Below are 72,089 nucleotides of genomic sequence, written 5' to 3' on the forward strand. Positions count from 1 at the left end.
TAAAATAGATCATATCATATTTTTTAATGGGTGGAGTTAGGTGGATGGATCACTAAATGGTTGTCACGACCCAAAACCGAGCCGCGACTGGCACCCACATTTTACCCTCCTATGTGAGCGAACCAACCAATCTAAACCTTATCATTTCAACATATATCAACAGAAAATAATGCGGAAGACTTAAGCTCATTAAATAAAAAACCAATTCAATAACTATTATTCCCCAAAATCTGGAAGTCATCATCACAAGAACATCTATGATCAAATTACTAACTAAAAATGTCTAAGAAGCTAAAAATACATAAGAAGCTAGTCCATGCCGGAAGTTCAAGGCATCAAGACTTGAAGGAGAAGATCCAGTCCAAGCTAGAAGCATTAGCTCACCCTGAATTTCCGATGTAGTAAAGACTGGCTTGAATTACTGTTGAGTCGAAGACGACGGCACGTTTGCTGCACTCCACAAATAACAAAGAAGAAAACATAAAAGTAGGGGTCAGTACAAAACACGGGTACTGAGTAGATATCAACGACCAACTCGAAATAGAAAACAATATATATTAAGCAATATCATAAAATCAACTATGATACTCAACATGTAGCAACAACAAGTACTATATCATTAACAATTACTGTCAAGTTCACACATGAGGACTCAAGCCTCAATACCATACTCATTTGGGAATTAGATTCATTAAATTGAGTATATTAGCATCTTGCAAGATTCATTATATTTATTCCCCTCGTGTCGGTACGTGACACTCCGATCCATATACTATCCTGGTGTCGAAACGTGACACTCCGATCCTCATTCTATCCTGGTACTGGAACGTGGCACCCGATCCATATACTATCCTGGTGTCGGAACGTGACACTCCGATCCTCATTCTATCCTGGTATCGGAACGTGGCACCCGATCCATATACTATCCTGGTGTCGGAACGTGACACTCCGATCCTCATTCTATCCTGGTACTGGAACGAGGCACCCGATCTTCTATCTCTATCCTGGTACCGGAACATGGCACCCGATCCCCTAATCTCACCACTTTCGTTCATCAAGCCTTCTTTTATACCAAGACATCATCATTTACAAAGTAGATTAGGGTTTCTTTTCAAGATTTGGAATTCAATAGCTTCATCATGCTTCTTTATTCATAATTACATAATCACATCATTCATGCAAGCATACAATTAAGCATATAGAAGGGTTTACAATACTACTAACACATATCATTCGCTATTAAGAGTTTACTACGAATAACATGAAAACCATAACCTACCTCCACCGAAGATTCGTGATCAAGCAAGCGATTTCCCAAGCTTTGTGTTTTTCCTCTCGTTCGATCCTCTCTCTATCGTTTCTCTTTCCTTCTCTTTGTTCTTTCTATTTTCTTTATTCAAACCCTCTTTCCTTTACCCTAATTAGCATATAATTAAGAATAAGAGATGACAATAATAACCCACTAGTTAACTTAAGGTTACCTCTTTTAACCCCCAAGTAATTAGACTTATTAAAATTAACCCACTAACTTTATAATTAAAGCAGGAATAGTCAAAAACGTCCCTTAAAATGTATATAGAAATCCGACCCAGACTGGGATTACGCAGTCTGTGACGGCCCGTCGCGCCTGCGATGGTCCGTCATGCTGCTCCGTCACAGACTTGAGAGACTCAATTTCTCTGAAGGGTCTGTGACGGTCCGTCCTGCCATTCCGTTACGAAGTTCAGAGAGTCGATTTTCAGTACCCAATTTCAGATTTTCTAAGTGTTTTGAAACGAGACCCTGCGACGGTCCGTCGTGCCCATAACGGTCCGTCGTGGGGTCCGTCAATTCTGCCAGTTTTTCCAGAATTGAAGTCTGTAGCTCAAAACGACTAATTAGGTCGTTACAATAGATACCAATTTACCCATCGTTCGTCCCCGAACGATCACAAGAAGGAAAACAAGGGCGAAAAGAAGTTCCCGAATCTGTAAACAGGTGTGGATATCTTTCTTGCATGTCAGCCTCTTTCTCCCAAGTGGCTTCTTCAACGGGTCGATTATTCCATTGAACTTTGATGGATGCAATCTCTCTTGACCTTAACTTGCGGACTTCTCTATCTAGAATAGCAACAGGTTCCTCCTCATAAGACAAATTCTCATCAAGCAAAACTGAATCCCAAAGGATAATGTAGTTTCCATCCCCATGGTATCTTTTCAACATAGACACGTGAAATACCGGATGCACTCCGGACAGCCCTGGAGGCAAGGCTAACTCATAAGCCACCTCCCCTACTCGCTTAAGTACTTTAAATGGACCAATATACCTTGGGCTAAGTTTACCTTGCTTACCAAACCGCATCACCCCTTTCATTGGCGAAACTTTCAACAAGACTTGTTCACCCTCCATGAACTCTAAGTCTCTAACCTTCCGATCTGCATATTCCTTTTGCCTACTTTGCGCCGCTAACAGCTTTTCTTGAATAGATTTCACTTTCTCTAATGAATCCCTCAAAAGGTCAGTACCCCAGGGTCTAACCTCAAATGCATCAAACCAACCAATGGGGGACCTACACTTCCTACCATACAATGCTTCAAATGGAGCCATATCAATGCTTGAGTGATAGCTATTGTTGTAGGAGAACTCTGCTAAGGGTAAGAAGCTATCCCACTGACCACCAAATTCTATCACACATGCACGAAGCATATCCTCCAACACTTGAATCGTTCGCTCAGACTGACCATCGGTCTGAGGATGGAACGCAGTTCTAAGGTCCAACCTAGTACCCAATTCCGCATGCAATGTTTTCCAAAACTTAGAAGTAAACTGCGTACCTCTATCTGATATGATGGATAGTGGAACCCCATGCAATCGAACGATTTCTGAGATATAGATCTTGGCTAACCTCTCGGCATTGTAAGTCACCTTAACCGGAATGAAATGAGCAGACTTAGTTAACCTATCCACAATCACCCAAATGGAGTCGTACTTACCCATTGTCTTTGGAAGACCAACCACGAAGTCCATTGCGATTCTCTCCCGTTTCCATTCCGGAATGGGCATTCTCTGAAGTGTTCCTCCGGGCCTTTGGTGTTCATACTTTACTTGTTGACAGTTTGGACATTTGGCAATAAAATAAACAATATCACGCTTCATTCTACTCCACCAAAAGTGTTACTTTAGGTCACGGTACATCTTGGTTGCACCCGGATGTATCGAATACCTTGAACTATGAGCCTATGTCAGAATAGTGTTGATCAAATCATCGACGCGGGGTACACATACCCTTCCCTTAATCCTCAAAACACCTTCCTCATCGATTTGTGCTTCCTTAGCCTCTCCTCGCAACACTTTATCTCGGATCCGGATCAATTTTTCATCATTAAACTGCTTTCCCTTAATCTTGTCAAGGAAGGAAGATCTTGCCTCCACACAAGCTAAAAATCCTCCCTTCTCATTTACTTCTAATCTCATAAGGTCGTTAGCCAGAATCTGAACTTCTCTAGCCAATGGGCGTCTAGAAGCTTGCAAGTGAGCTAGACTTCCCATGCTTCCCGCCTTTCTACTTAAAGCATCCGCTACAACATTCGCCTTCCCCGGATGATACAAAATAGTGATGTCGTAGTCCTTCAGTAGTTCCATCCATCTCCTCTGTCTCAAGTTCAAATCTTTCTGAGTAAAGACATACTGTAGGCTACGATGATCCGTATAGACCTCACACTTAACCCCATATAAATAGTGTCTCCATTGCTTTAATGCAAACACTACCGCGGCCAATTCCAAATCATGAGTTTGATAGTTACGTTCATGCACTTTTAATTGTCTTGAAGCATAAGCAATCACACTCTTCTCTTGCATTAGTACTGCACCCAAACCCGAATAGGATGCATCACAATAGACAGTGAAATTCTTACCTTCCACTGGCAAGGTGAGAATTGGTGTCGTAGTCAACAGAGTCTTGAGCTTCTGAAAGCTTTCCTCACACTCATCCGACCATACAAATGGAACATTTTGCTTAGTCAAGTTCGTCAGTTGGGAGGCAATAGAAGAGAATCCCTTGACAAATCGGCGGTAGTAGCTAGCTAACCCAACAAAACTCCTTATTTGACACATTAGTAGGTCTTACCCAATTCTTCACTGTCTCAATCTTAGAAGGATCCACCATCACTCCATCCTTAGAAACTACATGCCCCAAGAAGGACACAACATCTAGCCAAAACTCACACTTAGAGAACTTGGCATAAAGCTTTTTCTCCCTCTACATTTCCAATACCATTCTCAAATGCTCTTCATGTTCCTTCTTGCTCTTCGAGTAAATCAGTATATCATCAATAAATACGATCACAAAGAGATCCAAATATGGCTTAAAAATACCGTTCATCAAACTCATGAACGCAGCAGGGGCATTCGTAAGACCAAAAGACATCACTACAAATTCGTAATGCCCATACCTGGTTCTAAAACCAGTCTTTGGCACATCCGTTGCCCGTATTTTCAATTGATGATAACCGGATCTCAAGTCAATCTTAGAGAAGACATAAGCACCTTGTAGCTGATCGAACAAGTCATCAATGCGAGGAAGAGGATACTTGTTCTTTATGGTTACCTTGTTCAACTGCCGGTAGTCTATGCACATCCGAAAACTCCCATCCTTCTTCTTTACAAATAAAACCGGAGCACCCAAAGGAGATGCACTTGGTCTAATGAAGCCTTTGCTCAACAATTCTTGAAGTTGGGCCTTTAAATCTCTCAATTCGGCGGGAGCCATTCTATAAGGGGGTATAGAAATGGGGCGAGTACCCGGTTCAAGATCAATACAGAAGTCAATATCCCTATCTGGTGGCATACCAGGAAGATCTGCAGGGAACACATCCAAAAACTCACGGACTACCGAAACTGACTCAATCGAGGGTACTTGGGTAGTGTCATCCTTGAGATGTGCCAAGAAAGCCAAACACCCTTTACTAACCATTTTCTTAGCACGAAGAAAGGAGATGATACGCACCAGATTGGAAGTGTAGTCACCCTCCCGCACTAACGGATCTGTCCCAGGCTTGGCTAACGTCACCATTTTAGCATTACAATCCAAGATCGCAAATTGCGGAGAAAGCCAAGTCATACCCAGAATTACATCAAAATCAACCATTTCTAAGATAACCAAATCTACATAAGTGTTGCTCCCCACAAAGTTCACCAATTAATACCTATATACCTTTTCAACTACCACAGACTCACCCACCGGAGTAGAAACACGAATAGGCATGTCAAGTAATTCACAACGTAAATTTAGACCATTAGCAAATGAGTAAGATACATAAGAAAATGTGGATCCAGGATCAAACAATACAGAAGCCATGCAATCACAAATCAAAAGATTACCTGTGATGACAACATCTGATGTCTCCGCTTCAGATCTTCCAGGAAAAGCGTAGCAATGGGCCCCATTATTTGTCTGTCCGTTGCCCCTACCATGTTGTGATGTAGTGGCTCCAGTTTGCCCATCACCTCAGCCGTTTTGGTGACCACCATTACCTCGACCACCGCGTCCTCCAAAATGACGGCCTCTTCCATAACCACCTCTACCTCTAGCTATTGGGGGTCGGTAACTCTGTTTTGGACAATATCTCTTAATATGTCCATTCTCCCCACATCCATAGCACTCTCTGGGTTCATGCATAGGTCTCTCTGGGGAAGTGTTGACCGGTCTGAGGTGGACCCTCAACTACAATCTGTAGTGAAGACTGAATCGGTCGGACTGAGTAACCTTCGGAACCCTGTCCTCTAGGGTAAGAACCATTAAACTCACCTCCCTTTCGAAACCTTTTTGATGTCGATGTCGAGGTGAAGTCATCGGGCTTCACTCCTTCCACCTCTATCACGAAGTCTACCACTTCTTGGAAGGATTTTACCGTAGCCACTACCTGTAAGGCCGAAATCCGCAACTTTGACCTCAACCCCTTCACAAACCGGCGAATCCGCTCTTGTGGACTGAAACAAAGTTGAGTGGCATACCTGGATAGTGCACGAAACCTAGCCTCATGTGCATTAACCGACATCCTACCTTGCTCTAGGCTTAAGAACTCATCCCTTTTCCTATCCCTCAAAGTCCGGGGGATATACTTCTCTATAAACAATCTAGAGAATGAGGCCCAAGTCATAGGGGTGCCTCTGTTGGTTGACACTCAACATGTGACCGCCACCACATTTTGGCGTTCCCTTGAAACTGATAACTCACGAACTCAACACCAAACCGTTCTACTATACCCATCTTGTGTAGTAGCTCATGACAGTCAACCTGAAAATTGTAAGCATTCTCAGATTCAACACCCTTGAAGATTGGAGATTTTAATTTCAAGAACTTACTGAAAACTTCATGCTGATCATTTGTCATTATAGGCCAGTAGTCAGACGTGGAAACGTGCCTATGTCCAATGAGGCATGCATACGAGGAGCCATAGTAGTCGCATGTTGTACCTCCGGAACCTGAGGTGCTGTTGCAGAAAACACTGGAGGTGTCTAGCCCTGATCAGATAACCCACTAAGATAAGCGAGAACCTGATTGATCATCTCTGGGGTAGGTTGGGGGTGGCAATTCATCATTTTGCACTTGTTCATTCTCCCCTTCCTCACCCTCTCTTACTACTTCCTCAGTCGGTGGAGGAGTCACCGCCCTAGCATCAGATGGGCTAGGTACTCGTCCTCTCCCTCTAGAGGACATCCTCCCACGACCTCTACCACGGCCTCTTGCCGTTGCTCTTCCTCGTGCCACAGCCCCAGTGGCTGGCTTAGACGTTTCTTGTCTTGCCGGTGTTGGTGTTGGCGCAGTCGTTGCTCTAGTTCTAACCATCTGCGAAATAGAGTGAAGATGGTCAGATACCAATTTGTATCACCTAGATACCAATTGGATTCAAGTAGTAGCACGAAAGAGAGAAGAAAGAATGGAATTTTCCTAAGTCTTATAGACCCTCAAAGAAAAGTAAAGGCGTCCCCCTATCGTTCCTTAAGACTCTACTAGACTCGTTCTTGTACGATGAGACCAACGAACCTAATGCTCTGATACAAAGTTGTCACGACTCAAAACCGAGTCGCGACTGGCACCCACATTTTACCCTCCTATGTGAGAGAACCAACCAGTCTAAACCTTATCATTTCAACATATATCAACAGAAAATAATGCGGAAGACTTAAGCTCATTAAATAAAAAATCAATTCAATAACTATTATTCCCCAAAATCTGGAAGTCATCATCACAAGAACATCTATGATCAAATTACTAACTAAAAATGTCTAAGAAGCTAAAAATACATAAGAAGCTAGTCCATGCCGGAAGTTCAAGGCATAAAGACTTGAAGGAGAAGATCCAGTCCAAGCTAGAAGCATTAGCTCACCCTGAATTTCCGATGTAGTAAAGACTGGCTTGAATTACTGTTGAGTCAAAGACGACGGCACGTTTGCTGCACTCCACAAATAACAAAGAAGAAAACATAAAAGTAGGGGTCAGTACAAAACACGGGTACTGAGTAGATATCATCGGCCAACTCGAAATAGAAAACAATATATATTAAGCAATATCATAAAATCAACTATGATACTCAACATGTAGCAACAACAAGTACTATATCATTAACAATTACCGTCAAGTTCACACATGAGGACTCAAGCCTCAATACCATACTCATTTGGGAATTAGATTCATTAAATTGAGTATATTAGCATCTTGCAAGATTCATTATATTTATTCCCCTCGTGTCGGTACGTGACACTCCGATCCATATACTATCTTGGTGTTGAAACGTGACACTCTGATCCTCATTCTATCCTGATACTGGAACGTGGCACCCGATCCATATACTATCCTGGTGTCGGAACGTGACACTCCGATCCTCATTCTATCCTGGTATCGGAACGTGGCACCCGATCCATATACTATCCTGGTGTCAGAACGTGACACTCCGATCCTCATTCTATCCTTGTACTGGAACGTGGCACCCGATCCTCTATCTTTATCCTGGTACCAGAATGTGGCACCCGATCCCCTAATCTCACCACTTTCGTTCATCAAGCCTTCTTTTATACCAAGGCATCATCATTAACAAAGTAGATTAGGGTTTCTTTTCAAGATTTGGGATTCAATAGCTTCATCATGCTTCTTTATTCATAATTACATAATCACATCATTCATGCAAGCATACAATTAAGCATATAGAAGGGTTTACAATACTACTAACACATATCATTCGCTATTAAGATTTTACTACGGATAGCATGAAAACCATAACCTACCTCCACCGAAGATTCATGATCAAGCAAGCGATTTCCCAAGCTTTGTGTTTTTCCTCTCGTTCGATCCTCTCTCTATCGTTTCTCTTTCCTTCTCTTTGTTCTTTCTATTTTCTTTATTCAAACCCTCTTTCCTTTACCCTAATTAGCATATAATTAAGAATAAGAGATGACAATAATAACCCACTAATTAACTTAAGGTTACCTCTTTTAACCCCCAAGTAATTAGACTTATTAAAATTAACCCACTAACTTTATAATTAAAGCAGGAATAGTCAAAAACATCCCTTAAAACATATAAAGAAATCCGACCCAGACTGGGATTACGCAGTCTGTGACGGCCCGTCGCGCCTGCGATGGTCCGTCCTGCTGCTCCGTCACAGACTTCAGAGACTCAATTTCTCTGAAGGGTCTGTGACGGTCCGTCCTGCCATTCCGCTACGAAGTTCAGAGAGTCGATTTTTAGTACCTAATTTCAGATTTTCTAAGTGTTTTGAAATGAAACCCTACGACGGTCCGTCGTGCCCATGACGGTCCGTCGTGGGGTCCGTCGTTCTTGCCAATTTTTCAGAATTAAAGTCTACTGCTCAAAACGACTAAACAGGTCGTTACAATGGTTTAAATGATATTTTTATTTTTTAAAATTCTAGTTTGTTATATAAATAATTAATATCAATAAATTTTAATTAAAAACAATTTAATAGATTGAGTGACTTTTTGAGGAAAGAGTGGATAGTTGAGTGACTTTTGAATTAAAATTCAAAGTTGAGTGACTTTCTGTGAAAGAAAGCAATAGTTGAGTGACTTTTGAATGAAAATTGAAAGTTGAGTGACTTTCTGAGAGAAGAGTGCATAGTTGAGTGACCATCTGAGGTATTAACTCATGAAACTCATTAATAATGAGATCTTTATTTGGCTAATGAGTTTTAAAAGATAGAAAATAAAGAAAAGAAAAACTATATTCATTGATTAAAAGGAAAGGCCTGCATATGTACACGCCTTAAAACATAGACAGGTACGGATATAGAGTTAGATGTAATTTAACGATAGTAAAATTATTATTTTAGACACGTAATATAAATAAAAAAAATCAGTAAAATTATAATAACATAATAATTATGAACTCATAATGTTAAAACACAATGATTTTGAAGCTTAAAATTTAAAAAGGTAAATGTTTTTTTATTATGTTCTGAATTTACCCCTAAATTAAACACATATGTTGTACTGAGATTTATTATATTTGTACATCTTTATTTATGTTTGGACATGTATTTTAACTATTTTGTGTCTTATTTGAATTCATTATAAATATTAAATTGAAGAATTTGTTGTAAAACGAGAGAAAAATACAAGAATACACAAAGAATAGTGGTAGGCAAATGTTGATGGAAGTATAGAGTGGAAAATACTATTTCAATTCTTCAAGTGTATTTCATAAGGGTGAAAGGACTATCCTTTTATAGGATTTAGACAACACCCTTTTACATCCTTTAACCAAATATGTTAGCACAACATTAAGTCTTACATTAAATAGGTTCATTACGTTATGTTTTAATGAAAAGAAATATTGGCAATTCAATAGTTTTATAGCACTCCTCCTTAGATGTTTATAGATAATATATTTCGTTAAAACCTTACTAGGAAAAACCCTGTGGGAAAAAACCTAGTGAAGGAAGAAGAGTACACACATCTTGTAATACGCCTTGAGTGTTGCCTCATTAAAAATCTTACAAGGAAAACCCAATGGGACAAAACCATGGCTAAGGGAAAAGAGTACGACGCGTATTTGCTCCCCCTGATGAAAAACTTAATTGATATCTTGGAGACGACACATCCCAATCTTGTATCTTAGCTTCTCAAATGTTGTTGTTGGATATGCCTTAGTGAATAAATCAGCAAGATTATCACTCGAACGAATCCGTTGAACATTTATCTCACCATTTTGTTGAAGATAATGTGTTAAAAAGAATTTAGGTGAAATATGCTTTGTTCGGTCTCCTTTGATATATCCTCCGTTTAATTAGCTATGCAGGCAGCATTATCTTCATACAATATTGTTGGAGTCTTTGTTTGCACAGAAAGACCGCATAATTGCAGAATGTGTTGAGTCATTGATCTCAACCATACACACTCTCGACTGGCTTAGTAAATAACTATTATCTCTGCATGATTTGAAGACGTAGCAACTATTGTTTGCTTCATTGAATGCCGTGATATAGTTGTACCTCCATATGCCAATACATAGCCTGTCTGAGATCGAGCTTTATGTGGGTCAGACAAATAGTCAGCATCTGCATAACCAATCAATTCTGACTTGGATGCATTAGAATACAACAATCATATATCAATTGTTCCTTGAAGATATTTGAATATATGTTTAACACCTTTCCAATTTCTTCTTTTTGGATATGAGTTGAGTCTCGTCAATAAACTTACTGCGAAACAAATATCTGGTCGGGTATTGTTGGCAAGGTACATTAGTGCCCCAATAGCACTAAGATATGGTGTTTCATCACCAAAAACCTTTTCATCCTTTTATTGAGGTCGGAATGGATCTTTATTTATATCAAGAGATCTCACAACCATCGGCGTACTCAATGAGTGTGATATATCTATGTAAATCTTTTCAAAACATTTTCAGTATATGTTGATGGATGGATAAATATTTCATTTATCAAATGTTCAATCTGTATTCCAAGACAAAATTGTCTTACCAAGATCTTTCATTTCAAATTCTTTCTTCAAACACTCATCAGCTTTTGAAAGCTCTTTAGGAGTTCCAATAATGTTCAAGTCATCAACATAAACAAATATTATTACAAATTCAGATTTTGACCTTTGTATAAAAATACAAGGACAAATAGGGTCATTCTTGTACTCTTCTTTTAGAAAATATTCGCTAAGACGATTATACCACATTCGTCCTAATTGTTTTAATATATATAAGGATTTTGAAGATTTATTGAACATCTTTCTTTTGAACCTTTATATGCTTCAGGAACTTTGAGTGCTTCAGGGATTTTCATAAAACTATTGTGGTCTAGCGAGCCATACAAGTAGGCCGTGACAACATCTATTAAACTCATTTCAAGCTTTTCTTGAACTGTCATATTTATTAGATACCTGAAGGTAATTTCATCTACCACAGTAGTATAAGTCTCCTCATAATCAATGTCAGACCTTTGTGAAAATTTTTGTGCCACGAGAATCGTGCTTTATATCTTACGACTTTATCATTTTCATTGCATTTTCGCAAAAAACCCCATTTATGCCCCACTAGCTTGACACCTTCAGGTGTTCGGACTATTGGTCCAAAAACTTCACGTTTTAAGTGAAGTCAATTCTGTTTGAATTGCTTCCTTCCATTTTGGCCAATCATTTCTCTGTCTACACTCGTTGACAGATCTTGGTTTCAAATCCTCATCTTGTTGTATTGTTTCAACTGCAACATTATAAGCAAAAATATTATCCACCACAATATTATTTTGATTCTACCTTTTTCTCGCCGAGACATAATTTATAGAGATTTCCTTATTCTCATTATTTTCAGGTACATGAACCTCCTTTGTGGTGTCATCATATATTATGTCCCGGAGCTCTTCATGAGCAATTGCCTTTAGGTAATGATCATCATCTTGATCATTTATTCCTTTCCTTATTCGAGGATTTTTATCCTTGAAATCAATTGGGCTACCACATTTTTTAAGTGTGGTCCATACTCATTCGCCTTAACATTTTATCCTATAGGGACATCAACTCGAACTTGAGCATTAAAAGCTGAGATGTATGATTGAGTAACCCGTCGAAGGTTATTAAATGCATCCGGCAGTTGATTTGCAATATTTTGCAAATAAATTATCTTTTGAACTTCTTGCTCACATTGATTTGTTCGAGAATTTAAATGAGACAGTGAAAGTGAATTCTAGTCTATCTCATTTCCAAACTGCTTTTGTTCTCCCCCTAATGTTTGGTATACTGATTCATTAACAATCAACAAACTTTGCCGTAAATAAATCTCCAGTTCTAGGTTTCAAATATTTTATAATATAACGAGATTCATACCCGACATATATCCCCAATTTTCTTTGGAGACCCATCTTTGTGTGTTGTGCTAGAGAAATTGGAACATATATCGCACAACCAAAGATTCTAAGATGGAAAATATTTGGCTCCTGACCAAAAACCAATTGTAATGGGGAGATGTCATTATAATTTATTGGTTTTATGCGCACATGTGCTGCTGCATGCAAAATAGCATGCCCCCAAATTGAAATACACAACTTTGTTCTTATCAACAAAGAGTCTAGCTATCAATTGAAGACGTTTAATCAATGACTCTACTAAACCATTTTGAGTATGAACATATGCAACAGGATAATCAACGGTTATTTCAGTGGACAAACAATAATCATTAAATGCCTGAGATGTAAACTTACCAGCATTATCAAGACGAATTATTTTTATTACATAATTTGAAAATTATGTTTTTTAGCCTTATTATTTGAGCCAACAACCTTCCAAAAGTCATATTGCGAGTTAATAATAAGCACACATGAGACCATCTTGTAGATGCATCTATCAAGACCATATAATATTTAAATGGTCAACATGCAGGGTGAATAGGTCCGCATATATCACCCTGTATCCGTTCCAGAACGTACGCGATTCAACCCCAACATTAGCCACTGATGGTTTGATAACCAACTTTCCTTGTGAGCAAGCAGCACAAGAGAATTTGAAGAACATTTTGGTTCTTCAAAGTATGCTCATGTGAATTCTCAATTACTTTGCGCATCATATTATAATCGGGATGGCCCAACCGGTCATGCCAGATAATAAAATCATTAGAATCAGTTAACCTTTTGTTTACTACGACATGTGATTCAATTGTACCAATATTTATATGGTACAACCCAGAAGAAAGTATTGACAATTTTTCATGCACAGATTTCTTATCCGCACTTATTATAGTTATATAAAGGTATTCCACCTTTCCTTCTTTCGCAGTCTCAACAAGATAGCCATTTTAGCGAATAATCTTGAAACTTAACAAGTTCTTATGAGACTTATTACAATACAATACATTGTCAATTACAATTAATGTTCCTCCAAGTAGTAATAAGGTTACTCTTCCAGAGCCCTCAATCAATTTTGTACTACCGGATATTGTATTAATATATGTCCTTTTCAATACCAAAGAAAAGAAATATTTCTTTTCTCTTAGTATCGTATGAGTTGTGGCACTGTTTAGAAGATACATATCTCCACTACTCATCTTGGATCCAACTGAAGACTGAAAATTTTATTTATCTTCATAAGAATAAAAATACATAGTAAAAAGTACAAAGTTTTACATAATAAATCTTAAGTACATAAATTTTAAATAAGACATTAAAAATACATAAAAACATTATTCATTTCCCAGCTCAATTATCAATCTCAGTTTTGATCCCCAAAGAAGTCCTCAGCTTCCAGATGAGTAATATCATCGAGCCCATCAAAAGATTATCTTTCAATGCTAAGTTTGCCTCAGAATTCTCATTATATTTTTGAGAAGATCCTTCATGAACATCATCTTTGAGATTCAAATGTGACTCTAATCAGGCTTTAGAAGAGGAGGCGCCACGTTTATTTCTTTTCCTTTTAAAGAAATTGATACAACCTGACAAAATGCTCATTTGCCCGACATTCATTTTTTCAGTGACCTTTAAGGCCACAATGATGATAATGATTGCCCTTTCCTTTAGAAGGATTATTTTGAGAACTTGTATTGCTCTCCCTTTTGTTATGACCACGACCTCGACGATTATTATATCGTCTTTTGCCTTTGTCACTCCCGCGCACATTGTCATGGCCTCGATTATTTTATCTTATTTCAGACTGATCATGTGTTTCAACCGCGTGTGCCTCCGATAATGGAGAACTTTCAACGGGACGGGCTTCGTGATTTTTCATTAGAAGGCCATTATGCTACTCAGCCACCAGAAGGCATGAGATCAGTTCAGAATATTTCTAAAAACCTTTTTCACGATATTGTTGTTATAATATCATATTAGAGGCATGGAAAGTAGTTAGTGTCTTTTCCAACATGTCCTCATCTTTTACTGTTTCCCCACATAATTTCAATTGGAAGTTATTCTAAATACACCAGAATTATACTCAATTACGATTTTATAATCTTGAAACCGTAATTGTATCCATTCATAATAAGCCCTTGGCAATACCGTTGCCTTGAGGTGGTCATACGTCCCTTTCAAACCTATCCACAATTCAAGTGGATCTTTCACAGTTAGGTATTCAACCTTCAAGCTTTCATCAAGATGATGAAGAAGGATAATCATAGCTTTCTCTTTATCCTGACTTGATATCGTATTTTCTTCAATAATACTATCCCCAAGACCCTTAGTGGTATCTTGAATTTCAGTATCAAGTACCCATGACAAATAATATTTTTCAGAAATGTCAAGTACCATTAATTCAAGTTTTGACAAATTCGATATGTGGAAAACTATCATAAAATAATTGAGTTAATATTATGATGTTGGTTTGTTTATTATAAATGAAAAATTAATATTTTGAATAATAAAGTAAATGGTGAGTATAAAATACGTTATATGTCTGAACATTAATGTTAGATTAAAAATATAAACTTATGAAGCATTGAAACAGTAAGAGCTAAATGTATTTCCTACTTGTTTAAAGTATTTATTACTAGTTTCAATTAAAATCAAAGTTTAGTAATAATTTCAAATTGTATTTAGTACAATATTATATTATTTATGACACATAAAATATATAACAAGAAATTACTTACGTATATTCTAACTATCGTGCTATCATATTGCTTAGTATTAAATTTAAAAAATAAATTAGTAGCATAAATAACATAATAATATAAACTTGAAATGTATTGATTTTTATGCCTAGTAAAATATTGTAATAATACCTAAAACAAGTTATATATGCAGTAATAAAAATACAACTCAAAGATTTATGCAAGTCTTGTTAGATATGTTATAAACATATAAATGTATACCTGACTAGGAAAGAAAAAATGATTAACGTTTAGGAAAAAAAGTTAGTTCCGAATTAAGTATGCCTTAATTGGCTAGAGACTCGTGCTGATAACGTGTTGTAAAACGAGACGAAAATACAATAATACAAAAACAATAGTGGTAGTCAAATGTTGATGGAAGTATAGAGTGGAGAATACTATTTCAATTTTTTTAAGTGTATTCCATAACGGTGAAAAGACCACCCTTTTATAGGATTTAAAAAACACTCTTTTACATCCTTTAACCAAATACATTAGCATAATATTAAGTCTAACATTAAATAAGTTCATATCGTTATGCTTTTATGAAAAGAAACATCCACAATTTAATAATTTTATAACAGAATTAATATTTAATATTTAATACTTTCATGAATTCTTCAAATCTAATTTATATATTCATATTAATAATAGTTTTTTAAATATATTTGTCTAGGGTGAATGTGTTAATTTGTCATAACTGATAACTCAGGTCATTTAGCTACTTACTTGGTATTTCAAAGATAATTATGACAAACATATCCACTTTGACAAATGTTAAAAACAGTTATTACAAATTAAATATATTACATTTATGAGTTAATGTTTCTTAGATTTTTTCAAAGAGTTATTCTAATACACGTAAGTTTCAATTTACCTATCTGACCTATTAAGGCCCAATAAATTTTTTATGCGTTTTTAATTGTATATTAACCATTAAATATTAAATTAATTTTTCAAAGATCTATCTTTAATTATGTTGGAAATAGATTCCTGATTTTTAATTTATTTTTGAACAAATAATTGACAATTTTGTATGTCTTATTCAAGTAATATCATCAATTTCAAATTAAAGAGTAAATACTTCCATGAAATCTTCAAATCTAATTTATATACTAGTTAACATATCCGCGCTTCGCGCGGACCTCATTAATTTTATGAATAGTTTTTTTTTGTTTAAATATTTTGAGTCAAATATTAGCATCATTGAACCCAATAAATTTTATTTTTCAACTTGTTGTTCACTATCTATGTTTTTAGTATTTTAAATATAGTTGATTTCGTATAATCTACTTGGTATGTTATCTTTAAAAACATGTAAAGAAAGAAAAATAATTTCATGGAAATTTTCTTTTTTTGTTTATGCGGCTGTAGTAAATTCTAAATTATATTTTAGGATGGAGTTAAATTATACAGTGTTCATAAAAAAATATAAATGAAAAAAGTTACTTTAAATAAATTTATAACCAATAATTTAATAAATTAGAAAACATATCATATATATATATATATTCCTAGAGTAGAAATATACAACTAATTTCAAGTCATGCTTATCATAATATTTTATCTAAAATAATTACATTTTTTAGAATCTATTGTTTATAAAATAATAAAAGGTTGATTTTTATTTTGGTGAAAATCATCTTCGGTATATTGAAAAATCATGTCAACAGTGCATAAGCAATTCAATACGAGTATCATATTTGCATTATTCAACTAACAATATACTCTACTTAATTTTTTTAATTTAACATGAATCTAATATGAAAAGCAAATATTCAATATTAAAAAAAAAAATAGCAACACAATAATTATTATTATAGAACGAAAAAAAAAACAGTTGCAATATACCAAAATTGTTAATAAACACTTATAAATTTATAATATATAAGAAAATATTAAAAATACTAATAAAATACAAAAAACACTATAGAAAATCTCTTTAAAATTGTTACTTGTAGCAACTAAGTAACATAAGAAAAAATATATAACTTGCGGATTAATTACTTTAGGGGGTTATCCACATGAAAGGTTTTGAAGTCATGAATATTATTAATTAACAATTAAAAATAAAAGTTACATATATAAAAAAATGTCAATTATGCAGAATAATACTATTAATTAATTATTTGAAGAGGAAATTTTAAAAATATATTTTTCAATATCACACTGGTGAAGAAAAATAAAAAAACATTCTAAATAATTTAGAGAAAAGATAAATGTGATCGGAGGTGATAGAAATATACCACACCATCTTATTTATTTCTAACATTCTAACTTTATATGTAAATGTTGACACCCAATTTTGACCGACCTTTAACCATTTTTTAGGATTATATTCGACTAAATACGTATTTTAAAATTTACTTAAAGTTTTAAAGTTTTAGTCGATTTTTTCTCAAAATTATATATTTTATTATCACATACTTTATAAAATTATTGTAAATATTATTATATTTTTAAAATTATTAATAAATTTCAAATGTTTTAAAATTTAAATGATTTTCAATTATACAAAATATTTTAGAAATTATCTAAGTTCTAGCATATTTTATTCTAATTTCTTTCAATTCTAGCCACTCCAATTAAAATTTTATTACAATCATAGCCATCTCTTCCTTTCAATGCTAGCAAATTTTAATTGCAATTTTAGCCATTCCGTATCTAACTCATCTAATTTCAAGACTTGATCTTTTGATCTCATCCGTCCATTTTAATTAATAAATCCCAGATCGAATCCTAACCCTTCATCTCTATCTAAACCGACGGTTGTGATCAAATCTCCCATTCTTTTTATTCAACACCAAAAGAACCTAAAACCTAAAATTTTAATTCATTCTCTTCCTCCCTCCCCCCTTCTCCAAGCCGCCACTCTCTCCCTCTCTCTCCAAAATTCAGCCCCCAACCTATCCTCTCCAATTTTCTCGGCGAACGCCAGAGGTGGCGATGCTCCACCCTCGGTTCCCAGCCGCCGCTCCTCCTCCTTGCCTCCACCTCGCCCTTCTTTTCTCTCCTCTCTTTTCTGGCGAACCCCACCAGCAGCAGCGACCGTCGAGAGCTCCGGCGAAGGCAACAACTCCGACACCAGTGCCACCAGCAGCAGCGACAACAGCTAGCCGCCGCCGACCAGTCTTCCCCTCTACTCCTCTCTCGTTTTCTTTCCCCTCTTCCCGCCTCCTCTGTTCCTCCTCATTCTCCTTCTCCCGTCGTCCCCCTTCTCCCTCTTTCTCTCCTCTTCCCCTCTCTTCTCCTCCCGTCTCTCCTCTTCCCTTTCCTCTTCTCTTTGCAGGTAGCAGCAGCCAGCAACTCCAGAGAGCGAGGAAGGCGGCCAGCAGCATGCCTAGCGAGACAACAATAGTTGCTCCGGCTAGCAACACAAGACAAACAACAGCTTTAACCAGTGGCGACAACAATGGCAATCAGCAACATCACATGAAGTGCTGGAGCTTTTGTTTGAGATGGATCTCGACATATTTGTCTGGGTTAGTTTCTGTTTTAGTTTTTTTTTAATTATTATTCATTTAGATGTTTAATTTTCCTAATGTTCTGCATGTTTTCAAAAATATTTTGTTATGAGTATGAAAATATATTGTGATTTGCTTGATCTTATGGACTGTTCTTGTTGATTTTCTTTTGAAAATTTGCAAAGTACATGTGTTTTTGCCATGTTGAAAACGATATTGTATGATAATCAGTTCCTGTAAGTCTGCTAAATGTGATTTGGGTATTGACATGCTAAGTGTATATTGGTTTCACTTTGATTATTATTTGTCATGGTAAGTCTTGTAATTTTCAATAGTAGTTGCAGATTTCTTATATCTTTTTAAATATTATTGTCACTTTAATTGATTATTTTATTGTTACCTTGATTGACTTCATATTCTTAGTTGTTATATTTTTAGAAAAGTGATATTTAATTAAGGTAAAAGGATTGTACTGATTTTACTCTCTACTAGTTAAGGAAAATAAGTCTAATTGATCTATTTTTCCTTAAGAATAAACATACTGATTGCTTACTTGTTTGTATTATGGTAATAATTTATTTTAAATTTTTTTGATTTGGGCCTCTTTTATAATAAGGAAAACAATTTATATTTAATTGATTCCTTGAAATATTTATTTTCCTTATTTGTTTCCCCCTCCTTGCTATATAAATAAGACCCCTCCCATCATCAACTGACACTCATTCACTCTCAATCAAAAAAAATTTCTCTCATCACTCTCTCTTCTCTCATTGCTCTCTTGCTACTCTAACAATACATTAATATTCCGGTAAATATTCAAGTGTTCTTCTTTGCTATTTTGCTACTTTGTTCGAGTAAAAGGTGAATCAATTTGTTTTTGCTTAACCGGTTAGTATTCTTAACATTTACACTATCTTTACATTCACACATTTGTGTAAGCTATTGTCTGTTTTTTTTTATATATGTAGAATTTGTCATTAAACAATTGCATATTGTGTCACCTTGACTAATAAGTGCGATTACTTGTGTAGTTATTTGATTACTTTGACAGGTTTCAAACTTGAAGTTCAAGTTGAAGATTAATTGAAGAAAGATTTATTTGTTTATTTGAATGTATATATATTTTATTTTTCTCCTATTTTATTTATTCGAATGTTGTAACAATTGTAACTCTAAAGATCATATATATAAATTTATTTGGGGGGTCGTCTAGGGGAGGGGGATTTATATGCCTACTTGTTCATTATAAATTTTTAGAAATCATGCCTATAGGTTTGTCTTTAACCACCTAGAATTATTGTTTGTAGGTGTTATAATCCAATCAATTGTTTGATGCTTTGTTAATAAGTCTAAAAATAATAAACTAGATTCCATTAATTTTTAATGTTAAAATAAAATCATAATAATTTAGTAGGCTGATTAGGTGTTTTAACAATGTTATAACTTTTAGCATCATCTTGTCATGTAGAATAAGGATTAATTTGTTCATATCATTTAGATTCACAAAAGCATGCATATGTGTTACTCCTTCTTTTAAACACCTAGAAATTCATGTCTATAGGCTTGAAAACAACTTTTAACATATCCGTAAAAATAAAATTTGTTTGTGCATATTTTTGCCCTTCCTCCAAAATTGGTTAATATCATTAGTAATCTTATTTGTCTTCCGCATTCATGATGCAATATTTTTTTTTAATAATACTAAATTAGAATCATTTCATGCATTTAGCAAATTACTTGGATTTAAAAATATTTCATATCAAAACATTGCAACATAATTTTCTTTAAAAAGTCATTATTCAATCTTTCTTTAAAACTTTGGATTGATTATGACATTGTTTATATTTGAAAAAATAAATTATAAGCACTATCTCCTAACCTATCGTTAGTGGGAAAGTCAAAGGAACTACGAGGTCTAGTTCCAATTTTTTAAACCCGACGCGTCCACGGAAGTACCACCTACCTATGGATTTCAAAAGAAATTATGTGCATTTATATGTAAATGTTTATGTGCCTACGTGTAAACTAAATCTTTTAAATCATTTTTTTCAAAAACATAAACTATTTTTTAGACCGACCTCAAATCAAAATAGTTTCTATGGTGGAGGAGCGCGATCAACAATATCGTGGTATCATCCTTATAAAGAAACAAACATTTTTAAAAAAAATTCATATTCAAAACTTGCTCAATTTTCAAAACCTTACTTTCTCACATTTTAAATATTTACAAAATTTTGTTTATAGCATAGTCTCACACGCTTAAATATAAATAAAACTTGATTGTTTATTTATTGCTATCACCTAGCCTTGCATGCTTAAATTAATGAAAAATAGTATTAATTAATTTGTATTTGTTATCACTTAGCAAGATTAAATAAACTATTAAATGAAGTGACTTTGTTTTGCTAATTGTAACCCCCACATAGATTGCAAGAGATACGACCGGGACCCACACTTGTGGACCTCGAGGGATGCCTAACACCTTCCCGTCGAGGTAATTTGAACCCTTACCCTAATTCTCTGTCTCGTTGACCTTAGTTAGACTTAGTTAGGTTAGATAGGTGCCCTAACGCGCCTTAATTATTTAGGTGGCGACTCCAAAATCAAAATCCCAAAAGAGTTGTTAGGTCGTGCACAAAACCCATTTTCTGCGAAAATGGGGTGCGATAGAATGGCGACTCTGCGCGGGATATTAGGTTCTTATCATTACGTGTTAACTGCTTATTTATGTGGGGTTTACTTTATTTTTGTCATTTCACTATTTTTTAGGTGCTTTCCATGTTTAGCTTATTTTGTATCCTTATTTATTGTCTTCTCTCCATGTTCCACCCTTTCCCTTTTCCTTAATTTTTTATTATCATGTTTCACCTCTTTCCTTTCCCCTTATTTGCTTACATGTTTAGTCTCGTATCCTCCTGCTTTATTTGTGCAGTTTTCATATCTTTATATATTTAATTTTATTTATTCATGCTTATTTATTTATTTATTTATTGTTTATAAGCTGCCTATATGTTACTGCTTTCCAATTTAAATGCTAAATGTTTATTGCTTTGATAATTGGCATCCCGCTCATACTTCCCCTAATTGGGACCTCTTCCTTTTTTTTATTTTTGTTCTCGTGATGTTGTGCCTTTGCACTTCTCACAACTACTCCAATCTTATTCAAATATCCATTATAGAGAGTCGGCATATGCCTGGACGTAGTGGATATTTTTACTACCGCGAAGCCACGAGCCTCTCGCATTGAATCCCTTTCAAGTCCGTGTCAAATCAACTCTTAGAAGTCCTGGTTAAGTCATACATGCTGCATAAGCCCTAGGAGATTTGAACCTTGGCGTCAATCCATATAATTAGTAGCCAGCCTCTCGTCTAAAGGGCCCCAACACCCTTAGACAAATTGCATATTTATGTGTCAACGTGATCATAATAATTAAATCAAGCCAACATTGCCAAAATGGAGTTTAGAAGTCATTTGTTACTTTGTTTACAGAGTCATGGCTCACCCTCACTTTCTCAACACGCAAATGGTGGTCAAAGTTAATCCCATTTTGAAGACTTGGTGGAAGGATATTCAAAAAAATCGAGAGTTAGAAGCAAATGAATTGTTAGGCGGCCTCACTGCTTTGATCTCCGTAGAGTCAGATCGTCACTTAATCAAGACATTATTGAAATTCTGGGACACTGAGAAGTTAGTCTTCAAGTTCAAGGATTTTGAGCTAACCCCAACAATCGAAGAAGTTGGAGGATTCATGGGTCTCGCATACAAAGAGCTAGAAATGATTGTGCCACATAAGCCAAGCCCAAGATCCTTTCTGAAGCAAATGGGAATGTGTCATAATCCAAATATACTTTGTCTGAAAAAAGGATTTAGGGTTCTTATATTCACGCTTTGGGGATGAGGAAGGTCATAAAAATTTTCATAGAGAATTTGCTTGCTCTTCTGCGAAATGGGAAAGCTATCGTCTTAATGCATTCGTCGTCGCCCTATTAGGCTCATTGCTTTTTCCTAGAGAAGGAGGAAAGATCCACACCGGCTTGTGTTATGTGGTTCGTATGTTGGCTCGAGGTGGGAAGACCTTGGTCCCCATGATACTTGCAGAAATTCTAAGAGCTTTGACTGCATGCACCAAAGGCAAAAGATACTTCGAGGGGTGCAACTTTCTGCTGCAACTTTGGGCCGTCGAACATTTCTACGAAAGTGCTAATAAAGTAGACATTGTTAGAGGGACTATGGGGAACAAAATTATCAACCATCCCCTAAGGATGAAACATTTTATCTCCCCTGTGGGAACGGAGGACTGGTTCACATACCTAAAGGAGCGCTCAGCCGTTGAAATCCAATGGAAGTATTATTGGTTGAAGCCACGACGTGCCATCATAAGAGGAAATGAACTTTACTTCATTGAGCTTATCGGTTTGAATGGTGTGCATCCATACGCGTCACTTAGAGTCTTTCGACAATTCGAACATATCCAAATGATACCTCTGCGATCCCACATGAGCCACTATGGATATGACTTTGGGTCAGAATTACCGCAATTGAACACCATACTGCGAAGATGGAAGAATGTGATAACTATTATGTATGGCTTTTAGAGGATGCAGAGTATAGAGATTTGAGTGAAGGAGGTCTTCCTGGTTTTGGCGATGAAAAAGAGAGAAGATGGGCTGGCAACCTCCTCAACACCGATTATGATATAACCCCAGAAATGAGGAAGTAGATTGTGCCTAACATTGCAGAGCAGCATAATTAAAGTTTTTATTTTTATTTTTTCTCTCTCTTTATTTCCCATATGTTATCCCTATCCCTTTAGTTATCTTTAGATTGATTTAATAAATAGAAATTATTTTAATAATCGAAAGTGTTTTATTGTCTAACTCTAAACTCCAAATTGGCAAATAAGGCTTGAATTAATTATCATGCATCACTTACGTGTTGCTTAGGCCTACCTCTGGCTCAATGAGGTTCCATGCATTTAGGGCATTTATCTCAAAACAACGTGTTGATATTATCCTAACCCCTAACTCTTTTCTTTTGATTCTATTGTTTTCCCATTTCCCAAGGTTGATATGTCCTTGGGTAGAAGCTTCTGAGGGAGGATAACTTCAAAATAATCTTGTCCTAAGACTTGAGCGCAAGATTTCGCAACTGGAAGAAGAGGTAGCCCACATGCGTGATTTGGCCAAGTTGTCTATCTATCTTGGAACTCAATTTGGAGAAAACATCGACAATCCTCCTAACCAAACAGCCATGCCAAACAATCCTCCAATCCATATGTCCCCACCTGAACCCACTCGTCCAAATACATTTCCATCACCCCACGCCCAAAATACCCAAGTTCCATTTCACCACTATTACCAACATACCAAACCAACCTTCCCAGAAACAACCCCAAACGCAAATATCCCGTATACTCTTGGGAACAACAATCCCAATCCCATATACGTTGAAACTGCCCCTCTGATCCATGACCTCCATGAATCAGAGTCCCATCAAAAAGAAATCCTAATAAAAACCTTGACTAAGAGATTGGACAACTTGACCAACAAGGTACAGCATGCTGAAGGAAACAAGAAGTTGGGAGGATTGAGCTATGAGGATCTGTGCATGCATTCTGATGTAGAACTGCCCGAGGGGTACAAGCTCCCAAAACTTGAGACGTTCAATGGCATTGGGGATCCCAAAGCCCACCTACGAATGTATCATGACAAACTTGTAGGGGTGGGGAGAGATGAGAGGATACTCATGAAGCTGTTCATGAGGAGTCTTACTGGGGAGGCCCTATCATGGTACATTGAGCAAGACTCGCGGAAATGGATAAAATGGGTTGATATGGCAACTGACTTCATGAATAGGTTTGGTTTTAATATTGAAAACGCACCTGATTGGTTTTACATTCAAAATCTGAAGAAGAAACCAAGTGAATCCTTCAGAGAATATGCCATAAGATGGAGGTCTGAGGCGGCTAGGGCCAGACCCCCTATGGAAGAATCTCAAATGAATGACTATTTCATCAGTGCCCAAGAACCACAATACTATGACCGAATGATGCTGGTGGCTGAAAAGAGTTTCGCTGAAATCATCAAACTAGGCGAAAGAATTGAAGAAGGCATAAATAATGGGACTATCATCAACTTGGAGGCTTTACAAGCAACCAACAAGGCTTTGCAATTTGGTGGAATGACAGAGAGTCGAAAGAAAACAGGTTCTGTAATGATGGCTCATGGAACTAGGACCCCTTTGAGGCACAAAACAATAAACCCACCACCATCCCCATACCCTCACACCCCATACCCTCACACCCCATACCCTCAACATCCCTTAGCTCCACCCCCTATATCTCCCCAACCCATGCCAGTATATTACCAAAACGCTCCTCCTCAATACTTGCATGCCTCATATCCTATCTATAATGTTCAACCAACACACTTCCAAACTCCACCACCCACTCAAACACCAAATTATCAAAACAGATCTTCCTATGAAAGAAGACCTACAAAAACCTATACCCCTTTGGCTGAACCCATAGCACAACTTTATGAGAGACTGAAACAGGCTGGGTACGTCTCTCCAATTCCTGCATTACCTGTGGATGTTCGCGCAAAATGGTACGACCCTAACAAGGTGTGCGCCTACCATTCTGGGATTAAGGGCCACACCACTGAAATTTGAAGAGCCCTTAAGGATAAGGTTCAAATGTTGATTGATACAAAAACCATCCAACTGAAGGATCCTACACCGAATGTTGCGAATAATCCTCTCCCTAACCATTAAGTCAACATGGTGGAAGCTGGTGATGTCTGGGATTGGGAAGAATCTATCTGGGCCATCGAAACAGAAGAAGCCATGTCTACCACTGCCCAAGCACCACTAATAGTGCAAGGACTCGCCCCATTTGAAGTAGAAGTTGTTGCACCCAGACCACCGTTCACTGTCTATAAGGCATCCTCCCCAATATAATGTGATACGCATGTTGTACCTTGGGATTACAACAAAAGAGAAATGAATGTAGAAGAGACAAATGTTGCAACAGGGGTCACCAGATCTGGAAGAATTTACACTTCTGAAAATTTGGTTCAGGGAAGTTCTAGCAAATCCAAAGCACCAGTCGTAGATCTTGAGGATCAAGGTATTTGGAAAAAGGTTAAAGCTAATGAATACTCTGTCATTGAGCAGTTGAGTAAAACCCCATCCCAAATATCAATTCTGGAGTTACTACAGTTTTTCAAAACTCATCGAAATGCCCTTTTGAAGATCTTTGGTGAAGCTTATGTCCCATCTAACATCACTCATGGAGAGGTATCCCAAATGGTAGGGCAGGTCTTTGAGGCTTACAAAATATCTTTTCACAAAGATGAGCTGCCACTCGAAGGAACAACGCACAATAAAGCTCTGTACATTTCGGTTCAGTACCAGGATAAGGTGATAAACAAAGCATTAGTTGATGCAGTTTCAGGTTTAAACATTTGCCCTCTAAGCACACTGACGAGGCTGGGCGTGGATAGTGCAAAAATTCAGACATGGAAGATGAATGTGAGGGCATTTGATGGCTCTCAAAGAGGCACTATTGGGGATATAACCTTGGACATGCTCATTGGTCCTGTCACTTTCCCCATAGCTTTCCAAATATTGGACATCCCTTCATCATACAACTTATTATTGGGTCGTCCATGGATTCATATGGCTAGAGCGGTTCGATCTACTCTTCACCAATGTCTGAAGTTTGAATGGGATTACGAAGAGGTTGTAGTCCATGGAGTAAAGGGGCATCCTGTATACACGATTGAAGGAAGAGAGAATATGGATGGTGAAATGTACCATACAGTGGAGCTTGTTGGTAATATTGAGTTGCAACCTTGGTTCAGCCAAAAAATCATAGATATGATGGCCTGGTTCGGTTTCGAGCTTGGGAAAGGTTTGGGGGCTGAATTGCAAGGGATAGTCGAACCTATACAACCTGTTCGACATTCCACCACTTTTAGTTTGGGGTATAAGTACACCACCGAAGAATGGCTCGATTGGCGACCACCTAGAGATGGGTACTACTATCCATTGAAGAAACCCATACCGCCATTGTATCAATCATTTCGATCAGCAGGTTTCATGGGAGGCAGTATTGATGAGATCTCAGACGACTTGAAGGGGTTATCGCTAACCAAAGAAGAGGGGAAGATTTGCAACGTCGTGATTAACGAGGAGGAGAAAGGGGGCCCTAGTGGAAGCAAGGAAGCAAAGATCAGCGTCAACAACTGGACCTCGACTCCATCCAGACCTCGTCGAGCATCTGGGTAGCCTTGGAAGATGTTTTTCTATCAAGTTTTAATTCAAATAAAAGAGTTTTTAATAAACATTTTAATTCCCGTCCCCTGTTTTTCTTTCGAATGAGGACTTATGAAATTTTCAAATCTTTATCAATAAAGTTCTTTTCCCCATTTTTTGTCTTGTATTTAATTTTTTTCTATTTTTTTTATCACCAGCAAAATTCATTATAAAAATGTCGAATCTGAGACTATGGCATACATTGAGACTGCTCAACTTAACATTAATGACTTAGAAGAAGTCGAAGACAATGAGGTTCCCGAGGAGTTAATCAAAAGGGTTGAGGAATTCGAGGAAAAACCCAATCCAAATTTGGTAGAGACAGAAGTGGTGAATTTGGGAAATGCAGAGGTGATACAAGAAACCCGAGTAAGCATCCATATGACAAAAGAAGATAAGAAAGAGTATACCGAGTTTCTCATAGAGAATAAGGATATTTTGGCTTGGTCCTACGCAGACATGACAGGGCTAAGTACTTCAATCGAAGCCCATCGACTGCCCACTGATCCAGCATGTCCTTCGGTAAAACAGAAGCTGAGAAAATACAAGCCCGAGATGAGTTTGAAAATCAAAGAAGAAGTATCAAAGCAATTAGATGCTGGGATACTCCAAGTGACAGAATACCCAACTTGGCTTGCAAATGTCGTTCCAGTGCCCAACAAAGATGGCAAGGTCAGAGTTTGCGTGGATTATCGAGATCTCAATAAAGCTAGCCCTAAAGATAACTTTCCATTGCCAAACATACACATACTGATTGACAATTGTGCTAAGCACGAAACTCAGTCATTTGTGGACTGCTTTGCCGGCTACCATCAAATTGAGATGCACAAAGACGACGCTGAGAAAACTGCCTTCATCACGCTGTGGGGCGTCTATAACTACAAGGTGATGCCTTTTGGATTAAAGAACGCTGGGGCTACATACATGAGAGCAATGACTACTTTGTTTCATGACATGATCCATAAGGCAATTGAAGTTTATGTGGATGATGTCATCATCAAATCAAGGGAAAGTTCAAATCATCTTGAGGACCTACGGAAATTCATTGCCAGGCTACGCAAGTACAATCTGAAACTGAATCCGGCAAAATGTGTCTTTGGTGTGCCTGTTGGAAAGCTTTTAGGTTTCATCGTCAGTCGTCGAGGTATAGAATTGAACCCATTGAAAATCAAAGCCATTCGTGACCTTCCCCCGCCAAAGAGCAAGAAGGAGGTAATGAGTTTCTTAGGGCGACTTAACTACATTAGTCGTTTCATTGCTCAGTCTACTGTCATCTGTGAGCCTATCTTCAAGCTGTTAAAAAAGGATGTTGCGGTGAAATGGACAAGTAAATGTCAACAGGCATTTGACAAGATCAAAGACTATCTATCCAATCCTCCTGTGTTGGTTCCACCAGAGTCAGGTAGACCATTACTTTTGTATATTTCAGTATTGGATAATGCTTTCAGTTGCATCTTGGGACAACACGATGAAACAGGGAGGAAGGAGCAAGCAATATATTATATGAGCAAGAAGTTCACATCGTGCGAAGCCCGATACTCTCTACTAGAGCGTACCTGTTGTGCTCTAACATAGGTTGCCCAAAAGTTACGACATTGCCTCTCATCGCATACTACTTATATGATTTAAAGGATGAATCCTTTGAAGTATATCTTTCAAAAGCCCATGCCCACAGGTAAACTGGCAAAATGGCAGATATTGTTGAGCGAGTTTGACATAGTGTATGTCACGCAAAACACAGTAAAAGCACAGGCATTAGCAGACCACATGGCAAAAAATCCCGTGGACGATGATTACAGACCACTGAAGACCTACTTCCCAGATGAAGAGGTGGCTTTTGTGGGAGAGGACATTTCTGAAGAATAGGATGGATGGAGAATGTTCTTTGATGGAGCTAAAAATCTGAATGGATGCGGCATCGGGGCTATTTTGATCTCACCCACTGGGCAACATTATCCAGTATCAGCAAAACTCAGATTCCTTTGCTCAAATAACATGGCCGAATACGAAGCCTGCATACTAGGTCTCCGACGGGCGATCGACTTGGATGTCCAGGAAATGCTAATAATAGGGGATTCAGACCTATTGATCCATCAGGTTCGAGGTGATTGGGCAACAAAGAATCAAAAGTTGTTACCATATTTGGAGTGCGTGCATAGGCTATGTAAAAGGTTTGTCAAAACAGAATTTAGACATGTACCAAGGGTCCAAAACAAATTTGCAGACGCCTTAGCAAGTCTGTCTTCTATGATTCGACACCCTGATCACAATTACATCGATCCTATTCACATTCATATACATGAACAACCAACTTATTGTTTCCATGTTGAGGAAGAGCCTGATGGAAAGCCCTGGTACGATGACATTAGAAGATATTTGAAGAGTGGTGAACACGCAGAAGATGCAACAAGTGTACAAAAGCGTACAATTCAAAGGTTAGCAACCCAATTCTTTTTAAGTGGGGAAATCCTCTATAGGAGAACTCCCGATTTGGGGCTGCTAAGATGCGTCGAAGCAAGAGAGGCTCGCAGGCTAGTCGAAGAGATACATGCAGGCACCTGTGGCACTCACATGAATGGTTTTACATTAGCAAAGAAGATTCTGAGATCAAGATATTATTGGCTAACTATGGAGACAGACTGCATTCGCTACATCCAGAAATGTCATCAATGTCAGACTCACGCAGATATGATTCGAGTACCTCCCAACGAACTCCATGTCACTAGTTCACCTTGGCCGTTTGCAGCATGGGGCATGGATGTCATTGGTCCAATCGAGCCAACAATATCCAACGGGCACAGATTCATTCTTGTCGCAATTGACTATTTCACCTAGTGGGTTGAGGCCACCTCCTATAAATCAGTGACAAAGAAAGTTGTGGATGACTTTGTCAAAACCAACATTATTTGTAGGTTTGGAATTCCTAAGTCAATCATCACCGACAACGGCACCAACCTAAACAGTGACCTGATGAGATCAATGTGTGAGAAGTTCAAGATCAGTCATCGAAACTCTACAGCATACAGACCACAGATGAATGGGGTTGTTGAGGCAGCAAACAAAAACATCAAAAGAATATTGCGCAAGATGATTGATAATCACAAACACTGGCAGGAAAAGCTACCTTTCGCATTGGTGGGGTATCGTACCACATTCAGAACTTCCACAGGGGCTACACCTTACTTCTTAGTATACGGCACTGAAGTTGTGATACCCGCCGAAGTAGAGATATCTTCCCTAAGGATCATCCAAGAAGCAAAGTTGAGTGATGCTGATTGGATACAAGGGCGTGCAGAGAATTTGGCATTAATAGATGAAGAAGAATTAAAGCCATTTGTCATGGTCAGCTCTATCAGAATAGAATGGCCAGAGCTTTCAACAAGAAGGTTAAACCCAGACATTTCTCACCTGGGCAACTTGTTTTAAAGCGGATTTTTTCAAATCAAGACGAGGCAAAGGGTAAATTTTCACCAAATTGGCAAGGTCCGTACATAGTCTCTCGAGTACTGACAGGCGGAGCCCTCATACTTGCAGAAATGGATGGAGAAGTTTGGCCAAAACCTATCAATTTAGATTCTGTGAAAAAGTATTACATCTAGAGATTGATTCAGGCTTTTTGTAATTTGGAACTACGTCAGACCTGATTCCCTTTTAAGAGAGGATACGTAGGCTCCTATGGGGTTCGGTCTTATTATAAATAAAACTTTCATTTCCCCCTTTTCTATTGATAACTGGGGCAGAATTGTTGAGAGGATCTCAAAAATTCCATCAAGATTTCTCCTGGCACATCTTCATACTGGGGCAAAATTTTTGAGTAAACTCAAAATTTTACTCAAAATTTCACCAAAAGTTTCTTCTCAACAAGCAGTCAGCTTACAACGAAGATTAAATGATAGCTCCACTTTTGAGTCAGACGTTGTGAAGTCTCAACCTATGTCATTGTCAAAGATTCGACATCAGCTTTTTCTTAAATGATAATTTCAAAATCTTTCAAAGTTTTTTGTTTTTTTTATTTTATTATTATTATTTTTTCTTTCCTTTCCCCCTTTTTACGAAAAAACAGACGCTCGAAGAGGTGTGGATGGCAAGCCAAAGGAGCACGCTGCGTCAAATCATGGATACAGATCAACCTCCCCCCCCCTTTAAACTAACTATTTTTCTTTGAATGTAGAAAATACAGGTACATATACAAAGGCAACTGCAACAATCAACATCACCACATTTGAGGCCAACAATGACACTCGATCCTTCCAATAAGGCAGACGCCCAAGCTACTGTATGTGCTCAAGCAACCACTGTGCTGACAAATTACATTATGCCCGATATTGCATCATTTGCACCTACGCCTGATATCACACTATGATCAAAGAACTACATCATTATATTATGCCCGAGAATGCCGAAATGCATCATTTCATGTGCTTGACATTGCATGAGCCCGAAGAAACACATTATTGCATCTGCTTGATATTTCATGTGCCCGAAGAAATACATCATCGCATATTCCCAATATTGACTTATGCTCGAAGAATTGCATTATCGCATGCGCTCGATATTTTATGTGCCCGAAGAAACACATTATTGCATGTGCTCGATATTTCATGTGCCCGAGGAAATACATCATCGCATATGCCCAATATTGACTTATGCTCGAAGAATTGCATTATTGCATGCGCTCGATATTTTATGTGCCCAAAGAAATGCACCATTACATATGCTCGATACTGCATGTGACCGATATTGCATTGTGCCCGAAGAAGTGCATCATTGCATTGTGCTCGATATTGCATGTGCCCGAAGAAATGCATCATTGCATGTGCTCGATATTGCATGTGCCCGAAGAAATGCATCATCGCATTACGCCTGTGACTGCATTGTGCCCGAAGATTGCATAAGCTCAAGATTGCATCGTGCTCGAAGTTTACATATGCCCGAATCAAATCAAGTCACAAGAGTATCAACAGATGTCAAAAATAGATACGCTCTCTTTACTCATTATTTATATTCCAAAGGCGTCATCCTCCAAAGGCGTCATCTTTCATGTCCTGCGGACTTCATGTCATGGCCTGAGGACTTATTTTATGCTTACCATGTCCCTAAGGTATCATAGTCTAAAGGCATTATCCTCATGGCCTGCGGACATCATATCATGGCCTAAGGGTTTAATTTCTGTCTATCATAATCCGAAGGTGTCATAGTCTAAAGGCGTCATTTTCCTGGCCTACAGACAACATTCTCATGACCTGAGGATACACCCTGCATATCATGGCCCTGGACATCATAGCCTAAGACGTCATTTTGCATGGTCTTAAGGCAAACATTCATGGTCAATATGTAAATTGCATCATGTTTAGATTTACCGCTTTTTCTGCTCTAATTACTCTTTTACAAGTTACAGTTATGCAGATTACAGACAAAGTCGCCGTTTGAACGGCTGTTCACTTGTTTTCAAAACAAAGGCTCTGAAAAATTCTTGGCTACTCGCACTATCGTTTCGCTACTCATCTATCATTCAGGCTACCATGAAGATATCTTCGGATTCAACTCGTCACTGTGAATTTCTGTCTCTTCATCTAGGCTCGTCCGCCTTACAATGCGACATCTAGGTTCGTCCGCCTTACAATATGATATCTAAGCTCGTCCGCCTTACAATAGGACATTTAGGCTCGTCCGCCTTAAAACGACATTTAGGTTTGTCCATCTTATAGGACATTTAGGCCGTCCACCTTAAAGGGACATTTAGGCTTGTCCGCCTCATAGGACATTTATGTTCGTCCGGTTTATAAGATATTTTGTTCGCCTTTATAAGATATTTAGGATGTCCGCCTTAAAACGACACTTAGGCTCATCCGCCTTAAAATGACGTTTAGACTCTCCTTATAACTAGATATTTTCGTCTATATTATTATATCTTTATGGCATCAAATCTATTGGAGTTTGACGTCATTCTTCAGAGATGGGTTCAATCCTTCAAGAAGTTACAGACTATCAAGGCTTGCAGTACGTCTCAAACAGATACGCTTTTTATCACCTCTTGTCTATTAAATAGAACTCATATTTTATTATTATTGGTCATACTTTATCTATTTATAATCTAACATTTTATCTAGAATTTGCAGATATGATCGATCGCCATTGATTACAATTATCACGCTATCCTCTATCACAACAATGACTCTATCAATTCTTCGCTTTTCATACTCCGAACCCTTGCTAAAATGTTTATAACCTCACTCTATCATGCTCTTCTCGCTTCTCTGTCATACTCTTTTAGCCTCTCAATCTCTCTCTTCTCGCTACTCTAATCTTATCCATTCAAGCCAATATCGTACTTTTCAAACACCTTAGCGCTCTTTCAACTTTTAAGAGCTTCATTTGCTCTTGAATCTAGAACTACACACGACCTGATTCGCGTATAACCAGAGATATGTAGGCGAATTAAAACAAAAGTCTCGATCGTACCCTTTTTCAACTCTATATCGTTTCAATTGATCCAACTGACATCTCTTGTCGGTCGAACAAAATCGGCTACTAAGTCAACGTTGGTTGTCTGACAATTCATTCCTCATTCTCAATCAACCAAGGGGCAGCTGTTGACACCCAATTTTGACCGACCTTTAACCATTTTTTAGGATTATATTCGACTAAATGCGTATTTTAAAATTTACTTAAAGTTTTAAAGTTTTAGTCGATTTTTTCTCAAAATTATATATTTTAGTGTCACATACTTTATAAAATTATTGTAAATATTATTATATTTTTAAAATTATTAATGAATTTCAAATGTTTTAAAATTTAAATGACTTTCAATTATACAAAATATTTTAGAAATTATTTAAGTTCGAGCCTATTTTATTTTAATTTCTTTCAATTCTAGCCACTCCAATTAAAATTTTATTACAATCATAGCCATCTCTTCCTTTCAATGCTAGCAAATTTTATTTGCAATTTTAACCATTCCGTATCTAACTCATCTAATTTCAAGACTTGATCTTTTGATCTCATCCGTCCATTTTAATTAATAAATCCCAGATCGAATCCCAACTCTTCATCTCTATCTAAACCGACGATTGTGATCAAATCTCCCATTCTTTTTCTTCAAATCCAAAAGAACCTAAAACCTAAAATTTTAATTCATTCTCTTCCTCCCTCCCCCATTCTCCAAGCCGCCACTCTCTCCCTCTCTCTCCAAAATTTAGCCGCCAACCTCTCCTCTCCAATTTTCTCGGCGAACGCCAGAGGTGGCGATGCTCCACCCTCGGTTCCCAGCCGCCGCTCCTCCTCCTTGCCTCCACCTCGCCCTTCTTTTCTCTTTTCTCTTTTCCGGCGAACCCCACCAGCAGCAGCGACTGTCGAGAGCTCCGGCGAAGGCAACAACTCCGACACCAGCGCCACCAGCAGCAGCGACAACAGCTAGCCGCCGCCGACCAGTCTTCCCCTCTACACCTCTCTCGTTTTCTTTCCCCCTCTTCCCGCCTCCTCTGTTCCTCCTCATTCTCCCTCTCCCGTCGTCCCCCTTCTCCCTCTTTCTCTCCTCTTCCCCTCTCTTCTCCTCCCGTCTCTCCTCTTCCCTTTCCTCTTCTCTTTGCAGGTAGCAGCAGCCAGCAACTCCGGAGAGCGAGGGAGGCGGACAACAGCATGCCTAGCGAGACGCAATAGCTGCTCCGACCAGCAACACAGGACGAATAAGAGCTTTAACCAGTGGCGACAACAACGACAATCAGCAACATCACATGAAGTGCTGGAGCTTTTGTTTGAGATGGATCTCGACAGATCCGTCTTGGTTAGTTTCTGTTTTAGTTTTTTTTATTATTATTATTCATTTAGATGTTTAATTTTTCTAATGTTCTGCATGTTTTCAGAAATATTTTGTTATGAATATGAAAATATATTGTGATTTGCTTGATCTTATGGACTGTTCTTGTTGATTTTCTTTTGAAAATTTGCAAATTACATGTGTTTTAGCCATGTTGAAAACAATATTGTATGATAATCAGTTCCTGTAAGTCTGCTAAATGTGATTTGGGTATTGACATGCTAAGTGTATATTGGTTTCACTTTGATTATTATTTGTCATGGTAAGTCTTGTAATATTCAATAGTAGTTGCAGATTTCTTATATCTTTTAAAATATTATTGTCATTTTAATTGATTATTTTATTTTTACCTTGATTGACTTCATATTCTTAGTTGTTATATTTTTAGAAAAGTGATATTTAATTAAGGTAAAAAGGATTGTACTTATTTTACTCTCTACTAGTTAAGGAAAATAAGTCTAATTGATCTATTTTTCCTTATGAATAAACATATTGATTGCTTACTTGTTTGTATTATGGTAATAATTTATTTTAAAATTTTTTGATTTGGGCCTCTTTTATAATAAGGAGAACAATTTATATTTAATTGATTCCTTGAAATATTTATTTTCCTTATTTGTTTCCCCCTCCTTGCTATATAAATAAGACCCCTCCCATCATCAACTGACACTCATTCACTCTCAATCAAAAAAAATTTCTCTCATCACTCTCTCTTCTCTCATTGCTCTCTTGCTACTCTAACAATACATTAATATTCCGGTAAATATTCAAGTGTTCTTCTTCGCTATTTTGCTACTTTGTTCGAGTAAAAGGTGAATCAATTTGTTTTTGCTTAACCGGTTAGTATTCTTAACATTTACACTATCTTTACATTCACACATTTGTGTAAGCTATTGTCTGTTTTTTTTTTAATATATGTAGAATTCGTCATTAAACAATTGCATATTGTCTCACCTTGACTAATAAGTGCGATTACTTGTGTAGTTATTTGATTACTTTGACAGGTTTCAAACTTGAAGTTCAAGTTGAAGATTAATTGAAGAAAGATTTATTTGTTTATTTGAATGTATATATATTTTATTTTTCGCCTATTTTATTTATTCGAATGTTGTAACAATTGTAACTCTAAAGATCATATATATAAATTTATTTGGGGGGTCGTCTAGGGGAGGGGGATTTATATGCCTACTTGTTCATTATAAATTTTTAGAAATCATGCCTATAGGTTTGTCTTTAACCACCTAGAATTATTGTTTGTAGGTGTTATAATCCAATCAATTGTTTGATGCTTTGTTAATAAGTCTAAAAATAATAAACTAGATTCCATTAATTTTTAATGTTAAAATAAATCATAATAATTTAGTAGGCTGATTAGGTGTTTTAACAATGTTATAACTTTTAGCATCATCTTGTCATGTAAGAATAAGGATTAATTTGTTCATATCATTTAGATTCACAAAAGCATGCATATGTGTTACTCCTACTTTTAAACACCTAGAAATTCATGTCTATAGGCTTGAAAACAACTTTTAACATATCCGTAAAAATAAAATTTGTTTGTGCATATTTGTGCCCTTCCCCCAAAATCGGTTAATATCATTAGTAATCTTATTTGTCTTCTGCATTCATGATGCAATATGTTTTTTTTTAATAATACTAAATTAGAATCATTTCATGCATTTAGCAAATTACTTGGCTTTAAAAATATTTCATATCAAAACATTGCAACATAATTTCCTTTAAAAAGTCATTTTTCAATCTTTCTTTAAAACTTTGGATTGATTATGACATTGTTTATATTTTAAAAAATAAATTATAAGCACTATCTCCTAACCTATCGTTAGTGGGAAAGTCAAAGGAACTACGAGGTCTAGTTCCAATTTTTTAAACCCGACGCGTCCCCGGAAGTACCACCTACCTATGGATTTCAAAAGAAATTATGTGCATTTATATGTAAATGTTTATGTGCCTACGTGTGAACTAAATCTTTTAAATCATTTTTTCAAAAACATAAACTATTTTTTAGACCGACCTCAAATCAAAATAGTTTCTACGGTGGAGGAGCGCGATCAACAATATCGTGGCATCATCCCTATAAAGAAACAAATATTTTTAAAAAAAATTCATATTCAAAACTTGATCAATTTTCAAAACCTTACTTTCTCACATTTTAAATATTTACAAAATTTTGTTTATAGCATAGTCTCACACGCTTAAATATAAATAAAACTTGATTGTTTATTTATTGCTATCACCTAGCCTTGCATGCTTAAATTAATGAAAAATAGTATTAATTGTTTTGTATTTGTTATCACTTATCAAGATTAAATAAACTATTAAATGAAGTGACTTTGTTTTACTAATTGTAACTCCCACATAGATTGCATGAGATACGGCCGGGACCCACACTTGTGGACCTCGAGGGATGCCTAACACCTTCCCCTCGAGGTAATTTGAACCCTTACCATAATTCTCTGGCTCGTTGACCTTAGTTAGACTTAGTTAGGTTAGATAGGTGCCCTAACGCGCCTTAATTCGTTAGGTGGCGACTCCAAATTCAAAATCCCAAAAGAGTTGTTAAGTCGTGCACAAAATCCATTTTCTGCGAAAATGTGGCGCGACAGTAAATAGATATATTGGTTGTAAGTAAATAATAAAGAGAAAATAACTTAAAATATTTTTTTAAAATTGTTATTCTGAAATTATAATCAAAAGAAGGTCAAAAAAAAGGAAAAGAAAGTGAAAAATTAATCTATTAGGATTAAAAATTAGAAAGATCTGAGTTATGGATGATTATTATTTACTCCTAATAAAGTAGTATGTAAAAATTTTTTGCTGTAAATGTTCCTCTATTAATAAAAATTATTTTTAATTAATTGAGTAAACGACTTTTACAAAAAAATCAATTAATTTAAATAAGAGAAAAGGTCAAAAAAGAGAAGATAAATGTCACGTCACTTTTTTTATGTATCTCATTTTCATTAATTAAGAAAAGTTAAATAAATTACACTGTTTAGTTTTAGTATAACTAATGTGACTAAGGAGATTTTTTTTCTTCATTCTTCCATTAAATAATTTATTTATTCATTAAATTTTTTAAAAGTATTAAAAAATGATTAATTTATTTTTTGTTTAGTCTATGACTATTTTTTAATATGATAAACTATATAATATATTTTTTAGGGGCATCAATATGCAATAGCTATAAGAAATGTATCATGTGCAATATTATATTTTTCAACTGTGACAAAAATTGAAATATTAATTAGAACTTGATGAAAAAATTACATAAAAATAAAACTGTATAACTTTTCATCTTCATTCATTCACATAATAATAATAATAATAATAATAATGATGATGATGATGATGATGATGATGATGATGATGATGATGATAATAATAATAAGAAAAAGAGCAAAGTAAAATGAAGAAAATAATGGTAACTGAGCTTTCTAATGTGTTGATTAGTCGAGTTTCATAATTTAGTTTTTGTTGAATAACATGAAATTATATATCTAATAAAAAACATAGGGAAAATGCACAAGTACCCCCTCAACCTATGCCCGAAATGCCAGAGACACACTTATACTATACTAAGGTCCTATTACCCCCCTGAACTTGTTTTATAATTAATTTTCTACCCCTTTTTAGCTTACGTGGCACTAGTTTGAAAAAAAAGTCAACCATCGTTGGGCCCACAAGAAAGTTCCACGTAGGCTAAAAAGGGGTACAAAATTATTAATAAAATAAGCTCAGGGAGAGTAATAGGACCTTAGTATAGTATAAGTGTATCTCTGAAATTTCGGGCATAGGTTGAGGGGGTATTTGGACATTATCCCAAAAAAATATAATCAAAACAATACATGAATGAATTAATCATCAAAATATTTGGAAATCATTCAAACTTTTTCTACTAATATGACCATCTACTTGATGAAATCTTGAAATAATTATGATTCCTTCTTCATTTTCATAAACTTGTACCAAACTAATGCAAACACCAATTTGATGAATCTTGAAGAATATATCTATGATCTTTATCAATATGAAGATCATATGGTGAACTTATTAAGTACATGATTGATGAAAAAGATGAAGAAAAGAAAATGTAAAAGATGAAAAAACTATACTAATAAAAAAAAAGAATGAGAAAATGAGAATGATCATTGAACATAGATAGTTGTATTTTATAGTTTGTGTAAACTATAAGAATAATTAAAAATAACTAAAGAGATATATTATTTAAGTAGGGAATGTAAATAGATGGAGGTTTTGTTGTAACTTATTAGGTATAATTAGAATAATAAATATGAATAAATTTTTTAATTAATAAACAAATTATTTAATGAAAAAAATGAAAAAAATAAAACAAGAAGGAAAAAAAAGAAATTGAAATGGAAGTCATACAGAGGTGCCACATCAGCTCCTCTATGATCCTCCTTTTTATATATATATATATATATATATATATATTGATTTGTAATAACTATTTTTTGAAACATTTATGTAGGTGAATATGTATGTTCCTAATTGTCAATAATTAGCTACTTACCTAGACTATTAAGATGCACATATAAGTGTTAATAAGGTAAAGTCTTGATCCACTCATATCAGTTGCATAATTTTACAACATAAAATATTAATTAGAGTCTACAAGACTCATTTGAAACCTCAAATTGCTATTCATTATTCTCTTCAACCATCTAATTATCATCATTAATAACCATCACCTTCTGTTTTTCAGAATCTCAACCAAATCATAAATAAAATTCATCCATATCTAATTATATACATTTATACACAATAAATACGTTACGGGTGGTGAAATACTTTTTTGAAGATCAGTTCTAACCCCACTTTGATACATTTTTTAGGAGAATTATGAAATATAAGAAATTGTAGAAATTCTACAATTGGGACAAGCATAATTAATTATAGTTACTCAAGATTATCATAAACGTAATACCTCAATCATTAGAGTTTATTATTGTCTTCTTGAGCCAATCCTCTTTCAAACTTGAAAATTTGATGCGCTAACTTTAAAAAAAATCATATGTTTCTATCTCTTATTTATAATTTAAAAAAACCCTAGTGACTCGCTCTTGATGTGAGCCTTGGGTTCTGATCAAGTTGGCCTTTTCATGATAGACTTGTTATTTGAAGCCTATTGACATGCCCAAGTGAGCTTTTCAAGATATCCTTGTGATTGGTAATGAATTTTTCTCATGCTCTCTGTTGGGAAAGACAAGGCACTAACAAAGAATATCTGACAGGATAACAGCAGAAGAATACCCAAGTCTATACTTTCCCCTCTCGATTTGAACCAAGAGAAGACAAACAACCACAAGCAATATGATAGTAAGGCAGCAAGTAATTCAACCAAACAAATATAACAAGACAATAATAAACCAATCACACAAGACACCCAGATTTATGTGGAAAACCCTTCGATGTGAAGAGTAAAAAACCACGGGACCAAAAGCTCCACTATAATCACCAAGAGTTACAATATTGTTCTCCAATATTGGCCACAAAACAAGTGCCAAACAACGAGCAACAACAAAATAAGATTGCACCAAATCTAGAGAATTAAAGGAACAAAATCACCAATTTCGCAGCTACTGTTCACGACAGCAAAACTGAAGCTGCAGGCCACCAAATCCAACTCTGTCAGTTCCTAATCAAAGATTGAGATGAATATAATATGCTGTCCAAAAATCAGCTCAATCGGACAAGAAACGAAGCGGGAATCGCAATTTGAAGTTGGCTGTTATGGCTGAAATTTGACTGCGAAAATCTGCTCTTTTTCTCTCTTTTTGGCTGCTAAAAAACTCTCTGTGTATTTGAAAATAAGACCTAAATAGACTTATATTTGCCTCATAAGAATGGGCCTATGGGCAAAAATGAATTGATCCAAATTGGGCTTTTATTTATCCACATAGGAAGGGAAAAAGACCCATAACCCAACACTCTCTTGTCTGGGTTTTTTCCTTTTCACAATAGTCTTACAATACAACTACACATATCCTGAAAATCCAACCTTACCAATTTTAAAAGACTCATGATGTACTGATCATATTGCAAGTAGACAAAATTCTCCAAAAGGGTTAAGGACATGAAAAACTACAATATGAATATGTCAATTGGCCTCACAATGAAAAATTCATCAAGAGAAGATCAACTTGGTCAGGTTTCAATTAGGGCTCGCATCGAGAGGGAACTACTAGGGTTTTTTGTTCTATAAATAAGAGAGATTCAATGATAGAAATAAATGAAAGAATGTGAGTTAGCGTATCAATTTCTGAACTTTGAAAGAGTTTTGACCCAAGAAAGCGAGAATCAATCATACTAACTGTTGTTTATGATAATTTGAAAACATTAGAATTTATGCTAGCCCTACTCCTAGAATTTCTACAATTTTTTTGGAAAAAACAATTTTTCTCTCCAAAAATTAATATATCAAAGTGATGAAAGATAAAATTAATCTTCACAAAGATACCCCAAAACTTATTTTTTGTGTATAAATAATGTATAGGTATATAAAATTAGATATTATGCATTTTATTTTTGATTGGGTTATTCATGACAATAATTTGATAGTTGGAGATTAATGACAATAATTTGATAGTTGGAGACGATAATAAATTGTAATTTGGTGTATAATTAAATATGGTAGGTTTAATTAACACTAGGTAGGAGTTGCCCAAGCACTGGCTCAACATTTTTTGTAGTATATTTTGTACTATCTTTGTTTTTCAAAAATGTCAAACCAAAAGGTCAACATGTTATTAAATTGGGAAAATGTACAAGTACCCCTCAATCTATGCCTGAAATTTCAGAGACACACTTATAATATACTAATGTTGAATAACCCCCCTGAACTTATTTTATTAAGAAATTTCTACCCCTTTTCGACCTACGTGGCACTAGCTTGAGAAAAAGTCAACCATTGTTGGGCCCACAAGATAGTGACACGTAGGCCGAAAAAGGGTAGAAAATTATTAATAAACTAAGTTCAGGGGGGTAATAAGACATTGGTATAGTATAAGTGTGTGTCAGAGATTTCGGGCATAGATTGAAGGAGTACTTGTGCATTATCCCTAATAAATTTCATAAAAGATGATTAAATATGTTGATAAGATTCAATCCCTAATAATTATGTTATATCTATTTTGTGAAATTGGCAAACATACAACGTAGAGATGTGATACAACTAGTATAAGCTTTTTAAGTTTCCTCGTAATTCGAGGAGAAATTAAATTATGCAACAACAAATTAGCTAACAGGTGATAACTTTCCTTTTACAGAAGAGATAAGTGTCAAAAATACAACTAAACTATTACTCATTTTTTTTAATTTCATACCTAAACTATCACTTTTTAGTTTGAAAAGCAAATCTCTCTCTTTTATACCACTCTCTTCATTTGGTATGAAAGAGAGGGTTGTGTCTCTCAAACTAAAAAAAAATAATAGTTTAAGTATGACACTCACACTCTCAATAGTTTCGATATGAAATTCAAAAAAAATGATATAGCTTAAGTGTGTTTTTGAAACTTATCTCTTTACATAATAAACAATTGAATCCTGGCTTTGTAAATCTCTTTCATTTGGGTTTTCCAACTCTAAAAAAACATCTCAAGTAGATACTTGCTAAGATGACAAGACATTCTAAAATGAAGTGGTTTATATCGAAGAACCTAACTGTATACAACTTCATTCTTGCTAAGAAGTCGATTCAAGTGCAAACCAATGTAGTAAATAGAAACATTTTTTTCTATAGAAGAGGAAGGTGAAACAGAAGTATATAATTTTATGAAACACATTTACATGATCAACATGGATTCACAACCTCATATTTTTCAAAAACATAGAAAAAATGAATCATCTTTTTTCTCAATGGAAGCATATCCGATAGTGTAAAAATTAAATACTCACTGTGTAACAGTGGTGGATCCAGGATTTAAAAGTTGTGGGTGCTCACTTCCTTTAACATAAACCTTTTAGCAATCACATAGTATGAACTGTACTAACTGAAACTCTTCAATAAAAAAAATAAAAATAAAAAAGCCCTTAATTAGAAAAAGGAAAAAGTGTAAGGAAAAAAAAAGAAAAAAAAGTTAAAAAATACCTTAATTAGATAGAAAAAAGCAAAAAAAATAAAAAGAATAGAAAAAAGGTGCAAAATTCGCTGCAAAAAGAAAAGAAGGAAAAAGTGTTAAATAAAAAATAAAAAAAAGATTAAAAACAGAATCTCTTAATTATATAGAAAAAGGAAAAAAACAAAAATTAAAAGAAAAAAAAGGGTGCAAAATTCGCTGCAAAAAGAAAAGAAAAAAGAATAGGGCGGGTGTGAAAAAACCTTACCCCTATATCAAGAACCAGGTTCTTGATTATTTGCCTAAAATAAGATTCAATTGAAACAATATACTTAAACTAAAACCTTCCTATCTCAAGGAAGGAAAAACTCAACTATGTTTTATTAATTTTTCTTGCTCAATTACAATTTTCGATTATATCTAATCGAATTCTTCAAATTCACAAGAAGCAAAACCCACTTCTTGCAAACTTACTCATAAATCTCCTCTCTCAACAAGAAGCCAAATCCACTTTCACACAAGCTCATAATCTTACAAATAAACTCACAAGCTAACAAAAACACACAGAACTCAAAGATACGCTCTTTGCTGCATCTCTCTTCTTCTCGCCTCACTTTTCTTCGATTGCAAAGAACAGACTTTCTTTGTCTTGATATCTCTGTTTATATAGACTTGATCTTCTCTTTTTGAAATTGATAATGATTCTGATTTCTGTGTCCTTCTTTGATATGGACAGATTTACTTTTATTTGTTATACAAAATAAACAATCTTTTAAGAAAAGGTTTTATCTTCGTATAAAGTAGAAAACCTTTTAAGAAAAGGTTTTGTCTTATTTATTTATGAAAATATACCTTTTTTATTTTCATTTTTTCCATAAAGAAATATGTGCCTTAATATTTCTCCTTCGCTCCTTTTTTCATAAAACGACATCCGATTTAATAAATGAACCTGGTTCATAAGTGAGACGACATCTGATTTAATAAATGAACCTGATTCATAAGTGATCATCATCAAAAGTATTTGTCATTATCAAAAGTAATTAACACAATTTCCATTAAATTCCCCCTTTTTTATGATGACAAATAATACCATAATACCAGTTTTGAGAAACTGTTTCCCCCTTTTGACATATCAAAAAGCCCAAGATAGAGCCAAAATATATCCACAACATTAAAATAGAAAGATACTACTACAAGATATCCACAAAAGCTATAGCAGCAATACAACCAAGCAAAAATAGTTGAACCATTAACAGTGTCTGAATATAGGACAGAACAGGCATTAACTAAGGCCTAGAAAAAACATGAAGCATATGATCAAAACGAGCATTGTTATCAATTTTGATGTTGAATGAGTTGATCTTTTAATCTCCCAACTTCCCCCTGAGAAGCATCCAACTGGACTTGAAGAATAGTAACTTCATCTTTTAATAACACATTTTGAGATCGAGCCTCATTATGTTCAGAAATAAGAGCAGTAACTAGACCAGCAGAGCGAAGAGGAACTTGATCCACAACATCATCCAATAGATTGCATTCAGCAAGAGTAGTTTAAGTAAACATATCATACTTGCTCAAAGATCGTCCATCCTTCAAAGGTACCCCAATTTCTTTAAACACAGTAGTCAACAAACTCCCATTTGCTAATTGATGAGTTTCTTAGGATCCACTATTCTGACCATATGTTTAATTATAAAAGAAGGCCAAATAATAGGACGCATGGTATCCAAAGCAAGACCAAGACCCATATCTCAAAAATTAGATTCATTCTCCTTTGTCCTCTTGGGATAATACCTTTGTGAACTACTTCGAACATCAATTTGTGGAAAGGAGACATTTCTCCTTTCAGTACCTTTAGCGGTCGATCACTGACCCTCCCTTGTGTGAATTTTGAATTTAACGCACAATTATCATCCTTACCCCAGTAATATTCCTCCAACCCTATGCAAGGAATACGAAGTATTGCCCCTAACCTAGTTTTGTCAAAAACTATATCTACACCATAAATGGACGAAGAAAGTACTGAATCATCAATCATTGTAAAATTTGCATAAAACTCAGCGTCTTCTATGTCAAATATCATGTTATCAGAGTGGAGAAAAATGTCTACCCACCCCTGTATTGCAAGGAATGCTAACAATTTTTTGATCGCAATATAATCTCTCATTTCTGGATGAATTGTTCGAACTCTCAACATTTTATGTGATTTAAAATAAGCCTCCCTTCCCATGGAAAGAAATTCAATTTCATTTTTGGTTAGGGTTTTAGACGAGAGAGGGCTTGAAGAGCGAGCAGATTCAAAAATTTCTTCATTAGAATCTGAAATAACAGGGGTGGAAGAAGAGCAAACGGGTGACTTACCAGTGCGACGGCGTTTTTTGAATGATTTTGCCAACATCTCTAGATGGGCTTGACTTGCTTGTAGAGTTCGGGGAGTATGAATCACCTTTCGTATGACAACAATATGCTTGCGAGGACGTCGAGGAACTGGTGTAGACGAAGGGACTGTATGCGTTTGAGGAGCATGAGAGGAGGGAATAGTTTCCGGAGAAGATGGAATAGGGTTAGGGAGTTGAGTGTTTTCTGAGAGAATGGAGGAAGGAGACGGTGGTTAGAAAATTGGGGGGGGGGGGGTTGTCTTATGGTGACAATGATGGATTGGTTTCCCCTGAGTAGTTGCCGGAGTTTTCGATGTGAGGGTAGGTTCGTCATCAAAGTTATTAACGAGAAGAAGAGAGGAACCCATAAAAAAAAATTTTGTTTGTTTGTGTGTTTGGGGAAGGTAAAAAGATTTTATGGGGAATAGAAGAGTAATGATGATAAACTTGTACATTGAACAAACCTAAAAAAAATTTGAAGTGACGGTAGTCACATCGAAGGGACGTTGGAGTTTTAATGCGACTCTATGTATTTCCCGCCCAAAAAAAATTTAAACAGGAGAACCAAGTTGAAAATATAAGAACCTGAGTCTGTGGTGAGTAGAACGTGGTTCTTAATTTTGAAACACAAGTCCCAAGGATAGACTTTTTTTAAGGAATGGTTCTCGCCCAAGAGACTTAATAAAATGTCAGCAATTTGGTCCTCAGTAGCGCAGAATTTCATTATGATAAATCCTTTTTCAACATTGTCTCTCAGATTGTGATGTCGGATGTCAATATGTTTAGTGCACTTGTGTTGGACCGGTTCTTTGCCATATTGATAGCACTGGTGTTATCACACATAATGGGAATACGACCTGTCTTGACCCCAAAGTCTTCTAATTGTTGCTTGATCCATAATAATTGTGCACAACAAGATGCAGCTGCTACATATTTTGCCTCTGCTGTCGAGAGGGCAACGAAGTTTTGTTTTCTAGTGGCCTATGAGACAAGACATGGTCCTAGAAAGTTTTCCATTCCAGATGTACTTTTTCGGTCAACTAAGTATCTGGCGTAGTCAACATCAAAAAATCCTACTAAATCAAATGAGTCTCCTGATGGGTACCATAGCACCAGGTTCACAGAACCTTTGAGTTACTTAAGTATTCTCTTTATTGCGTTTACATGAGACTCTTTAGGACATGACTGAAATCATGCACAAAGTCCAACACTAAACATAATGTCGGGTTTGCTTGCAGTTAGGTATAAGAGCGATCCAATCATACCTCTGTATTTTGTATCATTAATTGGAGAACTGGTTTCATCTTTATCTAACTTTGTTGTAGTTCCAATTGGAGTGTCAAATATCTTGCCTTCATTCATGTCAAATTTTTTCAGTAGTTCATGGATGTACTTCTATTGATGAATGGAGGTTCCTGTAGGAGACTGATCAACTTGAAGACCTAGGAAGAAGGTTAGTTCACCCATCATACTCATCTCAAACTCAATACTCATGAGTTTGGCAAACTCAATTCCAAGTGTGGGGTCAGTTCCACCAAATATGATGTCATCAACATAAATTTGTACAATGAGCAGATCTGAACCTTGCTTTTTAAGAAAGAGTGTATCGTTTATTTTTCCACGGGAGTAACCATGTGTTAGAAGAAATGTGGATAGACAATCATATCATGCTCTTGGATCGTGCTTTAGTCCGTACAATGCTTTTTCTAGCTTGAAGACATGTTCAGGTTTATCTGGGTCCTCAAAATCAGGGGGTTGTTTCACAAACACTTCTTCTTGTAGAAAACCATTCAAAAATGCAATTTTTACATCCATCTGATAAAGTTTGAATTCCATATGAGCTGCTAAAGCAATTAACATTCTTATAGGTTCCATTCTTGCCACTAGTGCAAAGGTTTCATCATAGTCGATTCCTTCTACCTAGTTGTAGCCTTGAACCACTAGTCGAGCTTTGTTCCTAGTGATCTGACCTTGGTCATCTAGTTTGTTTCTGAAGACCCATCGAGTACCTATGACAGTTCGATCATGTGGTCTGGGAACCAGGTTCTAGACGTTGCTTCTTTTAAACTGACTTAGTTACTCTTGCATAGCTATAATCCAGTCTGGATCTCTCAAGGCTTCTTTAATATTTTTGGGAATAACTAGAGATAGATACGCTGAGAAGGCACACATATTTCGTACTCTAGATCTGGTATGAATCCCTTATTCCAATGGTATGAGGATGTTTTAAATGGGATGAGAACTTTGATGTTTTCAACCATGAGCCTAAGGATTTTGAGTTGATTCAGATATTGGAGTATCTAATGTTTCTATTTTTGTCTCTGTTGGTATATTTTCAATTTCTTGAAGATTTGGCTTATTTGTGGTATTATCCTCACCTGATTGTAAATCTTCCTATGGTTTTGGAGGATGTACATTAGGATTATCGGATTCTTCTAGAGTACTTTCATAAAAAAAACAAAATGCATGCTTTCTTCCACTCGATTTGTTCTTTTGTTGAGTACTTTATATGCTTTGCTTTTTGTTGAATATCCCAAGAATATTCCTTCATCACTCTTGGCATCAAATTTTCCCAAATTATCCTTTCCATTATTGTGCATATAACATATGCATCTAAATGGTTGAAGATGTGCTAAGCTCAGTTTTCTTCCTTTAAGTAGTTCATATGGGGTTTTATTTAAAAAAGTCCTTATTGTGCACCTGTTTATCAGATAACAAGCAGTGTTTATAGCCTCTTCCCATTAGAATTGTGGTAAATTGCTTGCTATTAGCATGGTTCTGGCGATGTCTTCAAGAGTTCTGTTCTTACGCTCAACTACACCATTTTGTTGCGGAGTTCTTGGTGCAGACAAATTGTGATCAATTCCATTTGTAGTGCAAAAACTTAAATTTTGAGTTTTCAAATTCTGAACCATGATCTGATCTTATGTTAATGACTTTTATATTGAGTTTCTTCTAAACTAGTCTCACAAATATTTCAAATACTTCATAAGTTTCATCTTTTGTTGCCAAAAACAGAGTCCAAGTAAACCTTGAGTAGTCACCAACTATTACAAGAATGTATCTTTTCCCTCCTCTACTTATCACAAACATTGGTCCACATAAGTCTATGTGAAGCATCTCTAAAGGTTTTGTGGTACTAACCATTCCCTTTGGTTTAAAAGATGATTAGGATTGTTTCCCTTTGACACAAGCGCCACAGAACTGTTCACTTTGCAGAATTTTCCTAGGCAATCCTCTAACCAGATCTTTTAATATTAGTTTATTAATTGTAGAGAGACTAGTATGTCCTATCCTTTTGTACCAACTGGCAGAGCTTTCAGTGAGGGTACTAAGGCAAGTAAGTGAATTATCTGACCTTATTATTTCAGTTGTGTATACATTCTTGTGTCTCTTTCCCAGAAGTACCACTTCCTCAGTTGTTGAGTGTATCACTCGACATTCACCAGCAGTGAATACTACCTTGTTCCCTTTGTCGCACATTTGAGATATGCTTAGTAAGTTATGTTGAAGTCCATTTACGTTGTATACATCATCGATGGCTTGTTTGAGATTTATTCCTACCTTTCCAATTCCTTGTATTTTCCTAGTTTTTCTGTTTCCAAAGGCTACGTTTCCACCCTTAACTCCTTTTAGTGAGAGAAAGTTATCTTTATTTCCTGTCATATGTCTTGAGAAGGTGCTATCCAAGTACCAGTGCTTTCCTTTTTCTCTCACTTAAGCCTGCAGTTTTATTCAGACAGAGATAGTTAAGGTACTCAGATCCACTTAAGTGCTTGTTTGTGATTAAAGGGGTGTATGAGAATTTTTTAGCCCATCTAGGGAGAACTTTAGACGTAGAAACAGGTTCAGGATCAGTTTTCTTTTGAATTTTTCTTAGAAAGGAGAACTTTTTCTGATGAGCAATTTGTTTTTTGACACATGCATGACTCTTATGTCCTGTCAAGCCACAGTGAGAGCATAGACAATCTATGTTAGGATTTTTTGTTTCAGAAAAACTTATTCAATGTCTTGTGCTAGATTGACTTTTATGGAGACTATCGAGAATTACGGAGGACCTATTCCACCTCAGACTGTTCTCTGCTTCCTGTTTCAGTCGTGTTCAGATTCTTTTGTAAGGCTTGATTTTTCAAGATGCTAGACTTTAAATTTTTTTCTAATTCTACTTGTTTATTGAGCAGGGAACAATTTTGTTGTTCTAGAGTCATGTTCTCTTCTCTTAGAGATGCGGAATCTTCCATTAGTAGTTCCTTTTAATGGAAGGTTGACTGATATGCCTTAATTACAGTTTCCAAAAGTGACTTTAGGTCTCTTTTAGTATAGATTTCCCAGTTTTCTTTAGTGAAAGTTGATCTAACCTGACTGTTTTGGTCTTCTTCTTCTTGCTCAGAATCTGAACCAGTCATCAGAGCATGAATTGTATCTTGTGCTTGACAAGTACTTTCTTTGTTTGCTTCTTCATTACAACCACTAATGCAAGAAAGTCGTATTTGTCTTCTTTCTTTATTGCAAGTAGAGATTGATTCTAGATTTCCTCATTCTCAGATTCATCTTCAGATATGCCTCCCATTGCACCGAGTGACTTTTTCATGGATATGTCGGCCTCTTGATTTTTCATTCTCCGATTATTGGGAATATATCTGTCTTCTTTTGCCTTTTCTGGGTTATTTTTCTTGTATTCTAAGGCCAATAGTGGATAGAATTTTATAAAGTGGTGTGGACTACCACATTTATGACACAACTTTTCTCTTGAATTTTCAACATTCTTTTGTGGACTTCTTTTTTTAAATGTTTGTCCCCTTTTTAACAGTTTGGAGAATCTTTTGGCCATGAGTGCGATGTTTTCATCCTCAAAATCTTCAGAAGTAGTAATTTTATGAGCCAGATTCTTTTCTTTCCTTTTACTACCAATCTCTCTTTCTTGATTTTTCTTCAGTTCGTATGTTATGAGGTTTCCAATAAGCTCATCCATAGCAAGCTTATCTAAGTCATGTGCTTCAGTAAATGCTTCGACTTTACTTTCCCATGATTCAGGTAAGACGCTCAAGAGTTTTCTGACTACCTTTCCGTTAGGAATTACTTCACCTAGAGAGTAAATCTCATTGACGATAGCAGTGAATCTAGTGTGCATATCTTGAATAGTTTCTCCTACCATCATTCTGAATAGTTCGTATTGTCTATTCAAGTTGTCAATTTTTGATTTCTTAAATTGAGTTGTTCCTTCATGTGTAGTCTGCAAGGTTTCCCATATTGACTTAGCATCTTGGCAAGAAGAGATCCTATTGTATTCGTCTGGTCCTATGCCACTAATAAGAATTTTCTTAGATTTTGCATTATTTTGAATTGTTAGTTTTTCTGCGGCATCCAACTCCTCTCTCTCCTTTGGTACCATTGTTTCTCCATCAGGCCCCTTTTTCAAAAGAATAGTAGGACCATCTAAGACTACACTCTAGAGATCAAGATTTTCTCCTATCAGATGATCCATCATGAGATTCTTTCACCATCCATAATATTTTTCATTGAACAGTGGTAGTCGAATTTGAAAAGCTCCTTCTTGGGGGGTAGAAGATGCTGCCATATTCTTTTCAAGATCTTAATCTTTTAGCGAAAAGATCCTGCTCTGATACAAATGGAAAAAACCTTACCCTTAAATCAAGAACCGGGTTCTTGATTATTTGCCTAAGAAAATATTCAATTGAAACAATATACTTTAACTAAACCTTCCTATTTCAAGGAAGGAAAAACTCAACTATGTATATTAATTTTTCTTGCTCAATTACAATTTTTGATTAACTCTAATCGAATTCTTCAAATTCACGAGAAGCCAAACCCACTTCTTGCAAACTTACTCACAAATATCCTCTCTCCACAAGAAGCCAAACCCACTTCTTGTTTACAATCTCACAATCTTACAAAGAAACTAACAAAACTCACAAGCTAACAAAAACACACAGAATTCAAAGATACGATCTTTGCTGCATCTCTCTTCTTCTCGCCTCACTTTTCTTCGATTGCAAAGAACTGGCTTTATTTGTCTTGATATATCTGTTTATATAGACTTTTGATGATCAAGAATTATATCCTCTCTTTGAAATTGATAATGATTCTGATTTCTGTGTCCTTCTTTGATATGGACAGATTTGCTTTTATTTGTTATACAAAATAAACAACCTTTTAAGAAAAGGTTTTTTCTTTGTATAAAGTAGACAATCTTTTAATAAAATGTTTTGCCTTATTTATTTATGGAAATATACCTTTTTTATTTTCATTCTTTCCATAAATAAATTTGTGCCTTAATATTTCTCGTTCGCTACTTTTTCCATAAAACGACATCTGATATAATAAATGAACTTGGTTCATAAGTGAGACGACACCTGATTTAATAAATGAACCTGGTTCATAAGTGATCATCATCAAAAGTATTTGTCATTATCAAAAATAATTAACACAACTTCCATCAGGGTGGGATTCAAACCCTGCCAGTGTGCTTTGCGGGCCTCTTGTTTCCAAGTGTAAACCAGTGGGCCCATGACTGCTTTCATACTTTGGGTGCTCATTTAATTTTTAATTACGTATTATTATATTTTCTATATATATGTGTGTGTGTGTGTGTGTGTGTGTGTGTGTGTGTGAGACTGCTTTCTTACTATGGGTGCTCATTTAATTTTTAATTATGGATTATTATATATGGGGGGTGCTCAGTTAATTTTTAATCACGGATTATTATATTTTCTATATATGTGTGCGTGCGTGTGTATGCATGCGTGCGAGCGTGCGTGCGTGTGTGCGTGTGTGTGTGTGAAAAAAATTGGAGTCAATGGGTGCTCGAGCACTTGAAACTCACTTACTGGGTCCACCCTTGGTATGTAATATAGTAATATTCCAATCAATTTTCGATAGATATTATTAACATCACATAATAGCTCATCTCATGTAGTGTTAGTTGCATCATCATACTCCCTAGTAGGAAAAACTCGAGAGTATAGATATGCCACTCCATTATGATTCCACTCAAATACTTTTTTCAATTCATAATAAATTTACTTGTATTCAAGTACTTCAACTTACGTAAAAAAATATAAAAACAAAATCAAAACTTGCGTGTTTAAAAGTGTGAGTTGCCTGCATTTCAAATGGTATTCCAAGAAGACAATTTGACTTTTATTATGGAATAGGGGTCATGTACTATAATTCTTGCACCTAAGATCAAAGTTAATGATGGGCTTTATACGTGCATATTCATGGGAATCAAAGTATGAGAAAGTTTTCTATAATATCAAATTCTGTAATCACATTTCACTTAAATACTTTCTTGGATATTGGGTCAAGGATAGAGTTCAAACCCCTTCTATGATCCTACTTATTCCAATTAAATACTTTCCCCGACTTTGGATCAAGGACATGGTTCAAACTCGTGATGTGCATATCTCTCACTGTAATTTTTCTATTGGCTCTCCAATAGGTAAAATGAATTTTACTCAAACATTAGGATAATTTAAATTATAGAGGTTAGAAGACTTATCCTAGATTTACTGATAGGTCAATAGGTCAATTACTCTTATTACAAATCCTTAACTTCACAAAAGTTAAAACAATTTAAAAACGACAATGCAATAAGGTGAAGAAACTCCAGGAATAAACCCACAACAGTCCAAAAAAATTGATTCTGATGGAAAACCAGTATATAAAATTAAAAAAAAACTAAAATAAAGAAACCCACAAAGTTAATTCCAACAGGAAAAGACCACATTAGTTACTTTAAGTAAGAAAAACACAACAAAAATCTAAAATAGGAATAACCAAGGATGTAGTTTCTGGTAATTCGAAATAGAACACAGAAAATATAATCACCCAATCAAAATTTAAATTGCAACAATAAAAATTATTGGGACTTCCAAAGCACAAGGAAATTTGAACCATCAATAACAAACCCAAATTGAAAAAGAAGCAAATATTGACACATGACCCGAATCAAATTTGGTCAAAGAAAGATAAAATTGAGAGATTTCTGAACATCAATTTTCAGAAAAACAAAGATAATACAAAAAAGTTGAATGAAAACATGGAAAAACCCTTACCTAGATAGAGTGTTAAAGAAACGAGAAGAATTGTGATGTGCAAAGAACAATGGAGTATAAGCTGATGAAGGCAAAATTGAAAACATAGGAATAAGAAACATCGTAATCATAGAGAATTGTCAAGACGAAAATACTCTTTAGAGCAGTGAAGCATGAAAACATGGAAGAGCCCTTACATGGATAGAATATTGAAGAAAGGAGAAGAACTGTGATGTACAAAAAAATGGAGCATAAATTGATGAAGACAAGTGATGTGTAAATTTAAGAAAACTAGTTATAATAGGGAACCGAAAAGACGAAAATACGCTCTAGAGCAGTGAAGCGTAAAAACGTGAAAGAGCCCTTCCTTGGATATAATCCTGAAGAAAAGAGAAGAAAGGTGATGTACAAAGAACGGTGAAGTATAAACTGATGAAGACAAGTACTGTGTAAATTGAAAATACAAGAGAAAGATACGTAGTAATAATAGAAAACTGTAAATATGAAAATACCCTTTAGGGCAGTGAAGCATGAAGACATGAAAGAGCCCTTACCCGCATAAAATACTGAAGAAAGGAGCAGAATTGTGATTGCAAATAATGATGAAGTATAAAATAATGAATACAAATGATCTATAAATTGTAAAAGCAAGAGGAAGACACTTAGTTATAATAGGGAATTGAAAATATGAAAATACCCTTTAGAGCACTGAAACATGAAACTGTCACACCCGAATTCTGGAATCTGAATGCAATCGGCGTCATTAACCTCTCAGAGGTCGCAGGCAATCCTCTTCTTAGCTTTCATCCCAATCATATACTTAAATTTGCGGAAAAATTAAAACTTTTTAATACCTAATGCAGTGTACATAGACTTCATATGATTCCTATATAGAATAATATTCTAATTAGATAAAGCTAAACAACCATCTATAATCGATTAAACAATTGAAATGAAAGAATCAATATATATCGTAATAGTTTTCCAAACGGCCTTAATACAAAGTTTTTAATAACACGTCTGAAATGAAACGCTAGGGACAACATCCAATTAGATATGTGTAAAGTATTAATCTATAATGATAGATATAGCATCCTCGAATTCAAGAGGACCTACCAAAGTCTGGAGAACGCTAATTCAAACCGCTTCAATGAGTCTTCAATCTACTCGCTGACCCGCGCCTCTAAAAATAGTAATAGTATTGGGTTAGTATACACTTGTAGTATGGGTGTATGCACATCTACACGTAAGGATTATACATGATCAAGGAAAGCTCTTCCTACAACAACATGTCATTTCAGAAAAGTGAAGTCGCTAAACTTTCTTAATTCGTTATTTGTGAATCATGGTATGAATATGACATATTTTGATGCATTCAAAGCACACAACTCATTTCCTATTTGAACATAATACCTTGAAATCATGAACATAATTTTAGAACACTTCGAATGAAAAATTATAAATTTGCTCCTCACAAACCTGAGAGCTCTTCCTCCAGGACTTAGTTTATTTTTCACTGTTTTTGTTCCTGTTGTTGTGTAGTTCAATGATCTCTAAATACTATGCCTTACTTACAAGTAAAATGATTCACTATAGTCCTATACCTATAGTAAATCGAACAAGTAATCCAAAAGACTAGGGAAATGATTTGGTTAACCTTACCACAAGTTATTTTTTCCGTTCTTTTTAAATTGGCATGAAATCTTTATAATCCAATATTTATTGGCTAGGTCACTTATTTCAACATTTTCATATTATGAATATTATGGGGCATTAATTAGCCATCATGTTTTACTCCCCTTTATTGGCATAATATAAGAACTCTTTATAAGCAAATTTTTATTTGGCTATGCCCATTATTTGATCATTTTAATAATGTGAAGATATTGGAGCATATATCTTGATTTGGTACAAGTCAATAACTTGTTAAAACTTCATTCTAATCAACCACAGACGATTTGACATACTTAAGATCTTGCTTTCTTAGCTCACTTTGAATTTAAATTTCTTCTTTCTTTCTTTCTTTCTTAAAGAAATCTTTAGCATAAAGATCATGCGAGCAAATTGAAATCCAGTGTTTGTCCCACACCGGAAAAGGGTGGTTCACCGATCAAAGTGAAGATAGATCATGTGATCTAAACATGAAATTCAGTATCTGCCCGACACCGAAAAGGGGTGGTTCACCGGATTAAATGAAACCAAGTGCACTATCTTCATGTGAGCTAAATATGAAATCCAGTGTCTACCCCACACCGAAAATGGATGGTTCCACTGGCCAAAGTGAAACCGCATCATACCTAGCTCTCTTAGGTGGAATCCACTTGCTAGTTTCCTATGCTGGCAACATAGTTCGAAGACTAGGAGATTTTCGGAGACTCTTATCCACCTCGATGGAGCCTTACTAATGAGGCTTAAATGTGCTGGCACAAGCTCATTGCTAGTCTATCGGTGCTTTGCTCGACTTCTTTTTCTTTATAACTTTTAGAGTTGACTCAAACATTATGGAAGCTTGCTTCTAATCATGAGGTTTACTTAACTCTTTGGATAACCGGTCATCCCTTTGTTTAATTGATGAAATATTAATTTAACCTTACATTATCATCTTGGTGTTAATGATACTTGTCTCACGATTACTGACACCCTATTATGTGACTATCTTTAACATTATTGTCTAGGTGTGAGTGAGACTTGTCTCACTTCCTTTAACACCTCATTCTGGTCACTTTCATAATTCTTAAACTTTTAATTATGGTATTACTACCCTTATCTCGTTCAATGACATTTGATAGCTTTATACCATTCTTTATGAACGTTATAAACTTTGTTCAATGTACTTACGTATATTCATAGTTCATTTGTAAAGGGTATGTTGGGACTTGTCCCAATAATTGGCATACCCTTGGTTATGAATTCATTGAGTTACATTTGTCATGCTTAATTTGGAATATCTTAGTTATTAGCCAATTTTATATCATATTTGGAAATAATATTGTAAGTCAATTCTACTCAACTTTTTGGACAATAAATTGCTAGCAAATTTGTTGGCATAAATCAAACAATTATATTATCACTAGCCAAATCAATTAACTTCATGAATGCACTATAGTTATTTCTTCATTCTAAGCAAGTATACATTTAGCAGTGAACTAAACTTCACGAACGATTCATAACAAGTTCATCTTCTCGAATACAATTAGGCATTACAACTTCATTAACTCATGCAACTAACACTCTAATCATACGAATCAAATTTGTAGGCCTCATTAGACATTAAAAGAGCAAAAAACGTACACATAATGATCAATTAGCACCAAATACTAACAATATGCTTGAGATTACATCTACATACTATTAGAATAAAAAACAAGGATAACTAAGGAGATGGACGTTCAATAACGTTATTGGGAACAACCTTAGTTTCGATGATGTTGAATTCATAAAACGTTTGAAAATCCTCTTTGGGAAAGGAAACCAAGAAAAAAAACCATAACTTATGTAGAATTGAATCAACAAAGATCACCTTGCACTTTTTCACGAGAACTTTGAAGAACTTCTTGAAATTGCCTAAGGAGAACTTTTGTTTTTCTTGCATTTCTTCACTGCTTTCAAGTCGTGCATTTCCTAGTGAATGATCGTGAGTCTAGGTCTAGGAACTAATTATTTAGTAATTTAACTTAGAATAATTGACATAATCAATAAGTCAATTAGCTAATTTACTAAAACGCCCCTCCAAAATTGACTAGAATTAGAAGAACACTTGACTTAACTGAAATCTAGAAATTGCTTAGTGGTTTCAGTTTTGACAAATTAAATTGATTAATTAAGTTGATAATTTAATTAATTAGGTAACATAGGGTAATTACTAAAGTACCCCCAAGTTGTTAGGATCATAATCAACCCTTTAGACCATCCAAGGTTAGGTACTAGATGTTTCTTAGTTAGTTACTTGTCTAGAGTAAGGAATTTGGTTTGACCATTTAAATTAATTAATTAAGTCATAATTTAATTAATTAAGTGACCTTGGGTAATTACAAAAGTACCCCTAAGTTACTAGAACCATAACCAAACCTTTTGGACCATCCTAGGTTAGGTACTAGGATGTTTCTTAGTAAGTTACTAGGTTAGTTTCACCCGGTTAGGTCTTAGGTTGTCGAGTGCTCTAGTTAGTTTATTTGGTTAGTCCTAGGTTAGTTAGCTAGTTAGGTAAGTTGTTTAGAGCCTAGAGTTGGTTAGGAAGCTCAGACCCACATGGCTTGACCCCCAATGTGTGTCTGCCCCTAACCACCCTAACCGAATTCTTGCACATGTGCTTGCACATGGGTTGCTGCTCATTTCTTGTTGTTCCAAGGATCCTCACTATATCCTTGGGAATTGCGTACTTTACATGATCATTTAAACTGATTATGTTTTATGGTACCTAGGCTCTACACTTGGATGCCTCTTACATAATGTTATAAGCTATGAAATATATATTTTAGCTAAGAGTCTTCATTGCAGGTACACTTTCTAATCAAGCTTGAATTATATTTTAGATAATTATGTATACATAGAAAATTGGCTAACACTCTTAAGCCAATATTCTCCAACATGCCCAATATTACTAAATATTGGGCATTGGGATGTCTATGTACCCCAATACATATTCTTAAAATCTAATAGACTCTTCACTAGGCATGAACATTTTCTGGAATATTACATTATTCCACCCCCCCCCCCAAAAAAAAAACAGTAGTCCCCGAATGACACTACATATCATTTTGAATCCAAGAGGGTATTTTCGAAAAACACATCATATACTTGAAATTTTACTCTTTGTGAATATCTGATTCACAACTTATTCTGGATGATGCACATCACTCAAAGCTTATCTGAAGCTTAATATTTGAGATTAAGGAACTTCCTTCTCAGTCTTACTTTAACTCGATGCACATCACAACTCATGCAACACAAAAATCACGCAAACGCTATGCAAAAACAGCAACATGAACGCAAGCATGAACTCATATTACCTCATATAGTGCAAGTATAAAACACACAGTTATGGACTGAGAACACCAAAACCGCCTAATTCTCAAAGATTTAGAGTCTCATTAACGAAATCGGACTAAAGAAGAGTATATATACCCTCAACAACTAAATATGTGAGGGTAATGGGATCTCATATCGGCCTCGACTTCCCATATTGCTCCCTCAACATGGTAAATCCTCCATAACACTTTAAAGGTGGCAAACTCCTTGTTCCTCAACCGTTTCACTAGACGGTCTAAAATTTCAACGGAAGCCTTTTCGTAAGAAAGATTCTAATAGGTTCCTAACCCCTTCGATAACATCTTGTTGGCTTTAAGATTGGAAACTATTTGGCTTGTTGGATTTGAACCATACCCTTCCTATTTCAACTCTAACTCATTTGGATACTGAAACCTTACTACCCGTTTCGATAGTCTATGGTAGGATAGAATTTATGAAGCCAATCCATACCCATTATTTTATCAAAATCAAGCATGGTTAATTAAATTAGATCAGCATGAGTAACTTTATTGAGAACAATTATTGGGCAATCTCTATATACACTTTCAGACCTAACACTGTCTCCAATAGGAGTACTAACTAGAAATGGTTCATGTAAGATCTCAGGAAGCAAGTCAAATTTACTAGCTACTAAAGGAGTAACGAAAGACAAGGTGAATCCTGGATCTAACAATGCATATACAGGAAAAGAAAAGAGAAGCAAAGTACCAGTGACCACATCAGCTGACTTCTCCTGCTCCTCTCTACCTTAAAAAGCATAAAACCTTAATCTGGTGCCTTAGACCAACTCGGCCATCTCAACATCCTGGTGAAATCTCTCAGTCTGCTAGCCATGGTGCTAGCATGTAGGTTCTCCCTGGGAGCACCCTCTCTAGTGGTCTGGGCTGTGATATTCTGTGCCTGAGTAGTGATGGCTTGGGCCATCTGAACCAATGCTGATCTCACTTCTCCATCTGTCAACGCAACTGGGTTAACAGGCACTTGAACTCCAGTAGCTGGGCTTGAGGAGGAGCTTGGTTTCCCTCAGCAGCTGCTTCTCCAACTCTCCTGCCTGCGTTTCTTCTTGTGTTCATCTTTCTACACGCACACACAAGAAGGAAGTTTGATGCTAAAATGACATAAAATGTCAAAATTCTACACGACACGACAAAGAGTAGAAGAAGGGAAGATTCGTAACATCACTTAGTCTCTAAGTCATGGTTGTGGTGCACTTAAAAACCATAAGCTAGAAACTACGCAACGTGGTTGTTTTGAGCCTTAGTTCCTAGGTAATTTAACCTCATGCTCTTATATGAAAACTGTCACACTCGAATTGTGGAATTCGAACGCAACCGGCGTCGTTAACCTCTCAGTGGCGGAGACAAGCCTCTTCTTAGCTTTCATCACAATCATATAGTTAAATTTACGGAAAATTAAAAAACTTTTTAATGAAGTGTACATAGACTTCATAAGATTCCTATATAGAATAATATTCTAATTAGATAAAACTAAACAACCATCTATAATCAATTAAATAATTCAAATGAAAGAATCAATATATATCATAATAGTTTGCCAAACGGCCTTAATACAAAGCTTTGAATAAAATGTCTTCAATGAAACGCTAGGGAAAACATCCACTAGCTATGTATAAATTTTTAAGCTAAAATGATAGATATAGCATCCTCGAATTCAAGAGGACCTACCAAAGTCTGAAGATCGCTAATCGGAACCGCTTCAATGAGTCTTCAATCTGCTCTCTGATCTGCGCCTATAAAAATAGTAATAGTATAGGGTTAGTACACACTTTTACTAAGTATGGGTGTATGCACATATACACGTAAGGACTATGCATGATCAAGAAAAGCTCTTCCTACATTAACATGTCATTTCTGAAAAGTGAAGTCACTAGACATTCTCAATTCGTTATTTGTGAATCATGGTATGAATATGACATATTTTAATGCATTCAAAGCACACAACTCATTTCCTATATTAACATAAGACCTTGGAATCATAAACATAATTTTAGAACACCTCGAATGAAAAATTATAAATTTGCTCATCCCAAACCCGAGAGCTCTTCCCCCAAGACATAGTTTATTTTTCAGTCTTTTTGAGGTGTAGTTCAATGATCTCTTTAATCCTATGTCTTACTTACAAGTTAAATGATTCACTATAGTCCTATACCTACAATAAATCGAGCAAGTAATCTAAAAGACTAGGGAAATGATTTGGCTACCTTACTACAAGTTATTTTTTCCATTCTTGTTAAATTGGGCATGAAATCTTTATATGCCAATCTTTATTGGCTACGAACTTATTTCATCATTTTCATATTATGAAGATTATGGGGCATTGATTAGCCATTATGTTTTACTCCCCTTTATTGGCATAATATAAGAAGTCATTATAAGCCAATTTTTATTTGGCTATAGCCATTATTTGATCATTTGCATAATGTGAAGATATTGGAGCATATATATTGATTTGGCACAAGACAATAACTTGTTAAAAAGGGGTTGTTCACCGATCAAAGTGAACGTAGATCATGTGATCTAAATATGAAATTCAGTATCTGCCCGACACCGAAAAGGGGTGGTTCACCGGATAAAGTGAAACCAAGTGCAGTGTCTTCCCCACACCAAAAAGAGGTGGTTCACGGCTAAAGTGAACCGAATACTTTCTTGAGCATTTAACCGACATAGATCATGTGAGCTAAACATGAAATTCAGTGTCTGCCCCACACCGAAAATGGGTGGTTCCACCGGCCAAAGCGAACCACATCATACCTAGCTCTCTTAGGTGGAATCCATTTGCTAGTTTCCTATGCTGGCAACATAGTTCTAAGACTAGGAGATTTTCGGAGACTCTTATCCACCTCGATGGAGCCTTACTCATGAGGCTTAAATGTGCTGGCACAAGCTCATTGTTAGTCTATCGGTGCTTTGCTCAACTTCTTTTTCTTTATAACTTTTAGAGTTGACTCAAACATTATGGAAGCTTGCTTCTAATCATGAGGTTTACTTAAATTTTTGGATAACCGTTCATCTCTTTCTTTAATTGATGAAATGTTAATTTAACCTTACATTATCATCTTGGTGTTAATGAGACTTGTCTCATGATTACTAACACCCTCTTATGTGAGTATCTTTAACATTGGTCATGCTTAATTTGGCATAACTTAGTTATTAGCCAATTTTATATCATATTTTGGAAATAACATTGTAAGTAAATTCTATTCAACTTTTTGGACAATATATTGCTAGCCAATTTGTTGGCATAAATCAAACTATGATATTATCACTATCAATTAACTCCATGAATGTACTATAGTTATTTCATCATTCTAAGCAAGTATACATTTAACAGTGAACTAAACTTCACGAACGATTCATAACAAGTTCATCTTCTCGAATACAATTAGGCATTACAACTTCTTTAACTCATGCAACTAATACTCTAATCATACGAATCAAATCTATAGGCCTCATTAGACATTAGCAAATAAAAAAACGTACACATAATGATCAATTAGCACCATAAACCAACAACATGCTCGAGATTACATCTACGTACTATTATAATCGAAAACAAGGATAACTAAGGACATGGACGTTCAGCAACGTTATTGGGAACAACCTTAGTTTCGATGATCTTGAATACATACAACATTTGAAAATCCTCTTTAAAAAAGGAAACCAAGAGAAAAAACCCACAACTTATGTAGAATTGAATCTACGAACACCACTTTGCACTTTTTAACGAAAACTTTGAAGAACTTCTTGAAATCGCTTAAGGAGAACTTTTGTTTTTCTTGCATTTCTTTACTGCTTTCAAGTCGTGCGTTTCTTAGTGAATGATCGTGAGTTTAGGTCTAGGAACTGAATATTTAGTTTAGCTTAGACTAATTAACTTGATTAATAAATCAATTAGCTAATTTACTAAAACGCCCCTCCTAAATTAACTAGAATTAGTAGAACACTTGACTTAACTGAAATCTGGAAATTGCTTAGTGGTTTTGGTTTTGACCAATTAAATTAATTAATTAAGTTTCTAATTTAATTAATTAGGTAACCTAGAGTAATTACTAAAGTACCCTAAGTTGTTAGGACCATAATCAACCCTTTGGACCATCCTAGATTAGGTACTTGGATGTTTCTTAGTTAGTTACTTGTCTAGTGTAAGGATTTTGGTTTGACCATTTAAATTACTTAATTAAGTTTTTAATTTAATTAATTAAGTGACCTAGGGTAATTACTAAAGTACCTCTAAGTCAATAGGATCATAACCAACCATTTTGGACCATCTTAGGTTAGGTACTAGGATGTTTCTTAGTTAGTTACTACGTTAGTGTCACTCGGTTAGGTCTTAGATTGTTGGGTGCACTAGTTAGTTTATTTGGTTAGTCCTAGGTTAGTTAGCTAGTTAGGTAATTTGGTTAGATCCTAGAGTTGGTTAGGAAGATCAGACCCACATTGCTTGACCCCCACATGTGTGCCTGCCCTAACCACCCTAACCGAATTCTTACACATGTGCTTAGACATGGGTTGCTGCTCATTTCTTGTTGTCCCAAGGATCGTCACTACATCCTTGGGCACTGCTTACTCTACATGATCATTTTAAATGGTCATGTGCTATGGTACCTAGGCTTGACGCTTGGATGTCTTGTACAAATGTAATGTTGTAAGCAATGAAATCTATATTATAGCTTAGGGCCGTCATTGCAGGTACAATTTCTAAACAAGCTTGGATTATATTTAAATTACTTGTGTATACATAGAAAATTGGCTAGCACCTTAAGCCAATATTCTCCAACATGCCCAATATTACTAAATATTGGGCATTAGATGCCTATGTACCCCAATACATATTCTTAAAATCTAATAGACTCTTTACTAGGCATGAACATTTTCTGGAATGTTACCAAAAACATGGAAGAGCCCTTACTTGGATAGAATGATGAAGAAAAGAGAAAAAATGACATGTGTTAAGAATGGAAAAGTATAAAATGATGAATATAAGTGATCTGTAAATTTAAAACACGTGAGGATGACACAATTATAATAGAGAACTGAAAATACAAAAAATACCCTTTATAACAAGTGAAGCATAAAAACTATAGGAAAATCTTTACTTGAATAAAATGCTGAAGAAATGAGAACAAATGTGATGTGCAAAGAAATGATGAATACAAGTGATGTGCAAATTGAAAATGCTGGTAGAACATATAGTTGTATAATAGGGAACTGAAAAATGAAAAATATCTTTTGGAGCACTAAAGCATGAAAAGAGCCCTTAGTGGAGATAATGTTGAAGAAAGGAGAATAATGGTAGATTATAAACTAATCAAGAAATACTGAAAACACAAGAGGAAGATACATAATTACAATAGGCAATTGAAAAGGCAAAAATACCTTTTAGAGCAGTGAAACATCAAAACATGAAAGAGCCCTTACCTGTATAGAATGTTGAAGAAAGAAGAAAAACTGTGATGTGCAAAAAACAATAAAGTATAAATTGATGAAGACAAGTGATGTGTAAATTGATAACATAGGAGAAACACACATATAGAGTAATAATAAGGAACTTAAAAGACGTAAATACCATTTAGATAAGTGAAGCATGAAAGCTTAGAAGATCCCTTACCCGGATAGAATGCTGAAAAAAGGAGAAGAGATGTGTTAGGCAAAGTATAGTGGAGTATAAACTGATGAAGACAAGTGAAGAGTAAATTGAAAACACGTGAGGAAGACACAGTTATAATAGAGAACTGAAAATACAAAAATACCCTTTATAAGCATTGAAGCGTAGAAACTATAGGAAAACCCTTAGTTGTATTAAATGTTGAAGAAATGAGAAAAAATGTAATGTGCAAAGAACCGATGAAGATAATTGATGTGTAAATTAAAAACACTGATAGCAGACATGTAGTTGTAATAGGGAACTGAAAAGAGAAAAATATCTTATAGAACACTAAAACATGAAAACATGGAAGAGCCCTTACCGTGATATAATGCTGAAGAAAGGAGAAGAATAGTGAATTATAAACTAATCAAAGACAAGATTGAAAACACGGGAGGAAGACTCATAATTACAATAGGGAATTGAAAAGGCGAAAACACCCTTCAGAGCAGTGAAACAACATAGCATGAAAGAGCTCTTACCTTTATAGAATGCTTAAGAAAGGAAAAAAAGTATGATGTACAAAGAACACTGGAGTATAAATTGATCAAGACATGTGATGTGTAAATTAAAAACATAGGAGAAAGACACATAGTAATAATAGGGAACTTAAAAGACGAAAATATCCTTTAGATCAGTGAAGCATGAAAGCGCAGAAGAGCCCTTAACTGGATAGAATGCCGAAGGAAAATGTGATGTGCAAAGTATAGTAGTGTATAAACTGACAAAGAAAAATAAAGTGTAAACAGAAAACACGGGAGGAAGGCACGTAATTATAATAAGGAACTGAAAAAATGAAAATATCCTTTAGAGCAGTTAAGTATGAAAACATGAAAGAACCCTTACCTGGATAGTATGGATAGATAGAAAACTAAAGAAAGGTGAAGAATTGTGATGTGCAAAGAAGATTGGAGAATAAACTGATTGAGACAACTGATGTGTTGCAAACAACATGCACAATCACAGTCACAACAAAAAACCACACTTGAGGCCACAAATAAATCAAATAGGTTCATTTCATGAGATTATTAACATAATGTCATTTTACATTCATCCCTTATGTTTTCCCAATAATATCGAGATGATGGTCACGCTATTACAAAAAGGTGGATGCAACTTGTAAATTGTAAATTTGATCGATTTGATACACACACGAAAATTTTGAAAGATTAAAGCTATATAATATTTGAAGTACAACAACTTAGATATGTGTTAGCCAATTTTAGAATTTCTTTTACACAGATAGATGTAAGATTCAAATTTCTAATCTCACTTAGAGAGGTGTACACAATCATTGCATTATATACTTCGAACGTTCGAGTAGCTCGTGATGCCATTCGGTAAGGTACGAACCACATTTTGCACTCTTATGAATAATTATGGGTTCACACATTTATATTTAAAAATCTTTTCAAATATAACACTACTTTATATGATTTAAGGAGGAAAACACTGGTTTACTTGAACCCGGTAATCCTCAATTCTAATGGATTGAAATAGCTTGAGCTAAATAAGTCGAAACAAATTGAATGGGTCGAATTTCTTTTTGCCATCCTGGATATGGACTACGAAAATTCACGATTTAGCAGCATTCATTCACGATTTAGCAGCATTCGATCAAAGATATATAGTTGAAATAAATTGATATATTACTAGCCAAACAATGGAAGGGACGCATTACATCAAACATTAAACGCCAAAGGCACTATACATACATCAGTAGGTGCACGCAAGCTAGTTGTGGCACTACCGTTATAAAGCAAACAAATGTACTCGAGACGAGAAGGGCGAAAAATTGTGCACTTCCTTCTATAGGTCTCGGCCACGAGTGTGTCGCTTCAAGAATTATACTGGGAGATTTTAACCCTCTACTAGCAGGTTCCTCATTTTATTTTAGATGGAAACAACCTCTCTACCTTTAAGAGGTATTAGTAACGTATGAGTACACTCTATCTTCCTCAGGCCCTACTGTGTGGAAATAATTTCACTCGATATGTTGTTTCCCTCCTTACTCCTTAGGCCTGATATCAATCCCTTCAATAATTAAGCCAGCTTTCCTGTCACCTCCCTTTACCTCTGTTAAACTAATCTCTACTTCAGCTTCTTGTCCCCTCTTGACAAAGAATTCTCCCAACTCTATTTCCATCCACCCATCACTTCTCTGCTTAGGACGACACCCTTTTGGTGCATCTTCCGTTTCCTCTCTCAATATGCGAGCCATGTGGTGGGTGAATATTCCTAACCGTCGCGGGACTACTTGGTATCTGTACTGTCTCCTTCCTCCCTGAGGGTTCAAATAAAATGTATGTGTATATCTTTCATGCCCAGCAATCCCTACTGAACTCTCTGCAGGTTGGTTTTCAAATCCACAGGTCCTGGTTTTTGTCGTGAACACAAGGTAAGCGCCATATGTAGTGTCAGGGGAGAGCATATTTGTGTTTATTTTGCCAGATATGTCAAACCAGCAGACATCAAGAAGCTCGGCAACTTCTGAAAACCTATTAATTACCACACAAAATCAATCAAACATCAAATGAAAAAATGCGGCCTTTGCCCTCCTTACTTCTCTTAAACAATCATCAAAAGTTGTGTATATGTGTGAAATATATACCTCGACTCAGGAAGGGAAATCCATCTCCAATGCCTAGGCGTATCGACCCAAACAATTTGCAACGACCTTGCAGCTAACATGTAACATTTCTTTCCACTCCCTTTCTCCAATGAGAAGCTCTAATTTAATTTGCATCAACAGTGCTATGTCAGTCAGATGGATACTTAGCAAGTAAGCAACTAACAAAATGAAGCATCAAGTGTGGGTCAAAGCATAGAAAGCAAGAGGAAAATGAGTTATTATATCATATATGGACCAAAATTCAAAAGCAAAAAAGATAAAGAATGTCACTTTCATATACTTAAAACTTGATGGTGGAGCCACACTATCTATTCGTGGGGCCAAACAGGTCCCATTAGTAATATTTGTTTTTCTTCAATTTCCTTTACTACTACTTAACAGTCAAAGGACAAAAAAGGCAGGGAAAAAGGGATAACAGTGACAGGGAAAGGCTATGGTTTATGCAACCTGAAATGGAAACCATAAGTTTATAACTGATTTGAAAGCTACTAATTTGATATCCATGCAAAACAAAAGTACAACAAACACTAGAAACTCATTTTTCACATTGATAGACTATCATTTTCACACACATGATGTATTATAGATATATCATCAAACTGCTCGTTTATAACAACTATATGCATGAAATAATCTTCCAGTCGACTTAAGATCTAGAGCAAGATTTTAGTAGAGACTTCAACGACTTTGTTATGTTTACTGGACCAATTCAATCTATGAATAGCAATTCTAGAAACAAATTTGGATCATTATCATTTACCCGTCAATTTATGTTTTCATATGTACACTGTATAATCTGTAGTAAAAAATGCAAAAAAGTGTTAATAGGGAAATCAATACATAGGCATACGCCATAAATATAGATTTATCTCTAATGCAACACGGATAATTTCCATTGAATAATCAAACAGATCTTTTTCCCAATTCACTCTGCTTATTTATTCATAACTTGCCAAATAATTCAGAGAACAATCTTTCAACAACTGAATGATATAGTTGCTTGAGCGACGTAGAATCTTCTCTTATGGTATATAATTAACTTGCACACATTTCATATTTGAAAGTCACCCAATAAGGTAAATTAAAGCATGAAGTAATGCTTAATCGATCGATCAATGTTCTAGGCTTTTAGTTCAGAACAAAACGTATGATCGATGCGACCTACCTAGAATACACATACTCCCATCTCGTTCAACTTAAATACCATATTAGCCATTTGCATCTCCCCTGAGTTATTTTACCAATTCATCATTATTTGCTTCTTCTTTTTTTATCTTTTGATATATTTATAATCTCTCCACACATATGGTGAAAAAGGATGCTGCCCTCTTGATCAGAAGTGTTTCCATTCGAGATTTTTAGATATGAAAAAATCTTGATAGGTGTTTCATGCAAATGAAGCCTACACAGTGCAAATCTAGATTAGTCCGCCTAAAATCTCTCTCCAATTTGGACAAATACTACTCACACTATCCATGCTAATTACTAAGGGTAAAATTGGAAAAAAAAATTACTAGTTCTTTTGTTGATTTTATGGATAAATAGTGGCATGCATTTATTTAGTTCAAGAATGTGACATTAATTAATTAGCAACAACAAAAACTGAATATTGAATAAGTTAATAATAAGCAAAAAAAGTTAATTATAATTGATTATAAGTTACTAACCCTGGTACCACCGTCGATGAGAATAGGGTTATCACATAGGTATAAGTAAAGGTCTTTCTTTGAACCGAAATTAAGTGAATCTGGACCGTCAATGGACCGGGAAATGATATCATAATAATCCGGCGGCAGAAACCGTTCCCAAACGGCGTCGGATTCAGCTGCTGACCGGAAAGTTGAAGCCACCAGCGCCAGCCGGCAGGCGTCCTTGGGGCTCGTCAACGACAGTGCCGTAGCTATACAACCTTCCGGCAGTTCGTCGCCGCAGGCGAATCTCTCCACCGCCATTCACTGAATTTAGTAGACAGCAAAATATATATCGTTGTATGTATTTGGATGAATTGTAGAGAAGATCGTTATAAATCATGCCGGGTGAGTAGGAATCTTGGCCTATTTATAGCACACTTATTATTCTTTAAAACAACGCAAAAGGCCTAAATTTACTTGTTTATTCTCTCCCTATACTTTTTAATTAGGCTCTTCATGGTTATTGGCAAAAAAAAAAAAAAATTGAATCTCAATTCAAACCAAATCAATTTTAAAAAAATAGATATTAATTGAGTTTGGTTTTAAATTTTGAAAATTAATATTACTTGATTTGGTTTGGGCTTTATCAAAAAAAAAATTATAAAAATAATCAAACTGCAACGATAAATTAGTTATATAAATTTTATAATTATTTATATATTATTCAATATATAAAATATATATATATTTTGTTGAAGTATATTTAACATAGTTTTTTAATTTTATAATTTTCTCAATCCCAAAACTCTAGCCGGACTATAACAATTCTAAGTTCAAGTTCACATAAAATAGTAACACTTTATCGCAATTAAAACACTTTTTTCGTGTAACAATAACTTTTGTTAGTATTGCTTAATTCAATCGACAATAGCTTTTCTGTCGATTGTTCATGTGTTAGATGTTTATATCTATCGAAGTATGTCCAAAAAATACTATTACTTTCAAATCGGATAAACAAGAAAAACTAATCAAAGCGAACCAAACGGATAATAATCAAATTAACCGATGTTTATTTTTCGTTTGGTTTAGTTTTAGAAATTTAGAAAATTGATTAAATTGGTTTGGTTTTGATTTTAGTTAATAATCGATCCAAATCGAACCATGAACACCCCTACTTTTGATTGTCATGATTTGTTTTTAAAATCAAATTATAAGAATTTTGATTAATGTTTTACAATGTAACTATTCATTATATTGATATGTCAAAATTTCAATTTATACTACTTTTTCTATAATTTTGAATATCTATTTTTTTAAACATATTGAATTAATGCAATCTAAGTTAACTTTGAGAATTAATCAAATTGACTATCGAAAAACGTAATATTACAATTAAAGCTGGACAGAGGGAATAACTACATGCTTAAACTATCATAATCTATAACACATACTCCACTCCACTCATCCCTTTTTAATTGTCATGTTTCATTTTTAAAAAGTTAATTTAACTAATTTTTAAAATTAAATTAGATCACATTAATATGATGTTTAAAATTTTAAAAAAATCAAATTATTAAAAAACTTATACAAAAGATACTATAAATTATAATATTTTATATATTAACATGATGAAAAAGATATATCATAAAATGTTAATTAAATTTTTTTATTATTTAACTCTAAGAAAAGAAATGATAACAATAATCAAATATTGGGTTCAAAAAAAAAGACATATAATTTCAAGTTTCACAAAATTTCTATTTAAAAAATATTAAACTCCTTTACGTTCAACGAACAAACTAAAGGAAAAATCAATTTAATAAAATATTAATATCAATAAATAAGTTTAGTCCAAAAAATTTATCAATCCATTAACCAAATTTAAAGTAAAATTGAGTGAGTGACGAAAAAGAAAAAACTCTCTTCCCAATTTTTTGGATATCAAGAAAAATATATTCAATAAATGAACACATTAATTTTCCTTTCTCTCACTATAATAATGAGGGACAAAGTCTCTTTCCAAAAATTAAAGAAACTTTTCTTTTCACTCTATTTTTGAATTTTCCATTTCCCTCCCTTTTGAATTTTTATGTTTCCCATTTATAGTAATCCAAATCCAACAAGTTGATCAGCCGCTCATGGTTTTTTATTTTTAATTTATATCCTAGATAGTATCTAACGATATTTTATTGATAATATAATTAAAGAAAACAAACCTCAATAGAGATGAGTACTGCTCATGAATCATGATTCCTTTCACTTTGTTTGAATCATTTTTATTCGTTGTTTTATAATGTATTATATTATATATAGATACAATATTTGGCTAGACTGTATTATTTGTTGTTGTTTAATAACGTTTTAATTGTTTTGATTTAATAATATCGTACTGTATTGTAATTTATAAATTTACTAAAAATATCCTTAATTATTTTAGGGTCGAAGGTTTGGCTAAATATAAATATTTAAGATAAAGAGTAAAATAGTATTTTTAAATATTCGGTAAAGATATAATTGGAAAAAGAAATCAAATAATAATGGGAACACACCAAATCGATTGTTCTATAAAATATGTATTTTCAATGTTACGTAAAAACAAAATTTAACAATATAATATAATACATTTTAAGTAACAACTAAAACAAACATTGTACGTATAGTAACGAAACGATATAATACAAGAATAAGAAACGACGATGCTCTTTTGTCATATTTATTCACCTAATTTAGTTCCTTACCAATACTGCAATATATAATGTTAGAGGTTATATTGATAATGTGCATTAGAAAAATAATGCACAAATTATTTTAATATATATTGTTAATATCTTATTATATAATACACCCTTTCAATTTGTGTACAATAAATGTAAATATTTGATATAAATTTATTTTGTATTAAGGTATGTATCATTAATACATAGAAATTTATGTTATTAATTATTAATATTATTGTATGCATCAAAATATTTAAAGATATACATGCCTCTCATGAAAACTTTTTCCATATTTTTTTTATCGTATGTGTGGCGGGTACTTTTATAAATAAAATAATATATTTGAAATTATATAACACATACTAGTTTTAATAGATCAAGTCAAACATGATTTGAAAAATAATCTTAACATATCTTATATGAATATAACTAATAAAACATTACTAATATACAATATTCATTACTATTTTTATACACCCTATCAAAAAATTCTTTAATATATATCTACACAATAAGTTAAATTGTGTTTACAAACTATAAAATAATTAAAAATTATGCATGATTATTTTTATTACATAAATATAACTTAACTTTCGACGCTCTAATGTAAAATCATAAAATTTTGTTGTCATATTAAAATTTTATTTTCATCCACTATAGTTAATAATTATTAACCTTTATCCATATATTAATAGTATAGTTATGGGAATATTTTGTCCAAATAATAATGTATATATTTTGATTTTACAGTTATACTTGATAAAATTTAATAATTTTATTGTTTATAGGTAAAGTTCAGTTGTAATAAATAAAAATTTATATGGCTACCTATGTGTTAATATTTTCCATAGGGACAAAAAATAATTTTTAATTATTTTCTAGTGTGAAAGTATAGCAAAAAATATTATCACTAGAATATTTATATATTTATAATTTAAATAAATAATATAATTGTGAAATAGACCGACGAAAATGGAGTGCGGCGAGCAGCCACAAGAGATCAAAGGAAGGGATGAGACAATCTATCTAGAATATTACCTACGAAACTCATTTTCCTTTCGTTACTTTTAACTAAAAATCATTTTTCTTATTTATAAAAAAGTTTATTTTATTTTATTTTTAAAAAAGAATTAAAACATTTCCCTGCATAACAAACATTATAAAAGTAAAAATCAGGAATGTATTGTTGAGATTTGTTGCATGCCTC

The 72,089-nt window shown here is 34.9% G+C and overlaps 3 protein-coding genes and 1 long non-coding RNA gene across 4 annotated transcripts; 3 read left to right on the top strand and 1 right to left on the bottom strand.

Annotated features, from left to right (window-relative positions):
* Nucleotides 1-17,754: 17,754 nt before the first annotated feature.
* On the top strand, nucleotides 17,755-19,878 carry LOC138347911 (uncharacterized). The gene is made up of 2 exons (XR_011220472.1): nucleotides 17,755-18,558; nucleotides 19,592-19,878. It is a non-coding gene; the product is annotated as an uncharacterized lncRNA (long non-coding RNA).
* A 3,832-nt stretch (nucleotides 19,879-23,710) lies between these two features.
* On the top strand, nucleotides 23,711-25,213 carry LOC138348154 (uncharacterized). Its single transcript, XM_069296766.1, has one exon. The coding sequence runs from the start codon at nucleotides 23,711-23,713 to the stop codon at nucleotides 25,211-25,213; it is 1,503 nt and encodes a 500-aa protein (XP_069152867.1).
* A 4,626-nt stretch (nucleotides 25,214-29,839) lies between these two features.
* LOC138348155 (uncharacterized) lies at nucleotides 29,840-30,286 on the top strand. The gene has a single exon (XM_069296767.1). The coding sequence runs from the start codon at nucleotides 29,840-29,842 to the stop codon at nucleotides 30,284-30,286; it is 447 nt and encodes a 148-aa protein (XP_069152868.1).
* Nucleotides 30,287-65,530: 35,244 nt separating this feature from the next.
* On the bottom strand, nucleotides 65,531-68,645 carry LOC101266815 (putative F-box protein PP2-B12). Its single transcript, XM_004237446.5, has 3 exons — nucleotides 68,202-68,645; nucleotides 66,514-66,632; nucleotides 65,531-66,400 (listed from the first exon to the last, which is right to left on the bottom strand). The coding sequence occupies exons 1-3, from the start codon at nucleotides 68,484-68,486 to the stop codon at nucleotides 65,911-65,913; spliced, it is 894 nt and encodes a 297-aa protein (XP_004237494.1). The 5' UTR covers nucleotides 68,487-68,645; the 3' UTR covers nucleotides 65,531-65,910.
* Between the last annotated feature and the right edge of the window lie 3,444 nt (nucleotides 68,646-72,089).

This window comes from Solanum lycopersicum, chromosome 4 (genome assembly GCF_036512215.1).
Source record: "Solanum lycopersicum chromosome 4, SLM_r2.1".
Classification (NCBI taxonomy): Eukaryota; Viridiplantae; Streptophyta; class Magnoliopsida; order Solanales; family Solanaceae; genus Solanum; species Solanum lycopersicum.

What these genes read in the sequence shown, in the direction of transcription:
- LOC138348154 (XM_069296766.1), top strand. Translation starts at nt 23,711, where the DNA reads ATGCGTGATTTGGCCAAGTTGTCTATCTATCTTGGAACTCAATTTGGA.
- LOC138348155 (XM_069296767.1), top strand. Translation starts at nt 29,840, where the DNA reads ATGTGTGAGAAGTTCAAGATCAGTCATCGAAACTCTACAGCATACAGA.
- LOC101266815 (XM_004237446.5), bottom strand. Translation starts at nt 68,486, where the DNA reads ATGGCGGTGGAGAGATTCGCCTGCGGCGACGAACTGCCGGAAGGTTGT. An exon ending in TCATCGACGGTGGTACCAGG is followed by an intron (nt 66,633 to 68,201) that starts GTTAGTAACTTA and finishes AAATTAAATTAG; the next exon opens with AGCTTCTCATTGGAGAAAGG. An exon ending in ATTTCCCTTCCTGAGTCGAG is followed by an intron (nt 66,401 to 66,513) that starts GTATATATTTCA and finishes GGTAATTAATAG; the next exon opens with GTTTTCAGAAGTTGCCGAGC.